General features: G+C 42.2%; 4 protein-coding genes across 6 annotated transcripts; 1 reads left to right on the top strand and 3 right to left on the bottom strand.

Moving 5' to 3' along the window:
• Positions 1 to 9,628: 9,628 nt before the first annotated feature.
• On the bottom strand, positions 9,629 to 14,987 carry LOC124689838 (amino acid transporter AVT6B-like). The gene is made up of 6 exons (XM_047223303.1): positions 14,536 to 14,987; positions 11,316 to 11,737; positions 10,674 to 10,826; positions 10,390 to 10,593; positions 9,844 to 10,309; positions 9,629 to 9,761 (listed from the first exon to the last, which is right to left on the bottom strand). The coding sequence occupies exons 1-6, from the start codon at positions 14,985 to 14,987 to the stop codon at positions 9,629 to 9,631; spliced, it is 1,830 nt and encodes a 609-aa protein (XP_047079259.1).
• A 1,319-nt stretch (positions 14,988 to 16,306) lies between these two features.
• Positions 16,307 to 24,988, top strand: LOC124686643 (E3 ubiquitin-protein ligase RNF181-like). Of its 3 annotated transcripts, XM_047220550.1 has the most exons (3): positions 16,307 to 17,271; positions 19,365 to 19,469; positions 19,566 to 19,952. In XM_047220550.1, exons 1-3 carry the CDS (start codon positions 16,831 to 16,833, stop codon positions 19,650 to 19,652), a joined length of 633 nt encoding a protein of 210 aa, XP_047076506.1. In that variant the 5' UTR covers positions 16,307 to 16,830; the 3' UTR covers positions 19,653 to 19,952. The 3 variants fall into 3 exon arrangements, with proteins under 3 accessions (XP_047076506.1, XP_047076507.1, XP_047076509.1); XM_047220551.1 differs by lacking the exons at positions 19,365 to 19,469; positions 19,566 to 19,952 and adding an exon at positions 24,773 to 24,988; XM_047220553.1 differs by lacking the exon at positions 19,365 to 19,469.
• Positions 19,840 to 20,821, bottom strand: LOC124686644 (ocs element-binding factor 1-like). Its single transcript, XM_047220554.1, has one exon. It carries the CDS (start codon positions 20,662 to 20,664, stop codon positions 20,071 to 20,073), a length of 594 nt encoding a protein of 197 aa, XP_047076510.1. The 5' UTR covers positions 20,665 to 20,821; the 3' UTR covers positions 19,840 to 20,070.
• Positions 24,989 to 25,870: 882 nt separating the features above from the next.
• On the bottom strand, positions 25,871 to 30,135 carry LOC124691882 (serine/threonine protein phosphatase 2A regulatory subunit B''beta-like). Its single transcript, XM_047225163.1, has 11 exons — positions 29,737 to 30,135; positions 29,540 to 29,645; positions 29,226 to 29,325; positions 29,044 to 29,149; positions 28,866 to 28,956; positions 28,633 to 28,774; positions 28,370 to 28,517; positions 28,134 to 28,243; positions 27,101 to 27,257; positions 26,895 to 27,020; positions 25,871 to 26,794 (listed from the first exon to the last, which is right to left on the bottom strand). Exons 1-11 carry the CDS (start codon positions 30,118 to 30,120, stop codon positions 26,654 to 26,656), a joined length of 1,611 nt encoding a protein of 536 aa, XP_047081119.1. The 5' UTR covers positions 30,121 to 30,135; the 3' UTR covers positions 25,871 to 26,653.
• Positions 30,136 to 72,089: the final 41,954 nt, after the last annotated feature.

Raw genomic sequence — 72,089 nt, forward strand, 5'->3', positions numbered from 1 at the left:
TATGAATGATGTAATGGACACACCCAATTAAGCGTAGCATAAGATCTCGTCATTAAGTTATTTGCTATAAGCTTTCGATACATAGTTACCTAGTCCTTATGACCATGAGATCATGTAAATCACTTATACCGGAAAGGTACTTTGATTACATCAAACGCCACTGCGTAAATGGGTGGTTATAAAGGTGGGATTAAGTATCCGGAAAGTATGAGTTGAGGCATATGGATCAACAGTGGGATTTGTCCATCCCGATGACGGATAGATATACTCTGGGCCCTCTCGGTGGAATGTCGTCTAATGTCTTGCAAGCATATGAATAAGTTCATAAGAGACCACATACCACGGTACGAGTAAAGAGTACTTGTCAGGAGACGAGGATGAACAAGGTATAGAGTGATACCGAAGATCAAACCTCGGACAAGTAAAATATCGCGTGACAAAGGGAATTGGTATCGTATGTGAATGGTTCATTCGATCACTAACGTCATCGTTGAATATGTGGGAGCCATTATGGATCTCCAGATCCCGCTATTGGTTATTGGTCGGAGTGAGTACTCAACCATGTCCGCATAGTTCACGAACCGTAGGGTGACACACTTAAAGTTGGATGTTGAAATGGTAGAACTTGAATATGGAATGGAGTTCGAATATTTGTTTGGAGTCCCGGATGAGATCCCGGACATCACGAGGAGTTCCGGAATGGTCCGGAGAATAAGATTCATATATAGGAAGTCATATTCCAAGTTTGGAAATGATCCGGTGCATTTATGGCAGGTTCTAGAAAAGTCCGGAAGAAATCACCATGGAAAGTAGAGTCCCGGAGGGACTCCACCTTGCATGACCAGCCAACCCTAAAAGGGAGGAGTCCAAGGTGGACTCCCCTAGGGTGGCCGGCCAACCCACCTCAAGGAAAGGTGTGAGTCCCACCTTGGGTAGGACTCCCTCCTTGAGTAGGTTTCCCACATATGGGAGGTTTTAGTGTTGGGGTCTTATTCGAAGACTTGGACTAGAACTCTTGGTGCTTCCACCTATATAATGAGGGGCATAGGAGAGGGGGCTGACCACTTTAAGCCTCAGCCTTGGCCGCACCCCTTAGAGGGTCGGCGCCCAACCCCCCTCTCTCCCCAAACCCTAGTGGTCTCTCTCCTCCACCACATCCCGCACGCTTAAGCGAAGCTCCGCCGGATTTCTCCACCACCACCGACACCACGCCGTCGTGCTGTCGGATTCAAGAGGAGCTACTACTTCCGCTGCCCGCTGGAACGGGGAGGTGGACGTCGTCTTCATCAACAACCGAACGTGTGACCGAGTACGGAGGTGCTGCGCGTTCGTGGCGCCGGAAGCGATCGTGATCAAGATCTTCTACGCGTTTTTGCAAGCGGCAAGTGAACGTCTACCGCAGCAATAAGAGCCTACTCTTATAGGCTTTGGAAATCTTCAAGGGTTAGTCTCGATCATCCCCTCGTTGCTACCGTCTTCTAGATTGCATCTTGGCTTGGATTGCGTTCTTGCGGTAGGAATTTTTTTGTTTTCTATGCAACGTTATCCTACAGTTATTATTTATATCTTTATGTTTATGATAAATGTTTATATATCATGCTATAATTGTATTAACCGAAACATTAGTACATGTGTGATATGTAGACAAACAAAGAGTCCCTAGTATGCCTCTTAACTAGCTTGTTGATTAATGGATGATTAGTTTCATAATCATGAACATTGGATGTTATTAATAACAAGGTTATATCATTGTATGAATGATGTAATGGACACACCCAATTAAGCGTAGCATAAGATCTCGTCATTAAGTTATTTGCTATAAGCTTTCGATACATAGTTACCTAGTCCTTATGACCATGAGATCATGTAAATCACTTATACCGGAAAGGTACTTTGATTACATCAAACGCCACTCGCGTAAATGGGTGGTTATAAAGGTGGGATTAAGTATCCGGAAAGTATGAGTTGAGGCATATGGATCAACAGTGGGATTTGTCCATCCCGATGACGGATAGATATACTCTGGGCCCTCTCGGTGGAATGTCGTCTAATGTCTTGCAAGCATATGAATAAGTTCATAAGAGACCACATACCACGGTACGAGTAAAGAGTACTTGTCGGAGACGAGGTTGAACAAGGTATAGAGTGATACCGAAGATCAAACCTCGGACAAGTAAAATATCGCGTGACAAAGGGAATTGGTATCGTATGTGAATGGTTCATTCGATCACTAAAATCATCGTTGAATATGTGGGAGCCATTATGGATCTCCAGATCCCGCTATTGGTTATTGGTCGGAGTGAGTACTCAACCATGTCCGCATAGTTCACGAACCGTAGGGTGACACACTTAAAGTTGGATGTTGAAATGGTAGAACTTGAATATGGAATGGAGTTCGAATATTTGTTCGGAGTCCCGGATGAGATCCCGGACATCACGAGGAGTTCCGGAATGGTCCGGAGAATAAGATTCATATATAGGAAGTCATATTCCAAGTTTGGAAATGATCCGGTGCATTTATGGCAGGTTCTAGAAGGTTCTAGAAAAGTCCGGAAGAAATCACCATGGAAAGTAGAGTCCCGGAGGGACTCCACCTTGCATGACCAGCCAACCCTAAAGGGGAGGAGTCCAAGGTGGACTCCCTTAGGGTGGCCGGCCAACCCACCTCAAGGAAAGGTGGGAGTCCCACCTTGGGTAGGACTCCCTCCTTGAGTAGGTTTCCCACATATGGGAGGTTTTAGTGTTGGGGTCTTATTCGAAGACTTGGACTAGAACTCTTGGTGCTTCCACCTATATAATGAGGGGCATAGGAGAGGGGGCTGACCACTTCAAGCCTCAGCCTTGGCCGCACCCCTTAGAGGGCCGGCGCCCAACCCCCCTCTCTCCCCAAACCCTAGCGGTCTCTCTCCTCCACCACATCCCGCACGCTTAAGCGAAGCTCCGCCGGATTTCTCCACCACCACCGACACCACGCCGTCGTGCTGTCGGATTCAAGAGGAGCTACTACTTTCGCTGCCCGCTGGAACGGGGAGGTGGACGTCGTCTTCATCAACATCCGAACGTGTGACCGAGTACGGTGGTGCTGCCCGTTCGTGGCGCCGGAAGCGATCGTGATCAAGATCTTCTACGCGCTTTTGCAAGCGGCAAGTGAACGTCTACCGCAGCAACAAGAGCCTCATCTTGTAGGCTTTGGAATCTCTTCAAGGGTGAGACTCGATACCCCCTCGTTGCTACCATCTTCTAGATTGCATCTTGGCTTGGATTGCGTGTTCGCGGTAGGAAATTTTTTGTTTTCTATGCAACGTTATCCTACAATGGCAAGGGTTGATCTTGCTCGTGGCACTCCATGACCACCTCAATCATCGAATTGTGTAAACATGGTCATATTGTACTGCTGTAGACATCTCACCTGAGGACCTTCAAGGTTAAGTAGCCAATCTTGACCGGGTGTGCTATGGCCACGCTGGTCCATGTAAACCCTCCCGTTAACATCTGTTGGTCTCACCATCCAACTACATATGGTGTTCATCTTCAGAATTTTGGTCCATCTTCGGAACTACATATGGTGTTCATCTTCAGAACTTATGAGATGATGTCGAGGAACTGACAAAAGCCGACGGAAATGAGAAGTAAATCCAACCCAAGTGATAAGATGACCTTGCAAAAAATGGTTGGAGAAACCCCTCATGTAGTGATCAACCTTGACTAGCCTTCTCCTCCTGGAGGCACTACCTTATCCAGCTTATTTTGAGCATCTTTCGCCAACGTTGAGGTAAATAACTCCCATGAGCATCATTCGCCCAGTAGAGCACTGCAAGAAAAAAATTAATTATAATGCGACACAGATTATGTAGTACAATAACACAAAATATACAAATCACGCGCAGTCAAGCCTCATACAAACCACAAACAACAGTTTCAACAGATGTCTCTATGATACCAGAGAGAATGCACATACAACTAGTGTGCACTACCATGTATTATAGTACATCTATTGGACTGATTGTGTCACATGTTAATCCTTGACATAGGCAACATTACTATTTACCAAGGAGCATGCATAACCAATATGGTTGTACTTGCACACAAACATCAGGCAAATGCAAGACCATCCCCTCAACAAAAGATGCACTAGTCAACGACAGATAGAAGAATATAGTGAAATCAATAGGGGGATCATACCCACACATGAATCAAAGATACATCTTACACTACCAAAGAGATGCACAATCAATGTGTTTGTACATAGCACTAGGTATTACAAGATTGTCCCTTCGGCACAGTGTGCTAGACTTTAATCATCAGCCAAATGAGTGCCTCATAAGTACACACAAAATCGAGAATCAAGCTGAGGTTGGGTGGTTAGGAGGGTGGTTGTACCCCAGCCCACCAGAGTTCAAACCTCAAACCTCAGGTTTGACATATGAGTGTCTCATAAAGGCCGAATATCCATTCAGTGGCAGGCGACGTTCCCGTCGACAGCGAGACGTTTACGGTGACTTCGTCAATTCAAGATCCAGTCCGTCGGCTCAGTCTTCCGAAGATTCTCATAGGGGTAGGGTGTGCATGTGGCATTCATAGGGTTGAGTGTATACGCGTGTACGTGAGCGTCTGCGTTTGTACTGCGTTTCTCGAAAAAAAATGTACACACAAAATCAAAGATATGATCCTACTGAACCAAGGAGCATGCACAACCACCGTTTTTGTGCATAGCACTTGGTTTGAAAGGAACATCCCTTCAACAAAAGGTCTACAAATTAATCCTCGGCATGACCAAAATAGTGAATATCATAATAGAAATGTCTTATAGGAACTTTGCAAAATCACATATGGAAGTGATGTCTACTATACCAATGAGCATGTGCAAACTGTGCATTTGTACCTACAATAGGTACAACAGATCATCACTTCCACACAAGGTGCTAGATTTTAATCATTGGCCAAATCAGTGAACATAACTGTGTTTGTAATGCCTCATAGTTAGTACTGTGTGTCCAAGATCAATCATAATAGCATGCACTTGATGCAAACCATTTGGGATCTACGATCCTATAGTTTTCTTAGAGTGGGGTGAGGGCTTATCACCATTGACAAAGTGCATCATCGGCGTTGATGAACAGCTTGGCGAGAGGGGGGGGGGATCAGCCGCTGGCGTGCTTTTCCGTTGTCGTTGGTCGCAGTGGTGCTCTTCGATGTGCCGGGGGCAGTGGAACTGCCGATGGTAAGAGGAGATTGAGAGGTGAGAGGATCTATAACACGCATTATAGAAAACATCGCATCGTCTCACGCTCTTCATCCCTTGTCCAGCTGCTTGCATCTGAATGCCCTATTTGCGCTCGCCCAAACATGTCCTGACGGAAAATCGTAGGTTCAAGCGTTCCTCCGAGGCTAATTTTGGGGCTGCTTTGAGAACCTTGTATGCAAGCCCAAGAATCTAGATATTGGGCTGGCTTGGCTGTTTTGTGGGCAGTCAAAAGAGGCCCCTATTGTTTGATTGGATTTTTTTATGTTTCCTTGCGCATATATTTTTATGTTTTCCAAATACAAGTTGTGTAAAAAAATAAAAGAAATACGTCATGCCCAGAAACTAAAAGAAAATTTACATTAAATGAGTTCCTCACTCCAAAGTCCAAACCTTGTGGTCCAAACCGCCATAGACGGAGGGTCTGGTTGACCATACTGGGCCAGGGCCCATCCTTTCCCTTGACTTTCACATGGAAATCTGGATTATTTGGGCCCACCTAGAGAAAATGGCTACTATATATGCTTATTCGGCCCATTATAGTTAAATTGGTCCAGTCATGCTTATGTTGCCACTGCAAACCGCCTAAGCAACTAGGGTAATAATTTCATAAAAAAGGAAGTTTGATTAGCTTCTTACGAGAGGAAATATGATAATGAATAGAAGCACAAAGGGGACTCTAATTTTTTTTGAAGCTGGACAGTGAGTTTCCTCACTGCATTTTTTTTTATGTTTTAGTATAAAGAGTTGTGTACATGGCTGATGCTAGAGGGCAACATCATGGCAAAACACAAAAGCTAACAGTATGTCTATACAAAGTTGTCCACCCATGCCGATTCAGATATGACTTGTGTTTTGCTTTATGAACCAACATAGCTAGTTCATCCTTGAACTTTCTTCTACAACGATAAAAACTTGGAGCTACTCCTTTGAAGATAAAATCATTCCTAGTAGTCAAGATAGTCCAGGAGACCAGGAGATAAGCATAATAAGCTCCATAAAGAATGGCTGTCGAATTTACACCTTGAGACACTAACAAATATCATGAATATAAACGTTTAAGCTAGCAAGAGGTGGAGCCCATCCTGGGCACAAGTATCTCCAACAATGAGCAGCAAAGGGACAAGTAAAGAAAAGATGATTTCTAGTCTCTAGGACAGAGTCGTGACACATGATGCAAGTGTAATCGGCCATAACAAAATTCTTCCACTGCAACAATGCCGGAGTGTTCAAACGATTGTGTATGAGCAACCAGAAGAAAACCTTGTGCTTAGCTTGGGAACAACTTTTTCCAGAGCCATGTAATGGCTGGGATAACAGGCTGTTGCTTCATCAGACTTCTATACACAGAAGAGACCTTGAGCTTAGAAGTGCTGCAATTGACCACCCATTTGTCCTTCTCCTATGATAGCTGAGTAGAACCCAACAGATGTTGTAGTTGATGATATTCTGCAAGAGCTTCAGCTGAAAAAGGCAAGTGAAAGAGGGAAGCAACATCAGTAGTAGTGAGAACCTCTAGAACTGAGAGTGAAGCATCCTTGAAAAAGGATAAAAGATAGGGCCATTTGCTGGATAAAATACCCAGAAACCATTTTTCTGTTCAGAACAAAATGGTATTTCCACTCATGAGTGAACATGTTGCCGAAGATTTGTAGACCACTAAAGACTTAAGACAGTCTCTCCACCAGAATGAGATATCCCTGATCCAAAGAGGAGGCAAGGAATTTTGATAATAAAGTTCCCATACTAGATTTACCCAAGGGATATTCTCCTTATTAGAAAATTTATGAATATGCTTCATCACTAAACAATCATTCTGCACAGAGAGCTTGAAACTCCCAAACCTCCTTGATTCTTTGGCCTACATACCATATCCCAGGATGCCAGGGGATGAGTTTTACTACCCAAATCTTTGTTCCTCCATAAAAAATGTCTTCTGTACTTATCACATTCATCAAGAACCCACTAATAAATCTTTAGAGTGCTCATACAGAAAATTGGCAAGGAGGAAAGGACAGAATCTACCAATCTAAGTTTACTGCCATAATTCAAATACATGGAACATGAGGGCAGTATTCTATGAATGCACATGATAAGAGACATGAAGTATTCCTTTCTAGGCTTAGGGGAAAACCCAAAAAAATTAGAGAGATATTTCCTAACTGACAATTCAGAGGAGAAGTGAAGATGGGAACTCTATCTTCAGAAATATTAATGGGTATCAAGTTTAACTTAGCATAGTTCACCTTGAGACCAGATGCAACACCAAAAGTGAGAAACAATTCTTTAAGATCCAATAACCGAGGAACATCAGCTTGCATGGTAACAAGGGTACCATCAACATGTTGCACTATGGGGAAGTCTGAAGAACACTACAGCTAGGGATAAAAACCTGTGAACATGCCCAGATATCATAGCATGATTGACCAAAGATTGCAATGTATCAGCAGCCAGACCAAAGAACAAAGGGGACAAAGGGTCCCCTACTCCCCTTGCCTCACTCCTCTTTGACATTTAAAAACAGACCTGGCACTCCATTGAGCAGAACTGCAGAAGTGGCAGAAGATAAAATTTGCTTTATCTAGTAGTACCATTTTAGCCCAAAACTTCACATGATACCACAGTACCACTCCTCAAATTTATACGTTTGTTACTATTCACAAGATGTGTGTTTACAATCCCTAGAATTTTCATAACAAAATTTGAAATACACACATATCAACGAAATAGACAAATCTATAATGACATGAATAGTGTCACAAAAATACAAAAGCACAAATGACAATGTTATTTCTCTCCATGTGTATTTCGAATTTGTTCTAAATATTCCAAGGATTCTACAAACATATTTTGTGAACACTCACAAAAAAACAGAAACTTGTAAATTTGAATTTTGAGTAGTGGTATCATGGTATCATGTAGGAATAGGAAAGCACATAGGCATTGTAAGAAAAAAAAAATGGTTTTTGGTCTTCGGTCCTGAAACATCACAAATGACACTATATTATTGAGGAAGAAAGGAATTATTCTATTGCATCAGCTCTTAGTGTTGATTCATGATATATCTCGTCCCTACAAACCGAATGACCCTAAAATTACTAAATTAGTCTGAAATTAAATCCCCAATCAGAACTTATCCCGGTTTAGGAGGTCTACTATACGCCTATACCATTCAACGGGGAGGGGGAAGTATACTCTCTCCATTCACAATAATAAATCATTTTGGATAATGACACGGTCATCAACATCGTTGGAGTACTGATTTTTATTATTATAAGTATAAAAAGAACAGATTATAATATTCGAGAAAAAAATAAGCCATATAAATAGTTTGGGGGGAAAATGGACTGTCCTCAATCTTTGCGGGGATTTACCCATATTCCTTCAGAATTTATTTTGCATATGCACAAAATTGAGAAAGCAGGAGGAGAAACCATTTGTTTGAGGCATTTACGGTAATTTTTTTTAATGATTTTGCCATTCTCTCTGTTCACCCAATTCAGTGACACAACAGCCCGGATAGCGAAAACATACTACAAAAAAGGAAACGTCCGCAGCAAACCCTTGTGTGAACTTGTATATATAAGGTCAAGTGTCAACGCTGATAAGTGACCCAACTCTTAAGTCAGAACTAAATACAGTTGCAGCAAATCTCTTTTAAACATTCTTGCACTTCAGGACCTCAATCCAGGCCACTTTAATCCTGGCCGTCCATTCTGTCAACGTGGTGCGTTCTGAGCCGTCCAATCTTCCGATCGAACCATCCTGGCCGTCGGATGAGATCCTGGGTACTTCTCATGTGGTCCGAGCCGTCCAAACCTCGCGACCCCTCTTCACCGCCCGTGCCATACCCGCCCAGACGCTGACATGGGGGGGGGGGGGGCTGCTTTCCTCCGGGCCCGGCTGTCAGCGGCTGGGGGTACGTGCGCGCGTCCGTGTCGGTCCGCAGCTCGTCGTGTGGTGGCTCCGCATTTCATAACATATCCACAATAATGCCTAGAACGGTTTAATCTTTCACTGAGCATTAGTGAATATATAAACAACTCTCTCATTATCATTTCAAAATGATTGAATAAACATGTAGAGAACCATAATTGTTCCCTTTCTTGGAAAAGATACAAACACCGACCACATCGGCTATGCTCCCATTTCGAAAAAAAAAACACCAACCCACAACATCAGAAAATGCTCATAATGTTAAGCCGGCTTACATATTCGCAAAAAATAGACATGTGCAGCAAGGAAGATCCTTTCTAAGTGCCCAAAACAAAATTTAGGAGCCTCCATGAAACCATATTGTTTTTCTTCCGATGAAATCATATTGCTTGACTGCCTATTATATTAATTAAGTCAAAAATCACCATTATTCCCATAAGAGTACAGAGCCTAGACCTCCGCCTTCCTGTAGATAATGTTCAGCGCATCAGTGTATAAGGCCACCAAATTTGACAGCACAGCAAGCACTATCATGGTTATAGCTAAAATCTTGTCGCGCTTGGTTGCAACTCCATAAGAATCCCTACAGAACAACAAGCAGAACAGTAAGCCAGGGGCACCTACAAGCTGGGGACTTGTATGGCACAAATAAAATTGTTAGTTACCTCAGTATGATCATAGCAGGAAATATGAAGCCAATAAGGACAGCAGCCGTGGCACCGGTGACTTGGAACGCATCCCAGATGCTCGGTATGAAGTTAGCAGCAAGATAAATCACAACAAGGAGTGAGATTGAGATAATGGTGAACCTTCGGTTGTCAAGAGAAATGTGCCCTGAGGTGGGGAATAGCAGTCCATCGAAGTTGAGCCTAAGGGCAAAGAAGACTATAGGGAAGACCAGCATGACATGGACAACATAGCTGACTCTCACTACATCATTGAAGACATCGCTGAATGGAATACGGAGGTCAGAGTCAAAATTAGCGAGCACATCGGACAGTGTACCCTCGCCAAAGAGGAGATACGCAAACAAGCCTGTCGCAACGTAGACAGTCGAACAGAGAGCCAGTGAAGTTTGCACTATGGGCTTCGTCTGAGTTCTATCTTCCAGCTCATTATCGATGCTGTGAACTGTCCAGTTATGAAAGGCACATGCTTAGACCTCAGAAAATAACAGCAAAAGCAAACCAAGTGGGTAGTAGGAGACACACCATTGTAGTGGCAAATGTAGGCAGTGACAAGAACCGGTACAGCTGTAAAGAGTTCCCAGATGGAATTATTTTCATCTATCTTAGGGAAGAGTTTAGGAATCTCAGCAGTTCCTTGGAAGAGTCTGACAATAGCGATTCCAGCAGTGATGACAACAAAAACCACAGCAAGAGCAACCGATATAGCAGATGTGTATTTCAATGAATCTATGACCAAAGATGTTTTATTAGTATTTAGTACAGATGCATAATATAAAATCACTTTCTATAATGTAGCAAATACTTACCCAATTTCTTAAAGCTCACCAATGGAGCAAACACAAAAATAGTCGTGGCGAGGAGAACAACCGGCCGAGAATTCCACAATTGAGATCCAAACCATCCCTCAAAGACACCACGGTGATGAACACCGTTTGTAGATGTTCCGGATAGCACATCACCTAGTAAAGATGAACAATCAGTACCAATAATAGCATGAGGCGAAGCATATGATCGGATATAATCAGTTCCTTCAAAAAAGTGAGAACATTTCCTCCTCTTCTTCCGATGTGCTTCCTAACACATCGCTTGGACACATGTTAAGAGTAATCATGTAGTACAGTGTAAGGAGGTAGATCAGACTAAAATCACAATTCGATTATTATAGAAGTATAGTGCTTAACAATATATATTATGGGAAATGGAAACCCAACCCTAATGAACAGATAATAATTAGCCTAACTGAACCAAATAATTTTTAGTAAGAAATATTGGAAGAACTATCATCAAATATGTTTGCACTACCAGTCATGTGTCATGTTAAACATGAATAATTAAGAAACTACTAAGCTTCCAAGGACTCCAGATTATGCAGCTTACTACCAATTTCGGACATTCAAAATACAAATGTAGATCATAACAAAAATGGGTTATGTGTATCCTAGGCATACCAATGATAATCATGTATACAATCATGACGCCGAGGTTGTTTATCACCACAGATGCTTGCAGCGCGATCCTCCCCCACCGACCAAAACTGTCGCCCATGAGCCGGCCATAGGACGTAATCTCGCCCTCGTGGCTGCACCTGAGCAGCATGTCAATGGACGCCTCCGTGAGAAACGCCAAGAGGACGATCATCAAGATACCAGGTACAATGCCTAGCATCTTGATGCTCGCCGGCAGGGCCATGATCCCAGCCCCTACAATGGTCGTCGACAGATTGAAAACCGCGCCAGAGAAAGAAGCTCCATTGAACTCGTGGATACTGTATCCCAGTATTCCATGTTCCTCGTTGAACGGGAGAAGTGGCATGGCCTCATCTCTCGTTTCACTAGATGAGGCGTCGCCAATCCCCATTTGCTTCGATCTCCTGTATGTGCAGACATTTTATATGAGAAAAAACTGAATATGGATGATGGAGTTTGTTTATTGCTTTTCTTCAATATATATATCCTTCTTTTTATAGGAACCTTGTTGTGAATTAAAGATAGCAGAATCCCAGTTCCATTTATCTTGGAAGAATACTGCTTCCGGTTATTCAGGAAAGAACTAAGATTTCAAGTTAGGACTCCCTAATGACACTTTGACAAGACAATGCCTAACTCTTATATAGTACTCCTACATAAGGTTTCATACAGGTTCACTCAGGAGATGTTCAGTACAGCAATGTGCAAATATTCATCACAACATTTAAAAATCATATAATCTCACCCAAATTTTAAGGAAGTTGTTCAGGGCATGCATAATGCCATTATGGGGTTACCAATCCGCTAACCCGATCGAATGGGGACAAAACCTCAGTCAGAAAACCCAATCCTACCAGAATGGATCTATGTCGACAACTAAAAACCAACAAGCGTACCATACATACCTCTCCAGAACCCCAACCGAAACCAGCGAAGAATGGAGACGACCGAGATCAATCAGGGAGAAGAATTCTGCGCGCGCAGGTGCGTGCGTAGTAGACTAGACGGAGTGCTCCCCCTCCTCTCCCACCTCCGTCCTTCTTATAGGCGAATGCCGCGTGCGGCGTCGTCTCCTAGCTAGAACTGGAAGGGTTCCTGCCTTCCTTGCCGCCGCGTCGAGCACCTGTCCGGTCCCTTTCGACAGAAATTTCAAAAGAAAAGTATTGAAACCCAGCCCAGATTGCCTTCCTGTCTTGTCTTCCAACAGTCGATCTTCGCTTCCTCTTACTTGCCAGATTAGTTTATTCTCTGGCCGGTTGCTTGCTTGCCGCCACGCCTTTTCTAGCGACGGGAGTGTCTTGCTGGTTCTTATCCTCGAGATGGACGGAAATGTCGAACCGTGCGGCGCCGCCGGTGAGCGTGGTACCCCGGCGAAGAAGACGATGACGACGAGAGCGAGCGGGACGGATCTACCGCCTGCTTGCCGATAGGACTGTCTGTTACATAGAGAGAGCTGCAGGTAGCCCGAGCGAGTTTTTTCATGCTGGTTTCGAGCGAGTTTTGTTACTACAATTTTGACCCAACTCTGAACGGCACATGCTAGATCTACACTTCAAATGTATGCATCCGTGGCACGCCAAAATGAAGAATGATCGGAATGGTTTAGAGCGAGTTTGTCATTGTGGTTAAAATAGCCGGCTATAGCCGATAGCCGCGATTTTTTTTAAAGCTATGAAAGACTATAGCCGGGCTATAGCCATATAGCGGATTTGCTAAATAATAAAAAAATTTGGGCATCATATAGTCATATATATATATATCAATAATTCACAAATTAATAACATAATAACATCTTCACATAGGAGATACACATAATAGTTCACACATAGTTAAATACATAGTTTTGTCCAAATATTACAACATCATTACGTAGTTTAGGACATAGTTACGCCCATAATTACATAACTAGAGCTTAGTGGCTATTTCGCCAAGCAAATGGGCCGGCCGACAGAAAATTTTGATCCAAAATTTGGGCCCATTAAGCGGGAAGTTAGCGGCTATGAGGCTAAATTAAGGCTAAATAGCCTTAGCCGGGCTATTAGCGACTATTTCTGTTATAGCCTCTAAAGTCTCTAGCTATAGCCGCAGGCCTCACGAAAGACTATAGCCGGGCTATAGCTGGCTATAGCAGGCTATTTTAAACAGAGGTATCATGGAGATCAGAAGAAAAATGTGAAGTAGCCAGAGAGTCAAAGGCGTGGCTGACAGAAGGAATGGAATTGCGCTCTGGCTGAACGGCTGTTGTGGGAGCCATGATGAGCCATAGCTAGCGAAGTCCACCATGTTTTTCTTTGGAGGGGCTGGAAATGGACATGACTAAAATACTCCCTTTGTACTGATCAGCGATAATTAATATGGATCGGAGGGAGTGTAACTTTTTTTAACATACTCTACACCTTTATATCACAACGAGAAAACAACAACGTCGTTGAACTTTCAGATTGCATCTATCTGACGTGTCAATATGCTGTGAGCTTTGTAGTAAAAAGGAAAAAAAAACGAATTCAATTTTCACCCAACAATTGTGCATTTATGAGACAAATTATCCTATCTACTTTTGCCGAAATGTCCCATTTAAGAAAAATATGAACATGCTGTTGTCCAATTTTAGCATTCACTGTGTGTTGTTGGATAAGGGCAACATATTCAACGCGGCCTTGTCCCCAACCATATCTAGCCTTCATATCACAATACATTCTATTACTCGTCGCCATTTTCATAATTTCGAGCACCAATCATAGCCTCACACGTTGCCAACAGACACACATCAGAAAAAGAGGATCGGAAATTTCCGAAAGGAGTAATCTACATAAGTTGTCACTAGTTGGGTGTCACGAATGCACAACTAAATGGTCAAAAGTAAAATTCAGTCCAAAGGAAAATTTGCATTTATTCTCTTTCCGACCAAAATGACCAGGCCAATTCCTGATCCACGCCACCTCCCTCTCCATCCATGGAAGACGATAGCGATGGCGAGGGTTCCTACGACAACCCTTTCGAGGGTACCATCAACAACGATGAATCCTGCGGCGATCCTTTCGACGCCGAAGAGGGCGACGACGGATGCCTAGGGTTATGCGGAGATCTGTCCGAGGAGGAGGACGACGACGACAACAATGGCGAGGGGACGTGCGTAGTCCCTTGCTGCTTCGAGGGTGACGAAGAAGATGACATCGAGGATCTATGCATATCCCCCTGCAACGATGACGATGGGGAGAGCGTGGAGGATCTCAAAGCTGGAGTTGATGCCGATGCAATGGAAGCGACCCTTTTAGCGTCGACCTTGTCGAGGATCATGGCTTTGTAGAAGTTGTGCACCTCCAGAACCCAGGGATCCATTCCCAATGTCGAGGCGGTCAAGAGCATGAAGTCGTCTTTGTGTTTCTTCACGACGACACACTCCTTCTCAATCTGAATCTTCTCTTCTTGCTTTTGGAGTAGCGCCGTCCACCTCTCGTCGGCCTTCTGGTCTCGAATGAGCAGGTTCAAAGAGGCATCAGCGAGGCACTTGTTGATCCATGACTGGATCTTCTCGGTCGACGCTGCTTCAAGCGTGGTATCCGTGGCCGCGTTGTTGCCGATATGGCGCCGTGCCGATGCTGCAAGCGATGCATCTAGATCAATGATTCCATCTTTGCCCCTCGCCAAGGACATACGCGTCGACCTCCACTTCTCACAGGTTTGGATCTTGCTATATCAATGCAGCAAGACAAATCCTCTATGTCATGATCCTCATCATCATCAACATCAACATCAACATCAACGACTTTGCTAAGCCTTACCCTTTTGGTGTGGTCTCGTAGTTCCTTCGAACCCACTTCTCATTTCCGTGTAGTTCCTTGTAGCAATGTTGCAAATCTAAGGGTTTTTGTACACCTTTCTTGTTCATTGCTTGTAGATGTCTTGTTGGAGAAGTCCATACTCGGAGATTGGAAACCCTACTCGGTGGTGCATTGTTCACCGCATAAACGGGCCCGACCCATCGGTTGCAATGCTCAAGTATTGTGCCCCAACGATGATCAAGTGAGCCTTGGGTTCAGTTTGATGGAACATCGATGGTCTTGTGGTAGTGCTCGTCAATTCTCTTCCAAAACTTGTCCTTTGATGCACCAAGCGACACGTTTATCCAAGCATAACACGATGCAACATCTTCCTCCTCATTGTAGTTCCTTGACCTTTTGCTCTTGGCGCCGACACATGGGGTGTTTGTTGATTCCTCCACCTCGGTCACCTCTCCTCATCATCATCCACGCCGGCCACCTCTTCCTTGATAACAAACTCCTCGGCCACCTCTTCATCCATACCACTGAAATGGATATCATTGAGCCCTTGCGAGGACGAGGAATCCAATTGTGACATGAATTTCGTGATGCCAAGCTCGGTCAGACTCGGTTGAGAATGACCGACCTTCTTCTTCTTCTTCTCCTCCGTCATCTGTGAGTGAGCCTTCATGGCCTCCATCGGCTTTCGCGCCCGCGTGCCACACAACAACGAAATAAGAGCAAGTTCAATAGTGTAGCGAGCTGATGGCTATAAGCAATATGCCACATCATCTATAGTCAATATATAGCTAACATGTATAATAGTTGGCTCTAAGAATGGACTACTTTATCAATACATGGCCCACTATTTAGTCTCACAAAATGTTTAGGAGCACGTGCTAGAGTTGGCTCTTGCATTATAGCTCACTCACCTTCTCTCTCTTCTTCTCTCCCCCTCCAACTAAGCATATATATTATATTTAAATTTTTATAGCCTGCTGACTAAGTAAGTTTTATTGTACTTGCTCAAAGGCATTTGCATTTATTTCCAGTTGCGAGCCAATGCGACCAGGCCAAGCCTCCGGTTGGCAGTTTGGCAGTTTGTGAGCCCAACCAGGCCCAGCCGCCCAGCCGGAGATCCCAAAAGGCCAAAACTCACCTACTCAGATCTGATTGTCCGGGCCCCACATTGTCTGAGACTAGAACCCCCATCCACGCCGCCGCCCTCTCCGTGACTCCGTCCATGGGAGAATACAGCGACGGCGATGGCTTCCCTTTCGAGGACGCCAGCGACGGCGATGGCTCCTGCGGCGAGGAAGAGGACGACGACGGATGCCTAGGCTTATCCAGAGGTCCCTCCGACGAGGAGGACGAGGACGGCAGCAACGGCGAGGGGATGTGCGAAGTCCCTTGCTGCTTCGACGACGACGACGACGAGGAAGATCGACGATATCGAGGGCGAGGAGTTATGCGACGAGGAGGGAAATGGCGAGGACCTCGTCGACGACCCGTGCGATGAAGACGACTACGAGGGGGACGTGGAGGCCGAGGATCTGTGCGAGGACCCCTCCTCCAACGACGGCGAAGAGGGGGAGCGGGAGGTGGTCACCGTCTCCGGCTTCTCTATCGCTGATGGTTCCCACATCTCTGAACCCGTCCTGGATGATTCCTCCTCCTCCTCCTACTCCTCCTCCTCCGACGACGACGAGGACGACGTCACCGGCTCCGAGAGGTTCATGCCGATCGCGTTGCCGCTGCGACCAACACCATCACCCTGGACCACCGCCCATTTTTTGGAAGCAGTTGCAGAGCACACCGACTCCGACGACGACATTGGTTACGACACCGACGACACCGACTACGACGACGACGAATACGAGCAACACAGGCTGCCGGCGTCGCGCGCGGCGGTGGAAAGCTTACCGGAGGCGGCACTCGACGAAGAGGAGGCCGCGTGTGGCTGCGCGGTGTGCAAGGATGTCTTTGCGCCAGGGCAGCGCGTCGTCCGGCTCCCCTGCAAGCACTACTTCCATGGCGACTGCATCTGGCCGTGGCTCGCCATCAGGAGCACTTGCCCCATGTGCCGGTATCAGCTCCCCACAGACGATGCTGAATCTCGACGGGCACCGCAATTGGGGGCTCTAGTACCGGTGGCTCGTCACGGTGAAGCACAGCAGGTATGATCTTGGACACTGTGGTGGTAAATTCTTCACTGCAATGTCATGGTAGTGGTGTACTGCAGGAATTTGTGAAGGGCTGGAATATGGCTGTTTTTTTTTTTTTTGGAATTCAATGGCTGGTATAGCTTAATTTGTCAATGACATACGGTTAAGATATTCGTTTAGTTCCAGTATGCAATAGTCATGCAATTCCTATTATGCTCTAGTGACTGTTGTTTGTTTGCTTTCCTTATCCAAACTGGACATTTGACATTCAGGAAACTAAAGCTACCAGTGGTCTTTATATATTTGAAATCTGAATCAACTCGAGCATTGGCTTTTTTTCTAGAATGCATCTAAGACCAACAGTAGTCTCACATATGAACTGTAGGAAGCATAACAGAAGTATCTAGGAAACCAGATTTTAGAAGCCTGAAATCACATCAAACCACTGTGTTTATCCAACCAACCAACAAAAGGCCTGTGCTGGGAAATTGCCTGCAACGACAAGTTTCAGCTTGCGTTGGAACTCAAACTGGCTAACTGGCCACTGCTATCCTTGAACAAACTGGTATCAATCTGTTAGGCAATGTGGTTTAACCACCTTTTGTTACCAAGTTATATCTGTGTCGTCAGGTTTTTAGTACTATATATCAACGCACATCTTTATGTAGTCTTTAGGAATAGAATGCACAGGAGCATACCTATGATGAATGACCTTTTAGTGTCCAGGGTTGAACATTTACCGACAAGTCAATATCGATCTATCTATCCAGATTTATGAATTTTTTAGATCCTCGATGCTCTAATATCTGACAAAACTGTGGACATATGATGATGTCCTATTCTACTGTGCTTGTGTTTGAGATGGGGTAAATTTTGATCCTGCGGTTTATTCCATATAACAATCAGAGTACCCTACTGTCATATATTTACCAATTTTCATCTACTCCCCTTCTTTAGCTTCTGTTGGACTCTGCAACACAATTTTCAGGAAGGCTTGCTATCCAGCCCTGTTAAATGTTGGCAAGAATTGGCTTGCCAATTTTTTAGCAGAGGATTCTGGGGCCCTCACTTTGCCAACTATTTATTAAAATCCTGTGAGAGAGGTGGGTGTGTCTCCATTGGCAGCCAAAATTTTGGCAACAAACCAAACAAGTGGCGTAGAATCATAGGCTGCCAATTTTTTGGCATTGCAATTTTTGGCACCAACCAAATGTACCCTTAATAGTTTGTATATGTGGCCATCCAATATGACATATTATGATACCATAGAAAAATGTTTAAAATCATGTCTTTTTGTATATACTTAAGAATTGCTGAAGTTGGTTATCTGTGGCGCTCTTGCGACATATGAGTTGACTTCTACAATTTATTTATTCTTCAGAATATCCTGCGCATAACACGACCAGAACCAAACTGCTGCCGTGTTCTTTTTTCTCTCCTGTGCTCTGTTCTGTACCAGTGGTTGATAGTTCTACCATTTGGAGTATCCTGCAATGTCATGGTAGTGGTATCCTGCAGGAATTTTTGAAGGGCTGGAATATGACTGTTTGTTTTGGAATTCAATGGCTGGTATAGCTTAATTTGTCAACGGCATACGGTTAGGAGATTCGTTTAGTTCCAGTATGCAATAGTCATGCAATTCTTATTATGCTCCAGTGACTGTTGTTTGTTTGCTTTCCTTATCCAAAATGGACATTTGACATTCAGGAAATTGAAGCTACCAGTGGTCTTTATATATTTGAAATCTGAATCAACTCGAGCATTGGCTTTTCTAGAATGCATCTAAAACCAGCAGAAGTCTCACATATGAACTGTAGGAAGCATAAAAGAAGTATTTAGGAAACCATAAATTTAGTAGCCTGTCATCTTAATGTATACTGTATACATGAAACCGCTGTGTTTATCCAACCAACCAACAAGGAAGAGGCCTGTGTTGGGTACTTGCCTGCAAAGAAAAGTTTCAGTGTGTGTTTTAACTCAGACAGATTAACTGGTCACTGCTATCCATGAACAAATTTGATGGTACCAATCTGTTAGGCAATGTGGTTATCTGTGGTGCTGTTGCAACATATATAGTTGACTTCTACAATTTATTTGTTCTTCAGAATATCCTGCGCATAACACGACCTTCAGAACCAAACTGCTGCCGTGTTCTTTTTTCTCTCATGTGCTCTGTTCTGTACCAGTGGTTGATTGTTCTACCATTTGGAGTGAGTTTATCTGTCGGCCATATCCACGAAGCCTGCTTGGGTAGTTTCTAGTATGTAAACGATGCTTGGATCTGATAACTCTTTACATTTCGACAGAGCGGAGACAGAGATGGAGGCGACGGCAGTGGAGCCAGCATAGGTGGAGGGGACATTGATGTGGCCAGAGGCCACGGCAATACGTAGAGGATTCTGTCGTCCGATGACAGCGTTACTGACCAGCTTAGCGCGTAGTAGACTGCACTGTCATTCAATAACAGTCCGTCCATGACCTCTGTAAAACTCAATGGGATGCTCGGCTTCAGCACCCTGGAGATGGTTGATCAAAACCTGACTAGTCCTAATCCGTCTATTCTTCTCAGTCAGTCTGTAATCAAAACTAGAGATGATGTTGTAGATGATGTTCTAGGAGGTGCTTTCCTCAAAATTCAGGCAATTGTGAAATAGCAAAAACGAACAATTTATCTATCTCATAATAATCTGCTATATGCTCCATGTCAACATAGGAGGAAAATAATAGGTCGCCACATTAGTAGTACAGTAGTAATATATGTCCATCTGGCTATTAGCCATAAGAATGACACGGTGCATTTCTATACCTAAGCTATATCTCTAGTCTCTCCTCTGTACACTCTGCAGCAGCTAATTCAGCCTCATCCACTCCCATGCCATCGAGCTTCCTCTGCAGCTCCGAGGCTTCCTCCCGGAGCTGGGCGCTCTCGCGGGCCACGCGGCCGTGCTCAGCGATCACACGGTTGAGCTCGACGAGGAGCTTCTGGTTCGCCGCACGGAGCCGCACTGCCCGGGACGAGAGCTCGTCCAGCCGCCTCTGCTTCCTCACCCGCGATCGCTTCGCGGACTCGCGGTTCGACGCCAGCCGCCTCGTCTTCCGCTCGTCTCCCTTGCCGCTGCCCGTGGCGTGACCGTGCACCTCGCCGTCCCCTGGAGACGACCAGCCGACGGCGGCGTCGCTGTCGCCGCCATTGCAGCTAGTGTATGGAGCTACCATGTCCGCTAACGAAGCGAAACCGTACTGCCCATGCGTGATGATGCGAGGATCGTAGTCCAGTGGCAGGAGCACGCCGGCGGCTCCGAAGCCGCCGGAGTGTTGGTACGCAATGCCACAGGCGGCGCCCCGGGTGCCGTGGCGCTGCATGCTTGGAAGGGGAGGAGAAGGCAGGAAGGTCTGTGATTGCATTGGTGGATTTTAGTTTCTTGCTCGAATGAATGGAGCGGGAGATCGAGCAGAGATGCGCTGCTTTTAAATTGGGAGGAAAGCAGAGCAGCCTCTAAAGTTGAGGAGACTGTGCATACATAGCTGGTGATGTGAGCAAATTTGTCTTCCTTTTCTCTCAACTTTGTGCTTGTGGGTGTTTGAGAATTACAATCCTCTTGATTTGTAGTTTTGTCGTGAACATGTCGGCGTCTCAGCAAAAGGTGGACTTTGTTGAAATGTTCTTTTCTGCGTGGAAATTCTGTCGAAAGTAACGGCTAGCTATCTGCTCTGTTCTAGGTGCAACCTGCACAGCACACAAAATGCTTAGTTTCTCATATGGTATTGCAGAGTTCAGTTGCATGATCATGAGCACAGAGGCCACCCGAAATAGAACAGTTAAAATTAGGTGAGAAACATTGTGGACTCATGTGCATGCATCTTTTTTGGACTTAAACTTTAGTGAAATATTAGTGCAATTTTTATTTTCAAACCATGCAAAATGAGTGGTCCTTTGGGGAACCCAGGACCAAACTTAACTAGATATAAGTCAGGCTTGAACCATGGCTGGACATCCCGCCACATCATGGCGCCTGTTTTTAGTTTGTAGGTTTTATATATGCACTGCACAATATTGGTGTTTGGATGTTGATCCAAGGACTTACAGAACAGTATGACAATAAAGAAAATTTCAAGCAACTGATGGGTAGACGACCCCAATGTTTTATTGCTGTTTCCCACAAGAAAGTTGTTTTTATGCCATTTCTAGATGATATAGAGAAAAACGGAGCAGCTTTCCCCCCCCTACGAGTGCATATGCTGCTCTTACGGTCTTAGGGCAGGTTAGGTACTTAGTTATCTCTGAAGCTAATATAAGAGATATACACATGGTGGAGAGGTCACCGGTAGATTGACCAAACAGTTTCCAAGCTATACGGAACATGCCTGGCCACAGATGACGCTGTCACATCTTTACGCAGATGGACCAAAGGCGATGGCTTTACTTTGTCACAATGAACAGTTTGGGCAAATTGCCTGGTACATAGCTACTCATATAATTGTTGAAGCATTAGTAATTACAATGGTGACAAGCATATTGAGCTGTCCGTTCTGTCAGCTACACCAAGCACACTATATGTTTACAAGCATACATCATTTACTAGGCGATATGTTTTGCTAGATTTAGATTCATTTACACCAAATAACGTTCCGGTTTAGATGACGTCCCCGTGATAGACTTCTCCTTCTTTAGAGTTGTCATTTCGGACATGCCGCACCTGATTTTTTGTTGGATTTGTTGGGCTTCCCCTCTTTTGGTCAGACCTTTTTTTCATAATTTTGTAATATATGCTGTAATAATCTAGGCTGCATGCATAGATGATGCAGATGCTGTGGTGTTAAGCTTCCATTATCCAAATATATATTTTTTTCGCGTCGCTGAACGTAGGTGTCAAAACCGTGAGCAGTCAAAATAGATACTAGTGTATTTCTTATCTCCAGAACATAGGTGGCGAAAGATGAGCGGATAATTATTGAATCACACATTTTTATCTGTATTTAATATGATTTACCTTGCATAATAATATAAGTTCATAACCTTTTCCACAACAGACAATCATTCACATGTGACATCATTCTTACTTTACACATGGTATGGATCTAACGGCTTGGTAGTGACTGGTGGGAGATTTTGTTTCTTTACCTATACAATAGTGCAATGATTGTTTTACCCTGATTTATCCATTAGACAACGAAGTTAGCATATGCATCTGTGACTATATCTGAAGTAACTCTTGTTACTGAGACAGGAAAAAAGCTTATGTTGCTGTCGATCAAAAGGCAATGATTGTATAGGCGACTCTTGTTGACTTTCACTTTTTAGCATCAGCCATATTCTTGTTGAAGCATACTACGCACCCTTGATCCTTAATTTCCCCTGTATGCTCCACACGAAAATAGGCATAGATCCCATGGTTGGCTGGACTTAAGATCTAGACCACCAATGTCGTAAATAACAATAATAAAGATAGCTCTCACTGCACAATTTTTTCTTTCTAGGTCTTAGTACAGAGATTGAATTAACACTTACACACGTAAAATTCCGTCAAAACCCTGCTCTCTTAGGAAGGCGGTCTCTCTTCGTGGCACCCGTCGTTTTTCGTTCATTGTCTCTTCTGTAGTTCAGTTAACTTGTAACTCTCTCTTTTTCTACATATCAATGAAAAGATGCACTCCCAGCCTTTTTTTCAAGAAAAAAGGTCTGCTACTATGTTTCTCAAAACAAGAAGAAAAAATAGATTTCAAATCTTACGCTGATTTTTCTAACTTTTTAGGTATGTTTTATAACTTGGCCCTGATGTGATGTAAGTTTAAAGTTTGACATATGTTGTAAGACTCCCTCCCGTAATCACGAAATGGTCCACAGACCAGAACTGATATTTTGGTGCGGCTGGGTTCTGAAAATTGGCTCTAATGCTCCACATCCATTGGCCACTAGGCATTCAGGTAATGGGTATATAAGTCACTTTTATGGCTTATTTGGACTGAGAAAACTTATGATCAATTATAGTATCGATTTTAGTATGAGTACCGAGCTGTTTCTATGAAGTTCCTATTTTTATTAGATAGAACTCCTTAATTTTACCTCTTTATGGCATTTCGTTGAAATATTTTTGAAAATATTTAATGTATTATTGGTATTTCAGTTTCCTTCTCTATTACTCCCTCCGACACTTGTGGATCAGAGGGAGTAGAAAACTTAGTTGTAGAAAAGTTCTTAGAAATTTTCTTGACATTTGGAAAGTAACTTTTTTCCTACCATTACCGTTGCATCTTCCTGGCAAAGAAAGGATTAATCGTTTGATTAGCTGGCCAGATCCTAGTTGGCAAGTTTACATCTTCTTCTCCTACACGGCTAAGTATCTTGCGTGAGGCAACTACAGACCATTAATTAGCACCCGCTAGGTCCTTTAGGATAAAAGCTTGACCAAAAGCGCTTTTCCCTCTTGTCTGATGACGCCAGTGTCTGTGCTACCGAGCAATCAGAACAATCATTTAGCTATATACTATTGTTAATAGAGGATAGGGATGTGATTTTGTGTGCTAAGTAAGTGCCGTTTGATTTATCACAATAACAGGTAGTAGTGGTTTGGACTTTACATGAACCTATCTATATATGTATGCCTTTGCTAGAATTGCAAGTTGAGTAGTATTTAACACGTTTGTGCAACATCAAGTTAATTAGTTGTGTGGTGCCAAGCAAGAGTCCCAACGGAGAAGAAAGCTTTACACTGGTGTGCACTGCGATAAGAACTGCTCCTGCCGACTGCCAAGACGCGTCATGCATGATATTATGTTTTTTTTTCGAGAATGACAGGAGGAGAAAATACCCACCATTTGTTGCATGTCTTTTGAAAGATAACAATATAATCACATGAGTGCACATAAAGTGTGGATACCAAGAAGCAACCTAATAAGCATATTAGGCTGTCGAAAACAACAGTCACACTAAACACAAGCGCTGAGGTAGTTGAATGGGAGAACCTCTGTAGAATCTTCGAGTTGCATCCCTTCGAAGGGGGGAGGAGGACCAGGTGTCCTGGGCACCGGAACCCTCTGGGGCTTTCTCCACTCACTCAACATACCTCCGACTGTCGTAAGGGGCGTCAGTTACGTACATCAAGGAAGTTTGGCGAACGAGGGTGCCGCCCAAGATCTGAGTTTCCTGTGGCAATTGATCAGGGGGAAGCTACCGTTGGTGGAACAGGTGGCTAAGAGGCAGGGGCCATCTGACGGGAGTTGCGCTTTATGTGGCATGCTGGAGGATTGCGACCATATCTTCTTATCATGCCACCTGGCCAAGTTCATGTGGGCAGGGGTGCGGGAACTTCTCCCATGTAACTGGAATCCGACAGGGGTTGGTGAGTTCATTGCGATAGTCCAAGGTCTCTCCGGACCTTTAGGTATGCTAGCTTGGTTCGCCTTCGCAGCTCTAGGCTGGACGCTTTAGAACACACGCAACAAGCTAGCTATCGAAGGGAAGGTGATCGAACATCCAACTGACGTTCTCTTCACCATGTCTATTCACATGCAGAGCTGGAGGGTTCTGGTCAGACAGCTGGACAGGGACCTCTTGGACGAGGCGCTGGACGAGCTTAGGCGGTTCTACGCGAGGATGAGGACGGAGGGCTCTGGACTACTGCTATCATGTCGTCTTTATTTTCTTGTTGTGGGCTGCCTATGAAGCACTTGTATGAGACCTTAATCTAGAGTGTGGGTGTGTTGGTGATCTCGAAGTGTCATTGTATCGCTACTATGTTGCCATTATAGCTTTATCTATAAAGCCGGGCCAATAGCCTTATGTTTAAAAAGAAGAAGGGAAACACTAAGCTCCCAAATTGAAGGCATGACACACAAATGTACCACTGACATTTTGGCTGGTTTGAATTTACTAATTGTAAGGAGGGATGAACAATCACTTTTCCCTGAAAACACAGAATCTCTGTATGAGTCGAAAGAAAAAGGAGTTATTAAAACCAATCATGTGCACCGTGGAGGTCGAACCGAGTCGTGGTCCTTGTGATTAATGTAAAGCTAAGCAATTGGCAAATAAATCGGTCTTTCTATTCATTTTTCTGGCTGGCGTTTTGCTGTTATTATTCTCCTGTTCATGGACGCGCTTAATTTTATATGGTATGGTTGCTTACTCTCCACCGTTGTAGGAAAGATGATTGAGCGCTCGATTGCTTCTTTTTGCTCTTTTATTTTGCTTCAAAAGATGGCCAGGAGCACGTCACAGCACAGCACACCCTTCTTTTATTTTTCTTTCTGGAGTCAATCATTGGTGCATCAAGGAAAGCAAAGGCATGATCATACCCAAGGTAAGCTCGGTAGCCCAGCCACTCAGGCCAGTGTCCCTGTCTCCTCTGTCTCTCTCCCTCAAAATGCACTGCAAGTATGCAAAGAGATATGTCTACATACAAATTGCCTTGCCAAAAAAGCTTTAATTAATTAACGCAAAAGAAGGTGTTAGTTAAGCAGCCCTTTGATGCAAATCCCCCGTATCTGCAAAAATAAAACTGGTCAAAGTATCAGTTGATTTGCCTACTGTTGGGTGTCACTGCTTTTGTCAATACCACAGAAAAGATTTGCCACTTGGCCGTACTATCTTTCTGCACAAATGCACATCAAGTCGGCAAAAAAATGTTCACATTATCCCTTGATTGTATATATGCTCTCGGTATCAAGATCCAATGCCAGTATACATACAGTACTGGTCTGGCAAGTTCAAACCTTAAGAAATTACGTATTACAAAAATAACAAATAAATCCTGTGCAATATATGTTTCAAAGATTGAAAACAAAACTGTGCAGTACAACTCATTTGTTCATGTAACTACAAACTAAGCGTAGATATACAAGAGTGAAGGTCTTCTTGATGAGGGCGACCTTATTGAAAAAAGATAACATATGTCTGACTAACACTGTATAGAGGTAAGTTGTGGTTCCAGCCAGAGCCAATGCACAATCCGAACATATATGGTGATTGCATCGTCTATCTGAAAACATGCATTTCCTTGTTTGCCAGGGCTTCAGATTAATCACAAGGTGCCCTACAACAGTTTGCTTCCATGAATAACACTTGAGCAAATTACCGAAGCAAATACATGGCCAAGCCCATGGGAACATGAAAGCAGCTCCCCTTGAAATTCACTGTCACGAATCAAAACTGACACTCTGCAGCAAACTGGATGGAAGTATATCTGTTTCTAGACTTGGATTAGCACTCCTCAGCAAACTACGCCAAATCTTAGATGATGACAAAAAAAGCACAACTGCCTTAGCTGTAGTTTCTGTAGAGACAAGATATCAAATAGTTGCTCAATACTTCACCATAACCCATTTCATTTCAATATTATTAGGGAGGTATGTTAATGCTCTGTTTGGTGTTGCCACACTCCTTAGCCTCTTCAATTTAGAAAGGAGACTCAAGCGACTCATCCCACACATCTCCGCTTGCATTTGAAGCATCTTCACCATCTTCTTCCATCGCCAATCTTATATATTCTCTCCGAGCGAAACGATCCCAGTCAGTCAAGGATGGCTCTTCACGCATCTGCGCTTACATTAGGATAAGACATATTGTTAGCATCATGAAAGACCATTAATATCAGTGTTGTTGACGGATGTAGAATACTTGTGGGAAATTGACTCACTTGGCGGATGAGAAAGGGATCTCTAGATTCGAAAGCCATAAACTTGTTGAGGTTGAAGAGAACATTGAAGAAATGGCCAGATAATTTGCACCTCCGGTAGTCTTTTATTGTAAAAAAGGTGTCATCCTGAAAAAGCAACATACAAATCAGGTTAAAAAATGTTTAGGATCTTAGGGACTGCATAAAAATAGGTTAAATATGCTGACCTCAGGTCCAATCATATCAACTAGTTGACACAAGATGTCCTCAAATAGTACAGGTTCCTGGGCCATGCATTCCATGCGATGAAGTTGCTCCTCAAAAAAGTATTGTAGTTCATTGTGTGTGAGTATGTTGTTGCCATCCAAATCTATACATTTAAACCTGAAGAGAGGATAGTGGAGGCATAAGTATGAAGAATTTGTAAAATATTCAACATTAAAAGAAGCTTAAATTAATTCACATAACCAATTGAGGTAAGCTATTATGACGAAGGGATATCTGCAAGACAAGACTCTTTGAAGAACTACCCAGGAGGTTTTTCCCCAGTGAGACTTCTTATGATCTTAGAGTAGATTTGTTTTTCCCTATACACATGTTCTACAAAATTTTAATGAAACATCTCCCAAATCACACATTCATCTTTTGAAACCTTGTTTGATATGTAGCCAAAGTGAAATTTAACCGAGGAGAAATTATAAATAATTCTACATAGCTTAGATTGATACTTAAAATGGTTTGTGGTGGACCCCGGAAATAGATACAGGGGGCGCCCAAACAAACATGGGTGCATTTTTCATACCATACACTTCATACAAAATGGCTCAGTTGACAGATTATTTGCCCGTTATACAAGATAAGTGCTAATATCATACAGTATCAAATTACAACTGAAAGTTAACAAAACAACATACAAGCATGCAAGAAGACACATGCATGTATCAGGTGGTTTGCCATGAATGCAATGGGTGGTGCAAAATCATGGCATTATGGTGGAGCAAAGGCTCCTGCTGGTCTTGGCTCATGATTTTGCACAATTCTTGTCACAAAACGCAAGATATAATAGTGCTGAAGAGTAATATGTTTATAAAAGAAAAGGCATACACATGGAAGTGATGGATAAACTCACAAATGGCTTAGAATTTAGGTGATGCACAATAGAATGTGGGGCAATACAAAGAGTACTGCTAAAAATAGTTGGAGCATTGCTTAAACTGAAGAATAAAAGTAAGTGTCAGGAAAACCACAAGATGGACCTACCAATAATCTTGGCTCGGTACTGATGATTTGTCCTCCTCCGACAAAATAAAATGAACAAAATCTTCATAACACATTTTTCCGGCAACTTTGCTTGTAAATTTCCTAGGAACCTTTTGTGCATGAATTAAGAATTATCAGTGTGAACTTAATTTCAAAGAACTTCTGCATACAAAAAAAATACTAAACTGAAGAAACTTAAGCAATCTGAAATTGGTAGGGCCAAAAAGAATACCAACCTCTGAGAAAATTCTATCTACAATCCTATATGTCAACGCATGGTTTCCGTACTTGATAAGATTTTCTTTATCGATAAAGAAATCGTGGTCCGTGTCAAGCTCCCAGAATTTGCAGTATATGACGTAAAAATGTTCATACGAGAAATACCTACATAAAAATGATACAAGTTTGGTGTCACACAAAGTTCTAGAGAAAGGAAACTTTTGCATAAATGAGAAACAGAAGCAAGAAGGAGTGCAAAATTTTGATTTGAATGTGCCACCTTAAAACTTTATTGATATCCTCTTCATCATCAGCATGCCGCAACGCATCAAGCAGATTTCCACGCTTGAGCTCCCTAAGAGTGAGAAGGCCACTTCCAATTCGACTCAAGCAATAAAATATCCTATATACGACAGTCTCAGCTGACAAACAATGTTGTATAAGTAGAAGAAATGACTGTATGATATCCAATATTTCATTTAAATGATCACAGGATGGCATAGATTGGTTTACCATATCTTTCCTGAAATTCCGGCGTGCTCTTCAAGAACTCCAGCCCAGGATGGTTGTCCAATAGGTCTCGAAGAAGTGGTTTGAAGTCTTCCTAGATTATTCAAAAGGACATCAATCATGAAACAGTATCAGCACCCGTTTATGAAGTCTTCCACTGTGGTTAGCAAAGCACACATACCTTTGTGAGGTAATCATGATTATGTTGCTTCAAAATCGTAAATACTTGGGTTTCAGTGTCCATATTCATCATATTGCTATTCACCCAGAAATCCATAAAGGCTTCCCTGGAAGAAATATCACGATGCAAAATTTAAAATTTTTGTGTGCCCTGTGTATCCGAAGTGGTCAAGCGGTAAGTACCTTGTGACAAATCCAGTGTTATCCTTATCGATCTTTGCGAAAAGAACTGTGGTAAAGAAGGACGGTATTTTGCAGAGCTCCCTGGTAACCATCCGAAATTCTGTAGCAACAAAAGCAGAGAAAAAAAGATTAGCTTTAGAGCCTCACGGATAATCTAATATGATTATTATGGTAGTTGACAATTTAACTCGGATCAAAACAACAACAAGGATCAAATGACACGAGCCGCTAGTAATCAGAATTGCTCCCAAAGGATTCAATCCGTTTCTATGAAATCATGCTATCATATATTAGAAGGAAGACATTTGACGCACCTTGAATCCGAAGACCATTGGAGTGCCCGGTGAATAGCTGCTCGACTCCGGATATGCATTGCCTTTTCTGCTCATATGGCGGCGGGCGGCCTTCCCGGAAGTAGAACTGTCAAACGGCATGGACAATTCGATTAGGGATACGTGCAAATGGTGCTTGTAAATTGATAGGTGATCGACGGGGGAATGTGTGTTTGTACCTGCGGAATGATCTCCTTGGCGGCGCGGGCGGTGGACGGCCTGAGCGGTGACGCAGAACGGTGGGAATGTCCGCCCCCCACCCCGCTGGGCCTCCTGGCGAGGCGCGGCGACCTGGGCGAGAGCGGCGGCACGTTGGCGCCGCCCTGCATCATCATGGACGGCAGCATCCCGCACCCCGCGAGGCCGCCGCTGGTCTTGGCCTTCTGCGCCAGGCATCCGACGAGCGCGACGGTGTCGGGGAGCGAGAGCCAGTGCGTGAAGAGGCGGTCGAGGACGCCGCGCAGCGCGGGGGCGCCCGGGGCCGGGATCTCCGGCGGCAGCTGCAGCAGGTCCACCTGCAGCGTCAGCGCCGACACGGCGCTCAGATCCGGCGCCGCCTCCATTTCGCGCCCGTCTCGATCGCCGCCGGTCGCCGATCCGATCCGATCCGATCAGCTGGTTGGAACGGGGAAGTGGCGAGCGCGAATCAGGCGCGTGGCGCGACGTGGGCGGCGAGCGAGCGGCGGTGGGGAAGACCGGCTGGCTGCTAACGGCTTGCCTCCACCATCCTGGCGCCATCCTGGCCGTCCATCTGGTCACTGCATAACGACGTAGCGCGGGTCAACGGCCTTGTGTCGTGAGATGGAATTGCCGGCTGATCTGCAGCAGATGCACATGGCGCGAGTCCTAACCAAGACATAGTTCTACTCCAAGATTCGTCTGGTTTGCACAAATTTCATGCCGAAAACCGACGAAAATTCGTTGAAAGCAGTTAAATATTTCACCAGATTAACACCGACAGACATGGGCTAAGGCGAGGAAAAAAAAAAAGGCACATTATGGAGCTCACGAGGGAAGAAGTAAATCATGCTCTCGATGTGGCTAAGACATAATGCAGCGTTCATGGCAAATAAATGGCATATCATACCGTCTCGAGATGAACCAGGCCAGATGCACTGATTGCTCACTAGTGCAATTGAAAGATGCAACGAACCGGATGGGATCTCTGCTAATGGTACTTCCGGTTAGAGAAAAAGGAGAAGAGGAGAATGGCAAGAACCTAAGCCAAAAATAGAGCGGATGCGAGGAAGAGAAGGATGAATACAAGGGACGAGAGGGGAAGTAGGCCTAGAGACCACCTATAAACTCGCACCAAATGCATGCTTGGGACACATCTTTGTTCTCCTCTAATTTAACTTGCATGAAAGAGACGGAAGGCTCGAAGTGAGCCCAGTTTTGAATTAACAAAGTCATCAACGATTAACAGTTACACCAAGGTTGCAACACACACGCAAAACACACACCGAAACCAACAAACAGAAGAGAACACAAAAAGAACGCCAATCCAAGGCACCAGCTTGGTCGAGGTTGAGGAAGCTTTGTCTTTTGTTGCACCGAAGTCACCACGACCATGTCCGCACCAACTAACCACCACCACGATAAAACTAGGGCCCGGAGAGCACTCGACGACGGGGACAACAACCTAGCAGAACTTGAGGATCCAAAGAAGAGAGGGTCTTGCGGTGACGCCTCCAAGAAGGTGCATGGCGCGATGGTGCGTCATCGTCAATGGCAGAGATCGATGTTCTGCAAAATTTTCACCCAGACCCCAAAACACCACCCCTAGGGTTCGGGCTAGGTCTAGATAAAAAACACAACATCTTGCAATGGCGTTGGGATAAGAACAACGACAGCTGCTATGGCCTGACGCTGCCCTAACAGAGCCCCCTAAGGCTCTAGGAAGGCCGCCAGAAACCGCAGCACAACCGTGTAAAATAAGCCAGGCCGACGTTGTGGGAGGGTTGCGATGCCAACGAGAGCACAAATGGTGATCCACAAGACACTACAAGCGAAGCTTGCCCGAAGCGAGGCCACCAATAGATGCAATTTGAGGCGGAGAGATGGAGTCCATCAAATCGGACTGGAGGATCAACATCAAGACGCCTTCAACAAGGGAACGACACCCGGATGTGATGTCGTCACCGGAACTGGCCAAGCCCATTTGTAGCTTTCGCTGAGATCCAACCTGATCAAACCGCGCCCGGTCGCCGTCGCAAGGACGAACAAAGCAGAAATCGCTGTCGCACCACCAACCCAAGCCGCAATATGACCTAGCCCCAACTAGAATCACCCGCATGATGAACGTAGGAGCTAGCAGGCTAGGCATGTCCTGACCCGAATCTAGGTCCCACTAGCGCTAGATCGGCGGCACCATGACAGCCACGCCATCCTAGCACGCAACCACCTGCACTTGCACGACCCCGAAGGTACGCGGGAAAAACCACATCCATAGAAGAAGCTGCAGTACGAGACATGCTGCCACCCCTGGAGAGCATGTGCCGGCTCGGGAACCCAATCCTGGAATATGCCGGCTAGAACGTCACCCCTACGACGTTAGAAAACCGGAAGCCCCCAAGAACCAACAAGATTCCGATATGAACAAGCAGCGAAGTCATCAGATCTAGGCCCGCTAGGCCACACCCGAGCTCGAAACGCAGACAACAATGCACATCAAGGCAGAGGGTGTAGACAATGAGCACACCACACCCTCACCCGTAAACCACACCCGTGGATCTCCCAGATCCCGGCCGGGCCCACCCAGCCCAGATCTAGGCCCTCAGGCCCAAATCCGGCCGCCCCCATATGCACCAGCTGTCGGCGGCCAGAGGCGCGATGAGGCGACACCGCCGTGTCCGAGATGCCCGGGCCAGAGCCAGCAACGCTACGCACCACCACCACTAGGTCGGGATCCACCCCGTCGGGCCACCTAGCGCGCGCGGGGGGGAGAGAGGATCCGCCGCTGGGCAAAAACGACACCTCACGGGCTTTGCCCGGCAGCTCCTATCGGTGGGGGGAGCTCCTATCACATGTCGAAGCTTTTGTCTGCATAATCTTGCATTCAATAAAGGCAAGTTCATCGCTTGCTCATGTCATTTGATTATTTTTATCAAACTATATGCAAAGTGCTATACTTATCACTCTTGCATTGAAAAGCAAAGTATTATTTTACAATTATTAATATGACTATGTGGTGGGCAATGGAACCATGATATGTGTTGATATGGTGGAGGTTCCATTGCAAGGGTACTACTCATCTAGGACTAAGTACCAATGCCGTCTAGTGATTCTAGCGTCGTACATATCGCGTTGACCATAAGATCTATAATGGCTCTGGGGAAGCCAGTTGTATCTTTTCCCTCTTGCATAACAACGGACCTGGTGGAGCCTGGCTGGGTGTTGGGATAATGATGGCGTGTATTTCACACGTTCGTTGGGCAACCCCAAGAGGAAGGTATGATGAGCACAGCAGCAAGTTTTCCCTCAGAAAGAAACCAAGGTTTATCGAACCAGGAGGAGCCAAGAAGCACGTTGAAGGTTGATGGCGGCGGGATGTAGTGCGGCGCAACACCGGAGATTCCGGCGCCAACGTGGAACCCGCACAACACAACCAAGCTACTTTGCCCCAACGAAACAGATGAGGTTGTCAATCTCACCGGCTTGCTGTAACAAAGGATTAACCGTATTGTGTGGAAGATGATTGTTTGCAGAGAAAACAAGTAGAACAAGTATTGCAGTAGATTGTATTTCGAGTAAAGAGAATTGGACCGGGGTCCACAGTTCACTAGAGGTGTCTCTCCATAAGACGAACGAGCATGTTGGGTGAACAAATTACAGTTGGGCAATTGACAAATAAAGAGAGCATGACAATGCACATACATATCATGATGAGTATAGTGAGATTTAATTGGGCATTACGACAAAGTACATAGACCGCCATCCAACCGCATCTATGCCTAAAAAGTCCACCTTCGAGTTATCATCCGAACCCCTCCGGTATTAAGTTGCAAAGCAACGGACAATTGCATTAAGTATGGTGCGTAATGTAATCAACAACTACATCCTTAGACATAGCATCAATGTTTTATCCCTAGTGGCAACAAGCACAACACAACCTTAGAACTTTACATCACTCGTCCCGGTGTCAATGCGAGCATGAACCCACTATCGAGCATAAGTACTCCCTCTTGGAGTTAAAAGCATCTACTTGGCCGGAGCATCTACTAATAACGGAGAGCATGCAAGATCATAAACAACACATGTATAACTTTGATAATCAACATAACAAGTATTCTCTATTCATCGGATCCCAACAAACGCAACATATAGAATTACATATAGATGATCTTGATCATGATAGGCAGCTCACAAGCTCCGACAATGATAGCACAATGGGGAGAAGACAACCATCTAGCTACTGCTATGGACCCATAGTCCAGGGGTAGACTACTCACACATCACACCGGAGGCGACCATGGCGGCGTAGAGTCCTCCGGGAGATGAATCCCCTCTCCGGCGAGGGTGCCGGAGGCGATCTCCGGGATCCCCCGAGATGGGATCGGCGGCGACGGCGTCTCAGTAATGTTTTCCGTATCGTGGCTCTCGGTACTGGGGGTTTCGTCACGGAGGCTATTTGTAGGCGGAAGGGCAAGTCGAGAGGCGGCACGGGGGGCCCACACCATAGGCCGGCGCGGCCAGGGGTGGGGCCGCGCCGCCCTAGGGTTTGGCCACCCCGTGGCCCCTCTTCGTCTCGTCTTCGGTCTTCTGGAAGCTTCGTGAGAAAATAGGCCTCCGGGCTTTTATTTCGTCCAATTCCGAGAATATTTCTTTACTAGGATTTCGAAACCAAAAACAGCAGAAAACAGACAGCGGCACTTCGGCATCTTGTTAATAGGTTAGTTCCGGAAAATGCACGAATATGATATAAAGTGTGCATAAAACATGTAGATAACATCAATAATGTGGCATGGAACACAAGAAATTATCGATACGTTGGAGACGTATCGGCATCCCCAAGCTTAGTTCTCGCTCGTCCCGAGCGGGTAAAACGATAACAAAGATAATTTCGGAGTGACATGCCATCATAAACTTGATCATACTATTTGTAAAGCATATGTAGAGAATGCAGCGATCAAAACAATGGTGATGACATGAGTAAACAAGTGAATCATAAAGCAAAGACTTTTCATGAATAGCACTTCAAGACAAGCATCAATAAGTCTTGCATAAGAGTTAACTCATAAAGCAATAATTCAAAGTAAAGGTATTGAAGCAACACAAAAGAAGATTAAGTTTCAGCGGTTGCTTTCAACTTGTAACATGTATATCTCATGGATATTGTCAACATAGAGTAATATAATAAGTGCAATAAGCGAATATGTAGGAATCAATGCACAGTTCACACAAGTGTTTGCTTCTTGAGGTAGAGAGAAATAGGTGAACTGACTCAACATTGAAAGTAAAAGAATGGTCCTCTCAGAGGAAAAGCATCGATTGCTATATTTGTGCTAGAGCTTTGATTTTGAAAACATGAAACAATTTTGTCAACGGTAGTAATAGAGCATATGCATCATGTAAATTATATCTTATAAGTTGCAAGCCTCATGCATAGTGTACTAATAGTGCTCGCACCTTGTCCTAATTAGCTTGGACTACCTGGATTATCACCGCAATACATATGCTTTAACCAAGTTTCACAAAGGGGTACCTCTATGCCGCCTGTACAAAGGTCTAAGGAGAAAGCTCGCATTTGGATTTCTCGCTTTTGATTATTCTCAACTTAGACATCCATACCGGGACAACATAGACAACGAGATAATGGACTCCTCTTTTAATGCTTTAAGCATTCAACAACAATTAATTCTTTTCTCATTAGAGATTTGAGGATGTTTGTCCAAAACTGAAACTTCCACCATGGAACATGGCTTTAGTTAGCGGCCCAATGTTCTTCTCTCACAATATGCATGCTCAAACCATTCAACTCGAGTGTAGATCGCCCTTACTTCGGACAAGACGAACATGCATAGCAACTCACATGAAATTCAACAATGAGTTGATGGCGTTCCCCGATAAACATGGTTATCGCACAACAAGCAACTTAATAAGAGATAAAGTGCATAATTACATATTCAATACCACAATAGTTTTTAAGCTATTTGTCCCATGAGCTATATATTGCAAAGGTGAATGATGGAATTTTAAAGGTAGCACTCAAGCAATTTACTTTGGAATGGCCGGAAAATACCATGTAGTAGGTAGGTATGGTGGACACAAATGGCATAGTGGTTGGCTCAAGTATTTGGATGCATGAGAAGTATTCCCTCTCGATACAATGGTTTAGGCTAGCAAGGCTTATTTGAAACAAACACAAGGATGAACCGGTGCAGCAAAACTCACATAAAAGACATATTGAAAGCATTATAAGACTCTACACTTGTCTTCCTTGTTGTTCAAACTCAATACTAGAAATTATCTAGACCTTAGAGAAACCAAATATGCAAACCAAATTTTAGCATGCTCTATGTATTTCTTCATTAATGGGTGCAAAGCATATGATGCAAGAGCTTAAACATGAGCACAACAATTGCCAAGTATCACATTACCCAAGACATTTATAGCAATTACTACATGTATCATTTTCCAATTCCAACCATATAACAATTTAACGAAGGAGAAACTTCGCCATGAATACTATGAGTAGAAACCAAGGACATATTTGTCCATATGCTACAGCGGAGTGTGTATCTCTCCCATGAAGTGAATGCTAGGATCCATTTTATTCAAACAAAACAAAAACAAAAACAAACCGACGCTCCAAGAAAAAGCACATAAGATGTGGCCGAATAAAAATGTAGTTTCAGGGGAGGAACCTGATAATTTGTTGATGAAGAAGGGGATGCCTTGGGCATCCCCAAGCTTAAACGCTTGAGTCTTCTTGATATATGCAGGGGTGAACCACCGGGTGCATCCCCAAGCTTAGAGCTTTCACTCTCCTTGATCGTGTTGCATCATACTCCTCTCTTGATCCTTGAAAACTTCCTCCACACCAAACTCGAAACAACTCATTAGAGGGTTAGTGCACAATATAAATTGACATATTCAGAGGTGACACAATCATTCTTAACACTTCTGGACATTGCATAATGCTACTGGACATTAGTGGATCAAAGAAATTCATCCAACATAGCGAAAGAGGCAATGCGAAATAAAAGGCAGAATCTGTCAAAACAGAACAGTTCGTATTGACGAATTTTAAAATGGCACCAGACTTGCTCAAATGAAAATGCTCAAATTGAATGAAAGTTGCGTACATATCTGAGGATCATGCACGTAAATTGGCATAATTTTCTGAGCTTCCTGCAGGGCAGTGGGCTCAGATTCGTGACAGCAAAGAAATCTGGAACTGCGCAGTAATCCAAATCTAGTACTTACTTTTCTATCAACGGCTTAACTTGGCACAACAAAACTCAAAACTAAGATAAGGAGAGGTTGCTACAGTAGTAAACAACTTCCAAGACACAAAATAAAAATAAAGTACTGTAGGTAAAAACATGGGTTGTCTCCCATAAGCGCTTTTCTTTAACGCCTTTCAGCTAGGCGCAGAAAGTGTGTATCAAGTAACATCGAGAGATGAAGCATCAGCATCATACCCAGCGGTGTTGGGAGTTTTATCAATTTTAGGCCTATAATAATTCTTTGGTTTAGGCACCTTAGAGACATACATGAATTTTTGCTCCTTACCCACATAAGCTTTCTCATTAAATTTAAGAGAAGAAAAAGTTGAACCCAGTTTTCTCATAGCTTCTTCAAGTTTACCAATTCTATGGGTTTGATTATCATGGATAGCACAAGTTTCTAGAGTAGCAATTCTTTCATTAATTCCTCCTAGGATTTTATCAAGTTTATCAGTATTATCCAATAATATTTCCATTTTAGTTTCAATGCTACAATTTTTCTCTATGGTTTCCAATTTTTTCATAACATCCTCAAGGGAGGTTTCACTTTTAGTTTCATTAACAGGTGGTGTTCCAAATAAACTCTCAATAATGCAACTAGCTTCTAAAGCGGGAGCACCTAGGAAGTTACCTCCCGCGAGACAATCAAGAACATATCTATTCCAGACTAGAGATACCAACATAAAAATTCCCGAGTAGGATAGTGGTGGAGTGTTTCTTAGTGCACCTATTATGGGCATCACTAATTCTATACCAAGCATCTTTTAAACATTCTCCTCCTTGTTGCTTAAATGAACGAACTTCAACTTCAGGATTACTCATTTTAGCGATAGTAAATAAAGTGAACTAGATAAAGTAAATGCAAGTAGACTAATTTTTTTGTGTTTTCGATATAGCAAACAAGATAGCAAATAAAGTAAAACTAGCAACTAATTTTTTTGTATTTTGATTTAGTGCAGCAAACAAAGTAGTAAATAAAATAAAGCAAGACAAAAACAAAGTAAAGAGATTGAGAAGTGGAGACTCCCCTTGCAGCGTGTCTTGATCTCCCCGGCAACGGCGCCGTGAAAATATGCTTGATGGCGTGTATTTCACACGTTCGTTGGGCAACCCCAAGAGGAAGGTATGATGAGCACAGCAGCAAGTTTTCCCTCGGAAAGAAACCAAGGTTTATCGAACCAGGAGGAGCCAAGAAGCACGTTGAAGGTTGATGGCGGCGGGATGTAGTGCGGCGCAACACCGGAGATTCCGGCGCCAACGTGGAACCTGCACAACACAACCAAGCTACTTTGCCCCAACGAAACAGGTGAGGTTGTCAATCTCACCGGCTTGCTGTAACAAAGGATTAACCGTATTGTGTGGAAGATGATTGTTTGCAGAGAAAACGAGTAGAACAAGTATTGCAGTAGATTGTATTTCAGTAAAGAGAATTGGACCGGGGTCCACAGTTCACTAGAGGTGTCTCTCCCAGAAGACGAACAGCATGTTGGGTGAACAAATTACGGTTGGGCAATTGACAAATAAAGAGAGCATGAGAATGCACATACATATCATGATGAGTATAGTGAGATTTAATTGGGCATTACGACAAAGTACATAGACCGCCATCCAACCGCATCTATGCCTAAAAAGTCCACCTTCGGGTTATCATCCGAACCCCCTCCGGTATTAAGTTGCAAAGCAACGAGACAATTGCATTAAGTATGGTGCGTAATGTAATCAACAACTACATCCTTAGACATAGCATCAATGTTTTATCCCTAGTGGCAACGAGCACAACACAACCTTAGAACTTTTCATCATCTGTCCCAGGTGTCAATGCGGGCATGAACCCACTATCGAGCATAAGTACTCCCTCTTGGAGTTAAAAGCATCTACTTGGCCAGAGCATCTACTAATAACGGAGAGCATGCAAGATCATAAACAACACATGTATAACTTTGATAATCAACATAACAAGTATTCTCTATTCATCGGATCCCAACAAACGCAACATATAGAATTACATATAGATGATCTTGATCATGATAGGCAGCTCACAAGCTCCGACAATGATAGCACAATGGGGAGAAGACAACCATCTAGCTACTGCTATGGACCCATAGTCCAGGGGTAGACTACTCACACATCACACCGGAGGCGACCATGGCGGCGTAGAGTCCTCCGGGAGATGAATCCCCTCTCCGGCAGGGTGCCGGAGGCGATCTCCGAGGATCCCCCGAGATGGGATCGGCGGCGACGGCGTCTCGGTAATGTTTTCCGTATCGTGGCTCTCGGTGCGGGGGTTTCGTCACGGAGGCTATTTGTAGGCGGAAGGGCAAGTCGAGAGGCGGCACGGGGGCCCACACCATAGGCCGGCGCGGCCGGGGGTGGGGCCGCGCCGCCCTAGGGTTTGGCCACCCCGTGGCCCCTCTTCGTCTCGTCTTCGGTCTTCCGGAAGCTTCGTGAGAAAATAGGCCTCCGGGCTTTTATTTCGTCCAATTCCGAGAATATTTCTTTACTAGGATTTCTGAAACCAAAAACAGCAGAAAACAGACAAGCGGCACTTCGGCATCTTGTTAATAGGTTAGTTCCGGAAAATGCACGAATATGATATAAAGTGTGCATAAAACATGTAGATAACATCAATAATGTGGCATGGAACACAAGAAATTATCGATACGTTGGAGACGTATCAGCATCCCCAAGCTTAGTTCCGCTCGTCCCGAGCAGGTAAAACGATAACAAAGATAATTTCTGGAGTGACATGCCATCATAAACTTGATCATACTATTTGTAAAGCATATGTAGAGAATGCAGCGATCAAAACAATGGTGATGACATGAGTAAACAAGTGAATCATAAAGCAAAGACTTTTCATGAATAGCACTTCAAGACAAGCATCAATAAGTCTTGCATAAGAGTTAACTCATAAAGCAATAATTCAAAGTAAAGGTATTGAAGCAACACAAAAGAAGATTAAGTTTCAGCGGTTGCTTTCAACTTGTAACATGTATATCTCATGGATATTGTCAACATAGAGTAATATAATAAGTGCAATAAGCGAATATGTAGGAATCAATGCACAGTTCACACAAGTGTTTGCTTCTTGAGGTAGAGAGAAATAGGTGAACTGACTCAACATTGAAAGTAAAAGAATGGTCCTCTCAGAGGAAAAGCATCGATTGCTATATTTGTGCTAGAGCTTTGATTTTGAAAACATGAAACAATTTTGTCAACGGTAGTAATAGAGCATATGCATCATGTAAATTATATCTTATAAGTTGCAAGCCTCATGCATAGTGTACTAATAGTGCTCGCACCTTGTCCTAATTAGCTTGGACTACCTGGATTATCACCGCAATACATATGCTTTAACCAAGTTTCACAAAGGGGTACCTCTATGCCGCCCTGTACAAAGGTCTAAGGAGAAAGCTCGCATTTGGATTTCTCGCTTTTGATTATTCTCAACTTAGACATCCATACCGGGACAACATAGACAACGAGATAATGGACTCCTCTTTTAATGCTTTAAGCATTCAACAACAATTAATTCTTTTCTCATTAGAGATTTGAGGATGTTTGTCCAAAACTGAAACTTCCACCATGGAACATGGCTTTAGTTAGCGGCCCAATGTTCTTCTCTCACAATATGCATGCTCAAACCATTCAACTCAGTGTAGATCGCCCTTACTTCAGACAAGACGAACATGCATAGCAACTCACATGAAATTCAACAATGAGTTGATGGCGTTCCCCAGTAAACATGGTTATCGCACAACAAGCAACTTAATAAGAGATAAAGTGCATAATTACATATTCAATACCACAATAGTTTTTAAGCTATTTGTCCCATGAGCTATATATTGCAAAGGTGAATGATGGAATTTTAAAGGTAGCACTCAAGCAATTTACTTTGGAATGGCCGGAAAATACCATGTAGTAGGTAGGTATGGTGGACACAAATGGCATAGTGGTTGGCTCAAGTATTTGGATGCATGAGAAGTATTCCCTCTCGATACAATGGTTTAGGCTAGCAAGGCTTATTTGAAACAAACACAAGGATGAACCGGTGCAGCAAAACTCACATAAAAGACATATTGAAAGCATTATAAGACTCTACACTGTCTTCCTTGTTGTTCAAACTCAATACTAGAAATTATCTAGACCTTAGAGAAACCAAATATGCAAACCAAATTTTAGCATGCTCTATGTATTTCTTCATTAATGGGTGCAAAGCATATGATGCAAGAGCTTAAACATGAGCACAACAATTGCCAAGTATCACATTACCCAAGACATTTATAGCAATTACTACATGTATCATTTTCCAATTCCAACCATATAACAATTTAACGAAGGAGAAACTTCGCCATGAATACTATGAGTAGAAACCAAGGACATATTTGTCCATATGCTACAGCGGAGTGTGTATCTCTCCCATGAAGTGAATGCTAGGATCCATTTTATTCAAACAAAACAAAAACAAAAACAAACCGACGCTCCAAGAAAAAGCACATAAGATGTGGCCGAATAAAAATGTAGTTTCGGGGAGGAACCTGATAATTTGTTGATGAAGAAGGGGATGCCTTGGGCATCCCCAAGCTTAAACGCTTGAGTCTTCTTGATATATGCAGGGGTGAACCACCGGGTGCATCCCCAAGCTTAGAGCTTTCACTCTCCTTGATCGTGTTGCATCATACTCCTCTCTTGATCCTTGAAAACTTCCTCCACACCAAACTCGAAACAACTCATTAGAGGGTTAGTGCACAATATAAATTGACATATTCAGAGGTGACACAATCATTCTTAACACTTCTGGACATTGCATAATGCTACTGGACATTAGTGGATCAAAGAAATTCATCCAACATAGCGAAAGAGGCAATGCGAAATAAAAGGCAGAATCTGTCAAAACAGAACAGTTCGTATTGACGAATTTTAAAATGGCACCAGACTTGCTCAAATGAAAATGCTCAAATTGAATGAAAGTTGCGTACATATCTGAGGATCATGCACGTAAATTGGCATAATTTTCTGAGCTTCCTGCAGGGCAGTGGGCTCAGATTCGTGACAGCAAAGAAATCTGGAACTGCGCAGTAATCCAAATCTAGTACTTACTTTTCTATCAACGGCTTAACTTGGCACAACAAAACTCAAAACTAAGATAAGGAGAGGTTGCTACAGTAGTAAACAACTTCCAAGACACAAAATAAAAATAAAGTACTGTAGGTAAAAACATGGGTTGTCTCCCATAAGCGCTTTTCTTTAACGCCTTTCAGCTAGGCGCAGAAAGTGTGTATCAAGTAACATCGAGAGATGAAGCATCAGCATCATACCCAGCGGTGTTGGGAGTTTTATCAATTTTAGGCCTATAATAATTCTTTGGTTTAGGCACCTTAGAGACATACATGAATTTTTGCTCCTTACCCACATAAGCTTTCTCATTAAATTTAAGAGAAGAAAAAGTTGAACCCAGTTTTCTCATAGCTTCTTCAAGTTTACCAATTCTATGGGTTTGATTATCATGGATAGCACAAGTTTCTAGAGTAGCAATTCTTTCATTAATTCCTCCTAGGATTTTATCAAGTTTATCAGTATTATCCAGTAATATTTCCATTTTAGTTTCAATGCTACAATTTTTCTCTATGGTTTCCAATTTTTTCATAACATCCTCAAGGGAGGTTTCACTTTTAGTTTCATTAACAGGTGGTGTTCCAAATAAACTCTCAATAATGCAACTAGCTTCTAAAGCGGGAGCACCTAGGAAGTTACCTCCCGCGAGACAATCAAGAACATATCTATTCCAACTAGAGATACCAACATAAAAATTCCCGAGTAGGATAGTGGTGGAGTGTTTCTTAGTGCACCTATTATGGGCATCACTAATTCTATACCAAGCATCTTTTAAACATTCTCCTCCTTGTTGCTTAAATGAACGAACTTCAACTTCAGGATTACTCATTTTAGCGATAGTAAATAAAGTGAACTAGATAAAGTAAATGCAAGTAGACTAATTTTTTTGTGTTTTCGATATAGCAAACAAGATAGCAAATAAAGTAAAACTAGCAAGAAATGTTTATGAAAACTTGCATTTGCCTATGACTTCCTGGTCTGTGGCTGTAGCTAGTGCATGATACACCTATTTCCTAATAAGAACTTGCTGAGTACGCTCGTACTCATTCCCTCCAATTTGAACCCCCTTCTTAGATCAAGGCACCGAAGGAGAAACTACCGTGGAACTCGAAGACAAAGGAGTCAACTGCAATAAGATGAAGAATCCAATCAAAGAAGTCAATGGAGTCAACTTCTGCATCAGCTACAGTGGAAACTTAGACTAGTAATAGAAGGGAACCTTTCCCTAATCCTAGCACCTAATTAGCTAGAGTTCTGTAGCAAGCCTAGTATCTCTAGAGATAGTGATAGCAATAAGATAGACTACGAGTCGTTCTTCTGGAACTTTATTTGAAGTTTTACCTCACTGTAAAGTAGGAGGCTGTGTTGATCTTATGTAAATAGTTCGTGTGTACTTCTATAGATATGCCTTGGACTCGCATATGTTTCTGTTGTACCACTTCGAGGGATGTAATATGAGTGGAACGGTGTTTCACTTGTGTTATGTCAACGACGTGCGTACTATGCAGTGGTATGTTGTGTCACCACATGCACATGGCCAAAAAAGAAGAAGAATTACACATCCTTAACAAGAACAAGAAGAGAGGGGGGGGGGATAGCACAATCTCTTACACATCGATGATGCATAATCAATGAGTGGTCCAACATGAACAAGATAGACTGTACATGTATAAATAAGATATGTTTGTTTGAATAATAGGAATCACTATTGTGCATGCAATCTATTTGGAGACTAGGGTTCTTACGTGGTCAAGTCTGCAGTAACTTTTGTTGTGGTGGTTTTCTTTATAAAAATCAAAGATGCTTGTTACTTCAATTTTTTCTTTTTTTAGTATTCACTTCGACGTTTTGAAAAGTAACTTTTTTAGTTAGCCCATCTACATTTTATGACCTCTCCGCATTTTATTTCATAGCTAGGTATAGTATAATTCATGAACTAAATATGAATACATGTTTTCATAGTAGATTAGGATAAATGTCATGTTTGGACTACTTCGATGGAATTAAAGAGGTCGGTTGCAAGTTGACAAGTTTCCCTAAATTTGAGCTTGACTTATTCACAAAATTATAGCTTGCTATTCTGCACTAAGCTTGCCTTAGCCTTCTCTAAACTTCTACACAATAATTTATGTTAAAATGAATCCTCTCAATCATGGCCTATCTCAAATTGACATTCTTCCGTTCCAGCCTGTCATGATGAAAGGGGGAAAACTCCTTGGTAATCTTTAACAAGCTGGTGATATTTGTAACGAGTGTTAAGAGAACACCTATTTGGTTGGGGCACAGTGACATGGTGGTTTTTATAACAAACATGCAGCTGCGGATTAGGATATCCTATCCTATGGATCAAAAGTGAATTCAATGGTAGGATAGAGTAATCACACACCATTAGGTGGATTGGCATTCATGCTCTCTTTTTATTCGAGAAAATGCAAAAAAATGGGCTTGTTTTCATTGCAATGGAGAGTTCAGAATATGCTTAGAGCCTCCACTAGGGAGGACATGGTTTAGTTGCAAAAAGAGAGATTAATGAACATCCTAGGTTGTCGGTTGTAAAACCATTAGGCCCTTTGCACCAGCTCTTGGATGATGTTGTAATTTTCGAGGCGCTGCAACCTTTTTGTGGTCCAACAGCTCTCTTGATTAGCGGTCCAGGATTTGTCTATATGGGGTCACTTACTCACTTACAGACATCATGTTTATTAGTTAGATTCATTCCCGATTCTGATATCTTATTTTTTGTTTTCAATTTTGTTAGTTAGCTTGGTTGAATGTTCTTCTCATTGTTCTTTTTTTTCGTTCATGTTCTCTTCTCCTAACCAATAAGGATCTTATTTGCATTTAGACTGCGCTTATAGCTTTTTTGGTGCCAATTGTATGGTCATGGTACTAGGATACAAAATTGTTTGCAAGTCTATTTCCACTCGATTCTGATGTAAGATTGCTTTCACTGTTTTTTTTTCATTTTCAATTCGTAGATCATATCTATTTCTGTTTTCATGCTTTCGCTCACTTGGATACACACTTGAGTTTAGCAGGTTTGTAGTTGGTGATGAGCACCCAGCGGCGTTCGAGGTACGCATTATCGTGGCACGAAGGCACGCTGACTTGATAGTGCCAGAGGTGATAGTGTCAAATAAAGATGAATGGATGTAAGAATGCGGCTAGGTGCTGGAGAAATGAGATAGATAGAAAAAAGGGTGGTGGAGTGTTGTGAGGAGAAAAAGAAAGCGCAAAGGATGTTATATTTTTGGGAGACATGCCACCGTGGAACGGGTAAAGCGAGGGGTAATGGAGGCCCTGTAAGATATTATGTCCATAATGACATAGGGCCTGTTTGGTTACCCCAGCTTACCCTACCAAAAAATTAGTCATGCCAAATATCCTCCTGTCTGTTTGGGTTGTTGCCAATTATTTGGCTGCCTATGGATCACTTGTTGTTTCCTTCATTGATTCTAGCCAAAACTTTGGCAGCCTATGGGTGGCAGATTCCCGCACCAAAAAAATGGCTAGCCAATTTTGGTAGGGTTGCCGTAGGCGCAATCCAAACACACCCTTAGCTATGTACGGCGACATCACCATGGTCTCGCTTCACGTGCTTCTTCTCTGTTCTCGGCAGTTTGTAAGCTCAATAGAACACTACGCGCTTCTAGGATACTAAGCAAGTTTTATGGACTTCTAAATTTGTATCATATTCTCTAATAAGTATGTGTATCATATTTCTAATTACTACCAATGCCTTCATTTTTATAGCGACAGTCCACTGTTTATTATATTATTCTTTGGTGATAAATTATTGTTTCTAGAAAAGGTTTGTTGGTTTATGCCATCTTGCCTATATTTTTAATTTACATGGCATATGCTTATAAGTTTGGCTTATTGAATTCTCATATTGTAATGCTTTGACTTCTATGAGGTCACCGATTAGCCTATGCTAAAAATATGCAGATGATTACATGTGTACCACACATCCGGTTGAGACAAGGTCTGTCACTCCTTTTCCATAGGCGTCGAGCACTGGGTTGTGGGCCTACCGTGAGCCTCCTCCCTCGAGTGTCATAAAAAACAACAAGAGGCGGAGAAGAACATGGGCGTCCTACCAGGGATAGGTAATGGTGGCAACGGTGGGGAGAAGGCGCTCGTCGAGGCTAGCGGCTGGAAGGCAGGAGATTAGGCAGTCCGGTCGCCGGTAGTGAGGAGGCAAGGAAAAGATGCTTGACCAAAGAGAAATTGAGGGAAGTAGAAAGTGGGAAGGTCGAGAGTGGGGAGGCAGGCGAGAGGCACTGATGGGGTGGTCGTGTCCCAGTTTGGGTGTGAGTTTCTTTTATTTTTTCGCAGTGTCATGAACCAAGGAAAATTTCATGTTAATTAAGGCTTAAAAAATAAAGTTTGGTTATGAGTATATGTGGCTGCAAAATTATAGCTTCTCGATATATCAGTATCTTAAATGCATTTGAAAACTCGGTTGCTAGAAAATTATGGCTTCTCGAAATGCATTTTAATTGAATGTCAAACTATATGGTTGTTAAAGCCTAAAGATGAAGAATCCAATCAAAGAAGTCAATGGAGTCAACTTCTGCATTAGCTATAGTGGAAACTTAGACTAGTAATAGAAGGAAACCTTTCCCTAATCCTAGAACCTAATTAGCTAGAGTTCTATAGCAAGCCTAGTATCTCTAGAGATAGAGATAGCAATAAGATAGACTACGAGTCGTTCTTCTGGAGCTTTATTGGAAGTTTTACCTCACTGTAAAGTAGGAGGCTGCGTTGATCTTATGTAAACAGTTCGTGTGTACTTCTCTAGACATGTCTTGGACTCGCATATGTTTCTGTTGTACCACTCTGAGGGATGTAATATGAGTGGAACGGTGTTTCACTTGTGTTATGTCAACGACGTGCGTACTACAATATGCAGTGGTATGCCGTGTCACCACAACTGGTATCAGAGCAAATGCTTTGACCCTAGGATTAAAACCTTTTAAAGGAGACCTATAGGTTTGGTAGTGTCTATAGGAAGTTGACTTTGCTAAACCAACTATTCTTTTTACTTGAGATGGATATTCACTTGAGAATAATCCTGATACACTTGAGTCAATCTTTCTTATCTATTTTTCTTAAGTACAATTGATTAGTTATCTTGCTTCATTCCAAATTATTAGAACACCATTGAAGCTTAAGATAATGGGTGGTAGTAGACCACAGTTGGTATAAAGTATATGGTAGTGCAAAGAGAGGATACAACCATAAGGAAGATATTCTATTGGAAGAAGTATACCAATGCAAAATATGGTTAAGTAAGAGTCATTCAAAGTACTAAGATGAATGATATTAAGTGAGTAAGATAAGTTATATGAGGTAGTATATACCTATGATGAGTCAATAATGGGAGGTAAGGATGAGTGGTAGGAGTTATATAATTCTACTTTTCATGGTAGAGTTGGTAATCATATATGATTCACCTGAGAGTCATGATGTGATGGAGTAGAACATCATGAGTGAGGCAACATGAGTATGATGAGGAGTAAGGATTTAAGGAATAGTTTCAAAACTTAGGCCTTAAAATCCGGGCAACTGTGCCAAGTATGTTAGAACCATCGTTGATAGTCTGAAGAAAGCCTTATTAGAGCATATCACATAGAAAAATCCTGGAGTTATAGGTGGTATATTCTAACAACCATGTGTTTAGAGTAGCCATGTTATAGTCTCGAGAGATCATGTGAGGTTAGTTTTCAATTGAATGGAAGCCAAGGTAATGCTTTCCCAAGGAAATTAGGTTAATCACAACTATCCTAGACCAATTTGCTCAAGTTTATTTGATTGCAAGTGAGCAATCGAGGTAAATATTGAGACAAATAGTAGGAATCCATATATATGTGCTAAGTATCACAACCTAAACCTATCTTATGTGGTGTTATATACTACACATCTGAGCCTGATGTTTAGGGATGTCTTACCCAATTACTATATTCAGGTATATAAGGATGTGTATTATAAGCACAAAGCTGGATTTTCTTGGATTTTATTTGATTTTCATTGATTGACTAGATCCATACATGAAGTTTGACTTTGATATGCAAATGCATGTTGCAATATCAAGCTCTTACCTGATGTTATAGATCTAGAGGGTAAAGGTATTCGTGTAAGGAAGTGACGAATTCTGATGACTTTAAAGAAAAGATGAAGGTTTACTAGAAGAAGGAAGTAGGTTGTGGGGAGCAACCACAACAATCTGAAGGAAGGACCAATCAAAACTCACTTTTATCCTCAATTAAGGAGTATTTCAACATGGAAGTACCATGAAAGTGAGAAAAATAGTGAATATGGAGCAGTATAAGTGGAGATATATTCATTATGGAAGAAGGGAATGCAAGTGAAGTCACTTACGATACTATCTTTATAGTGTCAACAAGTGGTTTTCTTGCAAAACAAACCCTGGAAGAAGGAAAATAGACAAGTGAAGTCGCAGTTGATATAATAAGACCGCAACTGATATAGGATAAACCTGAAGAGAAAGGAATTGAAGTGAGGTAGATCTTAACTAAAACTATAAAAGTATCCGCATCTGGTAGGTAGATGTTGACTAGAACCATAAATAGTCCACAGCTGGTATCAAATAAGCCACATATGGTGCTAGATAGTCTGCAGCTGGTATCAGATAGTCCGCAGCTTGAACATTCCTTTACTCTAAAAGAAAGAGAGATTTCGCAGCTTGTAAACCTTTAGTCGGAGGATTCACATCGGATACCCACAATTGTGTGGATACACCGCAAAGAATTCTTCGTGAGACTCTAGAAAGTACAAACTCTAAAACCAGACCAAGACCAATTCTCTAACCTTGGAGTTTAATGATAATAAGAAAAGATCATTACTAAACTCCAAGGGGGAGAGGAAGGCTGAAGGAGAAGTATTAAGACATGATTTGGTTTAGGACAGACAAAGAAAAGGGTCTGAAATGAGAGGAAGTACGATCTTATTTTCATAAGGTTGTTGGGAAGTACCCATATAAAGGTACTCTCAGAAGGATGTCAGATCAGAAGCCGAGGTTCATATCTCGAAGAAGTAAGGGTTAGACCCTAACTTGAGCGGGTAATTGTTAATTACTCAAAACTAAGAGAACTTAAGTAAGTCTAAGATAATGAAGTTGACTGAAGAAGATATCGGAGGACAATCAAAGCTTAAGAAGACCAAAGACCGAAGGAGTTTGACCATACCAAAACATCCGACCAATAGAAAGATTCCTTTCATGGAACCTTATGAAATCAAAAGGTGGATAATTAGCATAAACTAGAAGCCATGATTGGACGGACTAAATGAGTCTAATCCATTCAAAGGAATAAAGCATCAAAACCATGCCTATTGTAAATACCTTACCAAGTACCATTACTATAGTTGTGGTAGTAAGGGAAAACAATACCATACCTTAAACAAATCTTTTAGAATTAAGCTTTGGATCACCGCAGCTGGATCACCGCAGCTGGTAGAACCAAGTTTTGGGTCCCCGATAGGAAGTTGTTACCACAACCATTAGTAAAGCCCATTAGCATAAGAAGATGTCCTAATCCAAGGACCGTTGGAGAATAAGACTATAAGCTTAGAGTGTTGGAAGAAATCATGGAATTGAAGAAAGTATCAGTGCTAGACACCAGAAGACTCCATGAAGGATCTGGACAAGGGATATATCCAATTATATCTAATGAGATCACCATGAAGTTTGAAAGGATCAGGATCTGTTCAAGTCAGTTCCACATTCCGAAACATGAGAGCGTTTGAACTTCGGGACGAAGTTCAGTTTAAGGGGGAGAGGCTGTAATATCCCAGGTTTAGAGGCAATAAAATGAGAGAACACCAAAGTGTGCATTGCATTCATGCATAGAAAATCCGGAGAATTTTCGCGCTTTCAAATAAAACTTACCACACTAACTGAAGTTTCACTTGAGTTGCTGGAATGGAAGTAGATCATCAAGTCAAGTGCTATAAACTTCACTCTGATCTTTGCTAAAACCTTGTTTTGGGTAGGGATGATTTGATCTATGGATTAGATCAAATGGAATTAGCTTTACAACAACACATTCTTTAAGAATCAAACCCTAACTTATTAACACTTAAAAGTTAGCAACTACCTTTGTGTGTAATTTAATTCACTTCTAAACTTATTACCAAATAAGGTAAACCACAGGGTCTAAAGTGCATAAAAGCCACACATTCTTATTTAAATCAAAACTTATTAAGTACATGGAATATCATAAAACTAAATCCATTTACATTACGAATTATAGTTCAAACTATTTGAATAAAACTAACTATGAGTATTTTGAAACTCATATGATCATGCCTTGGTGAAATCAAACACCAACTATCCAAATTTGAGGAATAACCTTAAACTTTGAGCTTTTGATCAATATTATAATATAACTCCAATCAAATATGATATAGTGACTCATCCACAATAATAAAACCCTCCACAAGATATTTAGTAGCAAATGCCACTTGGCTATCCAAAAATGATCATATGATAGGATAATGATCTTGCCACATAGGATGAAAATATCTACATGACTTGCATCCCAAGCTTTTCCACCTCATGCCCAAAGGATTGCTATGGATGAGGGCATGACAACCAAGCACCTTACTCATCAAACCAAAACAAGAGTCACCACCTATGTGTCATGATACTAGAGCTTGCCCAAGCCTATAAAAGGAGCCACATCCTTCATCCATTTGCTCATCGAGTACCATGATACAAGGGACCAAACACTTGAGACCTTCCATGTGAATTAGCTAGGATCAAGATGAAGAAGCTAGGAGGTGGAGGCATACCACAAGATATCAGATTTCCTGAAGAACAAGCTTCAGAAGATACCAAGGTAGAATTCCTAGGCAAACCATATATTTAGAGGATCATATCATCATATCTTGAGTAGGACCTTAGGATATTCCAAGACATTGAGAAGTGAGAGAAGTTATAATACTAATCATAGCCATGTCTATCCTAGAGAATACTATAGTAGTATTAAATCTTAGTTGTTCAAGACAACATTTGATCTTGGAGGTGAGGACCCTATTCCAATAGCAATACCTTAGGAAACCAATTCCATAATCATCACAACTTGGTATTAATTATAAACTCTAAGAATCTAGGATGAGTGTGATAAGAGGAATAATAAAGAGAGAGTCTAATGCATGATCATACATTGTAGATTTAGATTATAAGTTAAACCCATATGATTAATAGAACTCATCTATCACATGAAATAATAGGTATATCACTAGTAGTTAACCCCAGACCAATCCTCATGCCTTGAGTAGGAATAATGACATGATATTTAAACCTTGCTTATCCAAATAATAGGGACAACCCTAGGATTGCCTTGATACAAGAATTCTAACTAAGTGAGGAGGAGTAACCCTAGCCAATTAAACATAACCTAGCTTATGCCCATATCCTAATCCTAGTTGTGTATCACTTGGGTGATCACTATTAAAACCATAGGCCATATTTGAATATCAATCCATGTATTACTTTGGATCATAAATATAACCCTGCCTTGCCTCATGCCTATTTATACTTAAACTAGTGAAGCATTACCAAAATCCTAAACCTTTTCACATAGGATCCAATCCTCATGAAATGATATGTCCTAACTTGTGTATCATGGATCACAAGTATAAACCAAGCCATATGTACTTAGGACTAAATGCCATTGGGTGAGGAGAATGAAAGCAATACCAAATTCTAATTTGTTTTCCAAATACCTTGCTTAGTGAACCAAATGAATAGTATTTTATAAAATAGAATCACCTTAGCAAGTAAATTGAATTTGATGAGCAAGTAAATTATCCAAACCATTTTCTTAAACCCTAATAAACCATCATCCACATAAAATCATGAACCAAACCCATTCCCTTTACCATTTGCTAAACTCTAGCTATAATTAAATTATATGTGAGTAATCACTATGGATAAGCACTAGCACAATAGAATATGTTCACCATGCACAGGTTCTAAATTTCAAATCATTTAAACAGATTTGATTCTTAAATTAAATTGAGATGAAACCTAAATTCATATCTATTTGAAATTTGAATTGTGTCTCATAAGAACACAAAATAAATCAATTATACAATGGTTGTTTGAAAACAAAACAATACATTAAGTATCATTATCAAATTGTTTTATTATTCAAATAATTTAGAACCTGCAAAACAAAACAGAATTCAAATTTGAATTCAAACAACAAAATAGAAAACAGAAAATATAAAACAGAATTTGAAAAAGGAAAAAACAGAGAAACTTACCAGACCTGGCCGCAGCAGCCCACCACAATAGCCCAACAGTCAGCCCAGGAGCAGTCCAGCCCACGTCCAAATACCATTTCGCGTGCGTCAAGAATCGTGCGAGGAAAATAGAATTCGTCGTCGTCGTCTCCGAGCACGATAGTGATGACCCACAAGTATAGGGGGTGTATCGTAGTACTTTCGATAAATAAGAGTGTCGAACCTAACGAGGAGCAGAAGGTGTTGACAAGCAGTTTCGATGAAGGATTCACTGTAAATGCTCACAGACAAGTATTCAGGGGTTTTGATATAGCGAGATGAAATAAGTACAAGTAAGTAAAATGCGAGAGTAATAATTGCAGCGAGTGGCCCAATCCTTTTTAGCACAAAGGACAAGCCGGTTTGTTTACTTATAATGACCAAACGTTCTTGAGGACACACGGGAATTTAGTCTAGTGCTTTCGCTTCATATAGCTAATTAATCTTCATTGTTTTGATAAGTGTTGTGTGGGTGAACCTATGCTAATGCACCGCCCTTCCTAGGACTAATACATACTTGTGATTATACCCCTTGCAAGCATCCGCAAATACAAGAAAGTAATTAAGATAAATCTAACCACGGCCTTAAACTCGAGATCCTCGCTATCCCTCCTGCATCGATATACCAACGGGGGTTTAGGTTTCTGTCACTCCGGCAACCCCGCGATTAGTAAACGAATACAAGATGTATTCCCCTAGGCCCATAAAGGTGAAGTATCATGTAGTCGACGTTCACATGACACCACGAGAAGAATAACACCACAACTTAAATATCATAACATTGAATATTACCCAACATAATTCACTACTAACATTTAGACTTCACCCATGTCCTCAAGAACTAAACGAACTACTCACAAGACATCATATGGAACATGATCAGAGGTGATATGATGATGAATAACAATCTGAACATAAACCTTGGTTCAATGGTTTCACTCAATAGCATCAATAACAAGTAGTAATCAATACCGGGAGAGTTTCCCCTACCAAACAATCAAGATTCAACCCTAGATGTTACAGCGGTGACGAGGTGCAGCGGTGGAGATGGCGGTGATGATGATGGAGATGATGGTGATGATGATCCCAATGATGTCCAGCTCGATGACGGTGACGATGGCGTCGATTTCCCCCTCCGGGAGGGAATTTCCCTGGCGGATTTCACCCTGCCGGAGAGCTCTTTTCTCTCTTGTGTTTTCCGCCCCGCAGAGGCGGCTGTGACTCTTCGCGATTATTCTCTGGAGCTTAGGTTTTCGGGACGAAGAAGTACGCGAAGGAGAGGAGGCCAGAGGGGGTTGTGGGCCCCCTCCCCACAAGGCGGCGCGGCTAGGCCTGGGCCCGCGCCGGCCTATGGGGGGGGCATGGCGACCCTCCTCGGCTCCTCCTTTTGGCTCTCTCCGTCTTCTGGAAAAATAAGATTTTCCGTGTAATTTCCGTCAATTGTTGATCTTCCGAAATATTGCATTCTGACGGTGCTTTTTCCAGCAGAATCCTGACTCCGGTGCGCGATTCTCCGATAATCATGAAACATGCAAAATAGATGAAATAACATAAGTATCATCTCTAAATATGAAATATATCAATGAATAACAGTAAATTATGATATAAAATAGTGATGCAAAATGGACGTATCAACTCCCCCCAAGCTTAGACTTCGCTTGTCCCCAAGAAAAACTGAGCTCAGTAAACAAGACCACATGTTTATGGAGTGAAGAGTCGATAAATCAAATACGGACAAGAAGCATCATATTAATTCACACAAGACATTCTAGTGAACAACTTCCTCATATAATTCAACTTGAAACAAGTAAAAGGAAATCACAAATAAAGGTGCATAGGAAATCATAATTGGTGATGGCAAACTTCGTTCTTGGTCAGAGAACAGTTAACAGATTGTACTCATCTATTGAGCAGCGCTCTTATATTAAAGCTTATAGTAAAACTTGCATACTCAATCATAATAATTTCCTCAATATCATTGATAACCTTCAAAGCTATATTTATTCAGATAAAACTTGTACTAAACAAGGAAGAATAAAAGGCATGATTAAGTAGATCACAATATAGATGGTTGGATCACAACAACTCAATTGCTTGCTTAAGATGGAGGGAAATAGGTTTACTGACTCAACATGAAAGTAAAAGAAGGGCCCTTCGCAGAGGGAAGCAGGGATTAAATCATGTGCTAGAGCTTTTCAAGTTTCGAAATCATAGAGAGAGCATAAAAGTAAAGTTTTGAGAGGTGTTTGTTGTTGTCAACGAATGGTAGTGGGTACTCTAGCCCCCTTGCCAAACAGACTTCCAAAGAGCGGCTCCCATGAAGGACGTTATCTCTACCAGCAAGGTAGATCATCCCTCTTCTCTTTTGTTTACACATGTACTTTAGTTTATTTAAGGATGACACTCCTCCCAACCTTTGATTTCTCAAGCCATGGCTAACCGAATCCTCGGGTGCCTTCCAACATTTCACATACCATGGAGGAGTGTCTATTGCAAAATTAAGTTGCTTACTGATGAATCAGTGCAAAACATGTGCAGAGAATTATTAATGAAAGTTGATTAATTGGGGCTGGGAACCCCGTTGCCAGCTCTTTTTGCAAAATTATAGGTTAAGTGGATGAAGCCACTAGTCCATTAGTGAAAGTTGCTCAACAAGATTGAAAGATAAAACACCACATACTTCCTCATGAGCTATAAAACATTGACACAAATAAGAGGTAATAACTTTTGAATTGTTTAAAGGTAGCACATGAAGTATTTACTTGGAATGGCAGGGAAATACCACATAGTAGGTAGTTATGGTGGACACCGATGGCATAGGTTTGGTTTAAGGGTTTGGATGCACGAGAAGTATTCCCTCTCAGTACGGGTTTTTGGCTAGCAAGGTTGATTAGCAAGGATAAGAGTTGAGGGAAACAAACAAATATACATGTGATAGAAACAATCATGCATCTTTCTTGTAAGCACAAATAATTTTAAATTCAGAATACTAAGCTAGGAACTAACAAGAAAGAGAATAACATATCTACATGTACTTCCTCTTTTCTACTTAAACTCAAAGTGTTGTTGTTATTGACCAATGCTAAGTTTGCCAAAACCAAATAGATTTACTCAATGCTCCCAAAGTGATACCAATACTAAACAACAAGATCAATCATATAATAGAGATTGCAAACTAAAATAAGATGTGCAATATGTAAATGATAAGACTTCTCATTAATATTCCATAACGATAACTCACACCAAGGGATACATAGATAACCAACTAAAGGAGAGATACTTCCCTACTCATGATATGACACTACTTGATAGTAAAAAGATAAAAGATAGTGATGATGTGATACCGCGGCACTCCCCCAAGCTTGGAACAAACCAAGGGGATGCCAATACCGATGATGAATTACTCCGTCGGCGGTGGTGATGAATTCTTGATAGGCTTCTCAACAAGCTCCTTTAGCTCATCAATCCTGTACGTGAGGTTGCGGATCATCTCCGAATTGTGCTCGACGCGGTTAAGAAGTATGTCCGACGGCGAGTCCCAACTCTTAGAGTTGTTTCCCCACTCTTCAGCTTCAGGCTTCCGCCTTCCTGCAGTGTTAGAACGATCTATATCCCACTTGCTAGGCAATACCGCCTTGGGAATCCTTTCAATTTGACCATTGTAAATTAGAGTGTGGAAGGGGTTGTAGGTGCCTGGAGGAGATGTCTTTGGAGCTAGGTAGTGACGTGGAACCTTTCCTCCGGTGCGAATTCTTGCGCTCTTCTTGGTACTGAAAGGGTTTTCCACCACCTCGATGCTTGCGATGGTGGCACGCGGGTATGCACGCGAGTCTTCCTCCACTTCTTCTTCATCTTCTTCCTTGACACTCTCATCCACCTCTTTCCACTCGGGATCTTGAATATCTTCATCCGAAAGCTCCTTGCCCTTGTTGTTGGAGACCATGGTGCTTCTAGATCAAAAACGGATCCTGGAAGAAACAGCTCGAAACAAAACGCGACGAGAAAACGATATACGGACCTCCAAGGGTCCGGGGGATTATATAGCAGAAATTTTCACGACAAAAGGAATGCACGAGGTCGAACCAGAGTCGGAGGGGGACAATGAGGAGCTGTCCTCATAGGGCGGCGTGGCCAGGCTGGGGCCCGCGCCGGCCTATGGGGGCACGCCCTCGTGCGTCTCCTCCACTCCGTTTCGATCTCGTAATTTTTCATATTTTCCAAAAGTAGCAAAAACATTGTTCGGAAAGTTAAACGCGGACTTTTTCTTACCGATCATCGTTACCTATTCAAAGTCGAACTCTGCAAGCATCGTCAATTTGGCCTTTGATGAAAGCTTCCGGAGTTACCACTCGAATAACATCAACATCTTCATTATAAGAATCACCGGAGATATAATGCTTGAGTCTTTGTCCATTCACCACTTGTGTGGCATTACCTTGCAGAGAACTAATTTTAATTGCCCCTGAACGATACACCTCATCAATGACATATGGTCGTTCCCATTTCGAGAGTATTTTCCCTGCAAAAAATCTGAGACGAGACCGATACAATAGGACTTTATCCCCAACATTAAATTCTCTTTTGATAATTCTTCTATCATGCCATTTCTTAACTTTCTCTTTAAAGAGTTTAGCATTTTCATAAGCTTCACTTCTCCATTCATCTAGAGAACTCAATTGTAGCAATCTCTTCTTATCGGCAAGTTTAGGATCTTTATTTAGTTCTCTTACAGCCCAATAAGCTTTGTGCTCTAGTTCTAAAGGTAAATGACAAGCTTTCCCATAAACCATTTTATACGGTGACATACCCATGGGATTTTTATAAGCAGTTCTATAAGCCCATAGTGCTTCCTTCGGTTTAATAGCCCAGTTCTTTCTAGATTTATTAACGAGTCTTTTGCAAGATAGATTTAATCTCTCTATTTGATAATTCTACTTGCCCACTAGTTTGAGGATGATAAGCGGAAGCAATTCTATGATTAATACCATATTTAGCAAGAGTTTTTCTAAAACCTCCATGAATAAAATGAGAACCTCCATCAGTCATAAGATATCTAGGAACGCCAAATCTAGGAAAAATAATATCTAAAAGCATTCTTAAAGAGGTCTCACCATCGGCACTTTTTGTGGGTATGGCTTCCACCCATTTAGTAACATAATCAACATCGACAAGTATATGAGTGTTACCTTCTGAAGAAGGGAAAGGACCCATGAAGTCAAACCCCCAGCAATCGAATGGTTCAATAACAAGAGTATAATTCATAGGCATTTCATTGCGTCTGGAGATATTACCAACCCTTTGACATTCATCACAAGATAAAATAAACTTTCTTTCATCTTTGAAGAGAGTTGGCCAATAGAAACCTGATTGTAGAACCTTTTGGGCAGTTCTATATCCGGCGTGATGTCCTCCATAAACACTACCATGACACTTACTCAATATCTCTTGTTGTTCATATTCAGGAACACATCTTCGCAGAATACCATCCACTAAGTGTGGGTCATCCCAAAAATAATGCCTCAAGTTATAAAAGAATTTCCTCCTTTGCTGAGCTGAAAAGGTTGGAGGCAAGTACTTGGATACAATAAAGTTAGCATAATCAGCGTACCAAGGACTATCTCGCGAGCTCACCTTTATTACAGCCAATTGTTCATTTGGAAAACTATCATTAACATGAGCAGGATCATAAGCAATATTTTCCAATCTAGACAAATTATCAGCAACAGGATTATCAGCACCTTTCCTATCTATAATATGTAAATCAAATTCTTGCAAAAGAAGCACCCATCTAATAAGCCTTGGCTTAGCATCTTTCTTTTCCATAAGGTATCTAATTGCAGCATGATCAGTATGAATCGTAACTTTTGAATCAACAATATAGGATCTAAACTTGTCACAAGCAAAGACTACAGCTAATAATTCTTTTTCAGTTGTAGCATAATTTCTTTGAGCAGCATCAAGAGTTTTGCTAGCATAATGAATAACATTCAATTTTTTATCTACTCGCTGTCCAAGAACAGCACCTACAGCAAAATCACTAGCATCGCACATAATTTCAAAAGGTAAATTCCAATCAGGAGGTTCAACTACAGGAGCGAGTTGTTAAGGCTTTCTTTAGAGTTTCAAAAGCTTCCTTACAATCATCATCAAAAACAAAAGGTACATCTTTTTGAAGAAGATTAGTAAGAGGCTTTGAAATCTTAGAAAAGTCTTTAATAAATCTCCTATAAAACCCAAGCATGACCAAGAACACTACGAATACCTTTAACATCCCTAGGATAGGGCATCTTCTCAATTGCTTCAACTTTAGCTCTATCAACTTCAATACCTCTCTCGGAAATTTTATGTCCCAATACAATTCCTTCATTAACCATAAAGTGGCATTTCTCCCAATTAAGAACAAGGTTAGTTTATTCACATCTCTGCAAAACTTTATCAAGGTTTCGCAAGCAATTATCAAAAGAATTCCCATAGACAGAAAAATCATCCATGAACACCTCTACAATATTCTCACAAAAGCCATGAAAAATAGCAGACATGCATCTTTGAAAAGTAGCAGGAGCATTACATAAACCAAAAGGCATACGTCTATAAGCATAAGTTCCACAGGGACAAGTGAAAGTGGTTTTCTCTTGATCTTTAGTTTTAACGGCAATTTGTGAGAACCCAGAATAACCATCAAGAAAGCAAAAATGAGTATTTTTAGACAACCTTTCTAACATTTGATCAATAAAGGGTAAAGGGTAATGATCTTTCTTAGTAACCTTATTAACTTTTCGATAATCAATGCACATTCTATACCCTACAACTACTCTTTGAGGGATGAGCTCATCATTATCATTAGGCACAATAGTCATTCCTCCTTTCTTAGGAACACAATGCACAGGACTAACCCATCTACTATCAGCAATAGGATATATAATACCAGCTTCAAGAAGTTTTAATACCTCATTCCTTACCACATCCTTCATCTTAGGAATTAGACGGCGCTGATGTTCAACAACAGGCTTTGCATCATCTTCCATATTGATAGCATGTTGGCAAATAGAGGGAGAAATCCCCTTCAAGTCATCAAGAGTATAGCCAATAGCTCCTCGGTGTTTCTTCAATATTTCCAATAACCTTTCTTCCTCAAAATCTGAAAGCTTAGAACTAATAATAACACGATATATTTTCTTATCAACTTACATGAGCATACTTAAGATTATCAGGCAACGGTTTTAAATCAAAAACAGGATCTTCCTTTGGTGGTGGTGTTGTACCTAAATCTTCAATCGGCAAGTCATGTTTAAGAATAGGTTGACGAAGGAAAATTTCATCAAGCTCATTTCTTTCTTCCCTAAAGACTTCACTCTCACTATCCTCCAAATGTTGCTGCAAAGGATTATTAGGAGCAAGAGCAATAGACGCACACTGTTCAACTCTAAAATCATTATTAGGCAAATCAGCTTTATAAGGAGTTTTGGAAAATTTAGAGAAATTAAACTCATAAGATTCACCAGCAAATTTAGTCACAATTTTTTTCCTTCTTGCAATCTATAACAGCTCCACAAGTATTTAGGAAAGGTCTACCAAAAATAATAGGACAAGACTTACTAGCAGCAGAACCAAGTACTAAAAAGTCAGCAGGATATTTAATCTTACCACAGAGAACTTCCACATCTCGAACAATACCAATAGGAGAGATAGTTTCTCTATTAGCTAGCCGAATAACCACATCAATATCTTCAAGTTCACAAGAACCAATTTCATGCATGATCTACGTATAAAGCTCATAAGGAATGGCGCTAATACTTGCACCAATGTCGCATAAACCATAATAACAATGATCACCAATTCTAACAGAGAGCATAGGAACACTGGCTTTCCTAGACTTATTAGGATGCGAAACAATATTAGAAGCATCTTCACAGAAAATAATATGACCATCTTCTACATTTTCAGTCACAATATCTTTAACTATTGCAATAGCAGGTTCAACCTTTATTTGTTCTTCAGGTTCTATAGGTTTCTTTGCACTTTTATTAACCGCACTAGTTATAACAGAATACTCCTTCATTTTAGCAGGGAAAGGAGTTTTTTCAATATAAGCTTCAGGAAGAATATGATCAACAGTTTCAATTATAGCACATTTATTTATAGATGGATCAGTTTTATCTTATATTTATAAGGTTCATGATACTTGATACGTCTCCGACGTATCGATAATTTCTTGTGTTCCATGCCACATTATTGATGATATCTACATGTTTTATGCACATTATATGTCATTATTATGCGTTTTCCGGAACTAACCTATTGACGAGATGCCGAAGGGCCAGTTCATGTTTTCTGCTGTTTTTGGTTTCAGAAATCCTAGTAACGAAATATTCTCGGAATTGGACGAAATCAACGCCCAGGTTCCTATTTTGCCCGGAAGCATCCAGAACACCCGAGAGTCGCGCAGGGGGGCCACACAGGCCCCGGATGATAGGCCGGCACGGCCCGGGCCCCGGCCGCGCCGCCTTATGGTGTCGTCGCCCCGTTGACCCTCCGACTCCGCCTCTTCGCCTATATAAAGGTCCCGGACCTAAAACCTCGATACGAGAAAAGCCACGGTACGAGAAACCTTCCGGAGCCGCCGCCATCGCGAGGCCAAGATCTGGGGGACAGGAGTCTCTGTTCCGGCACGCCGCCGGGACGGGGAAGTGCCCCCGGAAGGCTCCTCCATCGACACCACCGCCATCTTCATCAACGCTGCTTGTCTCCCATGAGGAGGGAGTAGTTCTCCATCGAGGCTCGGGGCTGTACCGGTAGCTATGTGGTTAATCTCTCTCCTATGTACTTCAATACAATGATCTCATGAGCTGCTTTACATGATTGAGATCCATATGATGAGCTTTGTATCGCTACTAGTTGTGTGCTACTCATGTGATGTTATTAAAGTAGTCTATTCCTCCCGCATGGTGTAAAGGTGACTAGTGTGTGCACCGTGTGGTTCTTGTCGTAGGCTATGATCATGATCTCTTGTAGATTGTGGAGTTAATTATCATTATGATAGTATTGATGTGATCTATTCCTCCTTCATAGTGTAATGTGGACGAGTGTGTGCGCTATGTTAGTTCTTGGTTTATTTTGCAATGATCTATTATGCTCTAAGGTTATTTAAATATGAACATCGAATGTTGTGGAGCTTGTTAACTCCGGCATTGAGGTGCTCTTGTAGCCCTACACAACGACTGGTGTTTGTCATCCAACAAAACAGTGTATGTAGCACATATGAGAAAGAGTTATTTATTATGCGATCAATGTTGAGAGTGTCCACTAGTGAAAGTGTAATCCCTAGGCCTTGTTCCAAATACTGCTATCGCTGCTTGTTTACTGTTTTACTATGTTTCTACTGCCTGCAATATTACCACCATCAACTGCACGCCAGCAAGCACTTTTCTGGCGCCGTTACTACTGCTCATATTCATTCATACCACTTGTATTTCACTATCTCTTCGCCGAACTAGTGCACCTATTAGGTGTGTTGGGGACACAAGAGACTTCTTGCTTTGTGGTTGCGGGGTTGCATGAGAGGGATATCTTTGACCTCTTCCTCCCCGAGTTCGATAAACCTTGGGTGATCCACTTAAGGGAAACTTGCTGCTGTTCTACAAACCTCTCGCTCTTGGAGGCCCAACACTGTCTACAAGAATAGAAGCTCCCGTAGACATCAAGCTATTTTACTGGCGCCGTTGCCGGGGAGGAAAGGTAAAAGGTACTCACACTCCGGATCTCGGCTACTAAGCTATTTTCGCCGTTGTAAGTACTCGAAGCTATTTCCTTTAGATCCTGCAATTGCATCTTTTTGTTTCTTGTTTACACTAGTTTGGCATAATGGACGACAATGAGCTTCTTATTCTATTTCCTGATTTAAGACATGGATGGTTTGATCTGAAAATTAAAAAACCCATGAAACATATTAGTATGAACGCTTTGAACACCATTGTTGATAATGATATAGAAAATTCTAAGCTTGGGGAAGCTGGTTTTCATGATCTTTTTAGTCCCCCAAGCATTGAGGAGAAAATTTTCTTTGATGATACTCTGCCTCCTATTTATGATGATTATAATGATAGTGGTCTTTTGGTGCCACCTACTATGGAGAGTAAATTTTGTTGTTATTATACTATGCCTCCTATATTTGATGATGAGAATAATAATGATAGCTACTTTGTTGAATTTGCTCCTACTACAATTAATAAGAATGACTATGCTTATGTTGGGAGTAATAATAATTTTATGCATGAGACTCATGATAAGAATGTTTTATGTGATAGTTATATTGTTGAGTTTGCTCATGATGCTACTGAAAGTTATTATGAGAGAGGAAAATATGGTTGTAGAAATTTTCATGTTACTAAAACACCTCTCTATGTGCTGAAATTTTTGAAGCTACACTTGTTTTATCTTCCTATGCTTGTTACTTTGCTCTTCATGAACTTGTTTATTTACAAGATTCCTATGCATAGGAAGCATGTTAGACTTAAATGTGTTTTGAATTTGCCTCTTGATGCTCTCTTTTGCTTCAAATACTATTTCTTGCGAGTGCATCATTAAAACTGCTTGAGCCCATCTTAATGGCTATAAAGAAAGAACTTCTTGGGAGATAACCCATGTGTTATTTTGCTACAGTACTTTGTTTTATATTTGTGTCTTGGAAGTTGTTTACTACTGTAGCAACCTCTCCTTATCTTAGTTTTATGTTTTGTTGTGCCAAGTAAAGTCTTTGATAGTAAAGTGAATACTAGATTTGGATTACTGCGCAGAAACAGATTTCTTTGCTGTCACGAATCTGGGCCTAATTCTCTGTAGGTAACTCAGAAAATTATGCCAATTTACGTGCGTGATCCTCAGATATGTACGCAACTTTCATTCAATTTGGGAATTTTCATTTGAGCAAGTCTGGTGCCTCAATAAAATCCATCTTTACGGACTGTTCTGTTTTGACAGATTCTGCATTTTATTTCGCATTGCCTATTTTGCTATGTTGGATGAATTTCTTTGATCCATTAATGTCCAGTAGCTTTATGCAATATCCAGAAGTGTTAAGAATGATTGTGTCACCTCTGAACATGTTAATTTTTATTGTCCACTAACCCTCTAATGAGTTGTTTCGAGTTTGGTGTGGAGGAAGTTTTCAAGGGTCAAGAGAGGAGGATGATATACTATGATCAAGAAGAGTGAAAGCTCTAAGCTTGGGGATGCCCCGGTGGTTCACCCCTGCATATTTAAGAAGACTCAAGCGTCTAAGCTTGGGGATGCCCAAGGCATCCCCGTCTTCATCGACAACATTATCAGGTTCCTCCCCTGAAACTATATTTTTATTCCGTCACATCTTATGCGCTTTGCTTGGAGCGTCGGTTTGTTTTTGTTTTTGTTTTTGTTTGAATAAAATGGATCCTAGCATTCGCTGTATGGGAGAGAGACACGCTCCGCTGTTGCATATGGACAAGTATGTCCTTAGGCTTTACTCATAGTATTCATGGCGAAGTTTCTTCTTCGTTAAATTGTTATATGGTTGGAATTGGAAAATGCTACATGTAGTAATTCTAAAATGTCTTGGATAATTTGATACTTGGAAATTTTTGTGCTCATGTTTAAGCTCTTGCATCATATACTTTGCACCTATTAATGAAGAAACACATAGAGCTTGCTAAAATTTGGTTTGCATAATTGGTCTCTCTAAAGTCTAGATAATTTCTAGTATTGAGTTTGAACAACAAGGAAGACGGTGTAGAGTCTTATAATGTTTTCAATATGTCTTTTATGTGAGTTTTGCTGCACCGGTTCATCCTTGTTTTTGTTTCAAATAGCCTTGCTAGCCTAAACCTTGTATCGAGAGGGAATACTTCTCATGCATCCAAATACTTGAGCCAACCACTATGCCATTTGTGTCCACCATACCTACCTACTACATGGTATTTCTCCGCCATTCCAAAGTAAATTGCTTGAGTGCTACCTTTAAATTTCCATTCTTCACCTTTACAATATATAGCTCATGGGACAAATAGCTTAAAAACTATTGTGGTATTGAATATGTACTTATGCACTTTATCTCTTATTAAGTTGCTTGCTGTGCGATAACCATGTTTCTGGGGACGCCATCAACTATTCTTTGTTGAATATCATGTGAGTTGCTATGCATGTCCGTCTTGTCTGAAGTAAGAGAGATCTACCACCTTAATGGTTGGAGCATACATATTGCTAGAGAAGAACATTGGGCCGCTAACCAAAGCCATGATTCATGGTGGAAGTTTCAGTTTTGGACAATATCCTCAATCTCATATGAGAATAATAATTGTTGCCACATGCTTATGCATTAAAAAGGAGTCCATTATCTGTTGTCCATGTTGTCCCGGTATGGATGTCTAAGTTGAGAATAATCAAGAGCGAGAAATCCAAAATGCGAGCTTTCTCCTTAGACCTTTGTACGAGCGGCATGGAGGTACCCCATTGTGACACTTGGTTAAAACATGTGTATTGCGATGATCCGGTAGTCCAAGCTAATTAGGACAAGGTGCGGGCACTATTAGTATACTATGCATGAGGCTTGCAACTTGTAAGATATAATTTACATAACTCACATGCTTTATTACTACCGTTGACAAAATTGTTTCATGTTTTCAAAATAAAAGCTCTAGCACAAATATAGCAATCGATGCTTTCCTCTTTGAAAGACCATTCTTTTTACTTTTATGTTGAGTCAGTTCACCTATTTCTCTCCACCTCAAGAAGCAAACACTTGTGTGAACTGTGCATTGATTCCTACATACTTGCATATTGCACTTGTTATATTACTTTACATTGACAATTATCCATGAGATATACATGTTACAAGTTGAAAGCAACCGCTGAAACTTAATCTTCCTTTGTGTTGCTTCAATACCTTTACTTTCATTTATTGCTTTATGAGTCAACTCTTATGCAAGACTTATTGATGCTTGTCTTGAAGTACTATTCATGAAAAGTCTTTGCTTTATGATTCAGTTGTTTACTCATGTCATTACCATTGTTTTGATCGCTGCATTCATTACATGTGTTTACAACAATATGATCAAGGTTATGATGGCATGTCACTCCAGAAATTATCTTTGTTATCGTTTACCTGCTCGGGACGAGCAGGAACTAAGCTTGGGGATGCTGATACGTCTCCGACGTATCGATAATTTCTTGTGTTCCATGCCACATTATTGATGATATCTACATGTTTTATGCACATTATATGTCATTATTATGCGTTTTCCGGAACTAACCTATTGACGAGATGCCGAAGGGCCAGTTCTCGTTTTCTCGCTGTTTTTGGTTTCAGAAATCCTAGTAAGGAAATATTCTCGGAATTGGACGAAATCAACGCCCAGGTTCCTATTTTGCCCGGAAGCATCCAGAACACCCGAGAGTCGCCAGAGGGGGGCCACACAGGCCCCAGATGATAGGCCGGCGCGGCCCAGGACCTGGCTGCGCCGCCTTATGGTGTCGTCGCCCCGTTGACCCTCCGACTCCGCCTCTTCGCCTATATAAAGGTCCCAGACCTAAAACCTCGATACAGAAAAGTCACGGTACGAGAAACCTTCCAGAGCCGCCGCCATCGCGAAGCCAAGATCTGGGGGACAGGAGTCTCTGTTCCGGCACGCCGCCGGGACGGGGAAGTGCCCCCGGAAGGCTCCTCCATCGACACCACCACCATCTTCATCAACGCTGCTTGTCTCCCATGAGGAGGAGTAGTTCTCCATCGAGGCTCGGGCAGTACCGGTAGTTATGTGGTTAATCTCTCTCCTATGTACTTCAATACAATGATCTCATGAGCTGCTTTACATGATTGAGATCCATATGATGAGCTTTGTATCGCTACTAGTTGTGTGCTACTCATGTGATGTTATTAAAGTAGTCTATTCCTCCTGCATGGTGTAAAGGTGACTAGTGTGTGCACCGTGTGGTTCTTGTCGTAGGCTATGATCATGATCTCTTGTAGATTGTGGAGTTAATTATCATTATGATAGTATTGATGTGATCTATTCCTCCTTCATAGTGTAATGTGGACGAGTGTGTGCGCTATGTTAGTTCTTGGTTTATTTTGCAATGATCTATTATGCTCTAAGGTTATTTAAATATGAACATCGAATGTTGTGGAGCTTGTTAACTCCGGCATTGAGGTGCTCTTGTAGCCCTACACAACGACTGGTGTTTGTCATCCAACAAAAGAGTGTATGTAGCACATATGAGAAAGAGTTATTTATTATGCGATCAATGTTGAGAGTGTCCACTAGTGAAAGTGTAATCCCTAGGCCTTGTTCCAAATATCGCTATCGCTGCTTGTTTACTCGTTTTACTATGTTTCTACTGCCTCGCAATATTACCACCATCAACCGCACGCCAGCAAGCACTTTTCCGGCGCCGTTACTACTCGCTCATATTCATTCATACCACTTGTATTTCACTATCTCTTCGCCGAACTAGTGCACCTATTAGGTGTGTTGGGGACACAAGAGACTTCTTGCTTTGTGGTTGCAGGGTTGCATGAGAGGGATATCTTTGACCTCTTCCTCCCTGAGTTCGATAAACCTTGGGTGATCCACTTAAGGGAAACTTGCTGCTGTTCTACAAACCTCTGCTCTTGGAGGCCCAACACTGTCTACAAGAATAGAAGCTCCCGTAGACATCAGTACTTATCAAAATTCTTCCTAGGCAATTCAAAGTAAGAGGCAAAAGCTTTATAAATATTTGCAACGACTTGAGAATCAAGACCATAAGTAGCACTCATATTACGAAATTTATCAGTATCCATACAAACTTCAATGCATTTATAATCATAGTTTATACCTGACTCTCTATCTTTGTCGTTCTCCCATCCTTCAGTATTCTCCTGGATCCGATCAAGAAGGTCCCTTTTAAACTCTTCTTTGTTGCGTGTAAATGATCCGGAACAAGAAGTATCCAAGCAAAGTCTTATCTTGAAAAGAAAGTCTTGCATAGAAATTATCAATAATAATATTACCAGGAAGCTCATGAATGGGGCATTTGAGCATTAAAGACTTCAATCTCCCCCATGCTTGGGCAATACTCTCTCCATCATGAGGCCAGAATTATATATGCGGTTCCGATCTTTGTGAATTTCACTTGGAGGATAGAATTTAGAATAAAATAAAGCCACAATGTCCTCCCAATCAAGAGAATCCCTATTCTTCAGCAATTTATACCAATGCGCTGCTTTACCAGACATCGATATAGAGAAAAGTTTCTTCCTAACTTCATCCATAGCAATACCTGCACATTTGAATAACCCGCATAATTCATGTAAAAACAAGTAAATGATCACCGGGATGGACAGTTCCATCCCCTTCATAGCGGTTATCCACAACACGTTCAATAATTTTCATAGGTATTTTGTATGGAACCTCTTTCTCACCTGGCGCCTCATCCACTACCTTTGCAGTAGTAGTAGATTTTCCAAAGAGGAATTCAAGAGAAGACCTCTCCATAATGAATTATAGCAGCAGGCAGAAATAAAATCAGCACGTACAGTAAAGGTTTCCCTTACCAATTCCACTTACCAATAGCGCTTCACTCCCCGGCAACGGCGCCATAAAATAGTCTTGATGGCCCACAAGTATAGGGGGTGTATCGTAGTACTTTCGATAAATAAGAGTGTCGAACCCAACGAGGAGCAGAAGGTGTTGACAAGCAGTTTCGATGAAGGATTCACTGTAAATGCTCACGAGACAAGTATTCGGGGGTTTTGATATAGCAGATGAAATAAGTACAAGTAAGTAAAATGCGAGAGTAATAATTGCAGCGAGTGGCCCAATCCTTTTTAGCACAAAGGACAAGCCGGTTTGTTTACTTATAATGACCAAACGTTCTTGAGGACACACGGGAATTTAGTCTAGTGCTTTCGCTTCATATAGCTAATTAATCTTCATTGTTTTGATAAGTGTTGTGTGGGTGAACCTATGCTAATGCACCGCCCTTCCTAGGACTAATACATACTTGTGATTATACCCCTTGCAAGCATCCGCAAATACAAGAAAGTAATTAAGATAAATCTAACCACAACCTTAAACTCTGAGATCCTGCTATCCCTCCTGCATCGATATACCAACGGGGGTTTAGGTTTCTGTCACTCCGGCAACCCCGCGATTAGTAAACGAATACAAGATGTATTCCCCTAGGCCCATAAAGGTGAAGTATCATGTAGTCGACGTTCACATGACACCACTAGAAGAATAACACCACAACTTAAATATCATAACATTGAATATTACCCAACATAATTCACTACTAACATTTAGACTTCACCCATGTCCTCAAGAACTAAACGAACTACTCACAAGACATCATATGGAACATGATCAGAGGTGATATGATGATGAATAACAATCTGAACATAAACCTTGGTTCAATGGTTTCACTCAATAGCATCAATAACAAGTAGTAATCAATACCGGGAGAGTTTCCCCTACCAAACAATCAAGATTCAACCCTAGATGTTACAGCGGTGACGAGGTGCAGCGGTGGAGATGGCGGTGATGATGATGGAGATGATGGTGATGATGATCCCAATGATGTCCAGCTCGATGACGGTGACGATGGCGTCGATTTCCCCCTCCGGGAGGGAATTTCCCGGCGGATTTCACCCTGCCGGAGAGCTCTTTTCTCTCTTGTGTTTTCCGCCCGCGCAGGCGGCTGTGACTCTTCGCGATTATTCTCTGGAGCTTAGGTTTTCGGGACGAAGAAGTACGCGAAGGAGAGGAGGCCAGAAGGGGGCTGTGGGCCCCCTCCCCACAAGGCGGCGCGGCCAGGCCTGGGCCCGCGCCGGCCTATGGGGGGGCCATGGCGACCCTCCTCGGCTCCTCCTTTTGGCTCTCTCCGTCTTCTGGAAAAATAAGATTTTTCGTGTAATTTCCGTCAATTGTTGTTCTTCCGAAATATTGCATTCTGACGGTGCTTTTTCCAGCAGAATCCTGACTCCGGTGCGCGATTCTCCGATAATCATGAAACATGCAAAATAGATGAAATAACATAAGTATCATCTCTAAATATGAAATATATCAATGAATAACAGTAAATTATGATATAAAATAGTGATGCAAAATGGACATATTAGATAGCGCGGCGGAGCCAGTAGGCCACGATCTCGGCGTCGATAAGTATGCCCCGGACGTCGCCAGACACTCAGAACCGCGCCCAACCTCTCTCGCGTCCGAGCTTATCCACGGACGTGAAGATCTTTGCCAAATAGAAGTTTCCAGTGACCGCCACCTCCCGGCCATGGTCGTCGTCGTGTCGAGACCTCAGGGCTTCCCTTGGCCTATAAATAGGTGGAGGGCATCACCGTGCACTCCTTGTTCGCCTCCGCCACTTCAATCCTTCTCAGACACTCTCTATCTCTCATTGTCTACCACTCTCTGTCGCTGGAGTCGAATACGAAGCCGACGAGGGAGGCCACCCCAGCCTCCGGCGCGTGGTCCAGGAGGAGCGCCTGGACTCAAGGAGCATCTGGGAGGAGCCCAGCATCAACGGAAGCAGTGTGGAGGATCAATTTCAGTGTTCCCTTCCGCAGCAGTTCGCCGAGAAATCGCCAATCGCCGTCGTCTCCGTCGACCATCGCCGGAGCCGACCACACCTTGAGCTTCAGGATGAGCATACGCATCTGTAAAGCTAGATCTCGCATCCTAGAACCTCCTGTAGCCTCCGATTCGATTCTTGCCGGAGTAGTACCGCCGCAGAGCTCGTCGTTGGCGACGTGATGCGTGCAGTCGACACGTCCGTTGGGAACCCCAAGAGGAAGGTGTGATGCGTACAGTAGCAAGTTTTCCCTCAGAAAGAAACCAAGGTTTATCGAACCAGGAGGAGCCAAGAAGCACGTCGAAGGTTGATGGCGGCGGGATGTAGTGCGGCGCAACACTAGGGATTCCGGCGCCAACATGGAACCTGCACAACACAATCACAGAACTTTGCCCCAACGTAACAGCAAGGTTGTCAATCTCACCGGCTTGCTGTAACAAAGGATTAGATGTATAGTGTGGATGATGATTGTTTGCAGAAAACAGTAGAACAAGTATTGCAATAGATTGTATTCGATGTAAAAGAATAGGACCGGGGTCCACAGTTCACTAGAGGTGTCTCTCCCATAAGATAAATAGCATGTTGGGTGAACAAATTACAGTTGGGCAATTGACAAATAGAGAGGGCATGACCATGCACATACATGATATGATGAGTATAGTGAGATTTAATTGGGCATTACGACAAAGTACATAGACCGCTATCCAGCATGCATCTATGCCTAAAAAGTCCACCTTCGGGTTATCATCCGAACCCCTTCCGGTATTAAGTTGCAAACAACAGACAATTGCATTAAGTATGGTGCGTAATGTAATCAATAACTACATCCTCGGACATAGCATCAATGTTTTATCCCTAGTGGCAACAACACATCCACAACCTTAGAACTTTCTGTCACTGTCCCAGATTTAATGGAGGTTGGAACCCACTATCGAGCATAAATACTCCCTCTTGGAGTTAAGAGTAAAAACTTGGCCAGAGCCTCTACTAATAACGGAGAGCATGCAAGATCATAAACAACACATAGATAATAGATTGATAATCAACATAACATAGTATTCTCTATCCATCGGATCCCAACAAACACAACATATAGCATTACGGATAGATGATCTTGATCATGTTAGGCAGCTCACAAGATCCGACAATGAAGCACATAAGGAGAAGACGATCATCTAGCTACTGCTATGGACCCATAGTCCAGGGGTGAACTACTCACTCATCACTCCGGAGGCGACCATGGCGGTGAAGAGTCCTCCGGGAGATGATTCCCCTCTCCGGCAGGGTGCCGGAGGCGATCTCCTGAATCCCCCGAGATGGGATTGGCGGCGGCGGCGTCTCTGGAAGGTTTTCCGTATCGTGGCTCTCGGTACTGGGGGTCTCGCGACGAAGACTATATGTAGGCGGAAGGGCAAGTCAGGGGGCCACAGGAGGGCCCCACACAACAGGCCGGCGCGGCCAAGGGCTGGGCCGCGCCGCCCTATTGTGTCGCCAGCTCGTGGCCCCACTTCGTCTCCTCTTCGGTCTTCTGGAAGCTTCGTGGCAAAATAGGCCCCTGGGCGTTGATTTCGTCCAATTCCGAGAATATTTCCTTACTAGGATTTACGAAACCAAAAACAGCAGAAAACAAGAATCGGCTCTTCGGCATCTCGTTAATAGGTTAGTGCCGGAAAATGCATAAATATGACATAAAGTATGCATAAAACATGTAGATATCATCAATAATGTGGCATGGAACATAAGAAATTATCGATACATCGGAGACGTATCAGCATCCCCAAGCTTAGTTCTGCTCGTCCCGAGCAGGTAAACGATAACAAAGATAATTTCTGGAGTGACATGCCATCATAACCTTGATCATACTATTGTAAGCATATGTAATGAATGCAGCGATCAAAACAATGGTAATGACATGAGTAAACAAATGAATCATAAAGCAAAGACTTTTCATGAATAGTACTTTCAAGACAAGCATCAATAAGTCTTGCATAAGAGTTAACTCATAAAGCAATAAATCAAAGTAAAGATATTGAAGCAACACAAAGGAAAATTAAGTTTCAGCG

The sequence above is a fragment of the Lolium rigidum genome, chromosome 2 (genome assembly GCF_022539505.1).
Source record: "Lolium rigidum isolate FL_2022 chromosome 2, APGP_CSIRO_Lrig_0.1, whole genome shotgun sequence".
NCBI classification, from domain to species: Eukaryota; Viridiplantae; Streptophyta; class Magnoliopsida; order Poales; family Poaceae; genus Lolium; species Lolium rigidum.

Bases quoted from the DNA above. Each gene is read 5' to 3' on its own strand.
- LOC124689838 (XM_047223303.1), bottom strand. From the start codon at position 14,987: ATGTCCTTGGCGAGGGGCAAAGATGGAATCATTGATCTAGATGCATCG. The intron at 11,738-14,535 runs GTTGCAGGGGGA...CTGCACATACAG, and splicing joins ACGCTCTCCCCATCGTCATC to GAGATCGAAGCAAATGGGGA. The intron at 10,594-10,673 runs GTAAGTATTTGC...CTTTGGTCATAG, and splicing joins GGTGAGCTTTAAGAAATTGG to ATTCATTGAAATACACATCT.
- LOC124691882 (XM_047225163.1), bottom strand. From the start codon at position 30,120: ATGGAGGCGGCGCCGGATCTGAGCGCCGTGTCGGCGCTGACGCTGCAG. The intron at 29,646-29,736 runs GTACAAACACAC...GCCGTTTGACAG, and splicing joins CCAAGGAGATCATTCCGCAG to TTCTACTTCCGGGAAGGCCG. The intron at 29,150-29,225 runs GTACTTACCGCT...TATTTCTTCCAG, and splicing joins AACACTGGATTTGTCACAAG to GGAAGCCTTTATGGATTTCT.
- LOC124686643 (XM_047220550.1), top strand. From the start codon at position 16,831: ATGCCGATCGCGTTGCCGCTGCGACCAACACCATCACCCTGGACCACC. The intron at 17,272-19,364 runs GTATGATCTTGG...TTTGTTCTTCAG, and splicing joins GTCACGGTGAAGCACAGCAG to AATATCCTGCGCATAACACG. The intron at 19,470-19,565 runs GTGAGTTTATCT...ACATTTCGACAG, and splicing joins TGATTGTTCTACCATTTGGA to AGCGGAGACAGAGATGGAGG.
- LOC124686644 (XM_047220554.1), bottom strand. From the start codon at position 20,664: ATGCAATCACAGACCTTCCTGCCTTCTCCTCCCCTTCCAAGCATGCAG.